The 72089-nt window shown below is 35.4% G+C and overlaps 6 protein-coding genes and 1 pseudogene across 6 annotated transcripts; 4 read left to right on the top strand and 3 right to left on the bottom strand.

Moving 5' to 3' along the window:
- Positions 1 to 6363: 6363 nt before the first annotated feature.
- LOC116598273 (olfactory receptor 52D1-like) lies at positions 6364 to 7308 on the top strand. The gene has a single exon (XM_032356828.1). It carries the CDS (start codon positions 6364 to 6366, stop codon positions 7306 to 7308), a length of 945 nt encoding a protein of 314 aa, XP_032212719.1.
- A 5408-nt stretch (positions 7309 to 12716) lies between these two features.
- On the top strand, positions 12717 to 13661 carry LOC116599771 (olfactory receptor 52K2-like). Its single transcript, XM_032359748.1, has one exon. It carries the CDS (start codon positions 12717 to 12719, stop codon positions 13659 to 13661), a length of 945 nt encoding a protein of 314 aa, XP_032215639.1.
- A 6316-nt stretch (positions 13662 to 19977) lies between these two features.
- On the top strand, positions 19978 to 20874 carry LOC116598686 (annotated as a pseudogene).
- Positions 20875 to 30239: 9365 nt separating this feature from the next.
- LOC116599770 (olfactory receptor 52E2-like) lies at positions 30240 to 31187 on the top strand. The gene has a single exon (XM_032359745.1). It carries the CDS (start codon positions 30240 to 30242, stop codon positions 31185 to 31187), a length of 948 nt encoding a protein of 315 aa, XP_032215636.1.
- Positions 31188 to 48360: 17173 nt separating this feature from the next.
- LOC116599254 (olfactory receptor 52E4-like) lies at positions 48361 to 49305 on the bottom strand. The gene has a single exon (XM_032359027.1). It carries the CDS (start codon positions 49297 to 49299, stop codon positions 48361 to 48363), a length of 939 nt encoding a protein of 312 aa, XP_032214918.1. The 5' UTR covers positions 49300 to 49305.
- A 5176-nt stretch (positions 49306 to 54481) lies between these two features.
- On the bottom strand, positions 54482 to 55420 carry LOC116599486 (olfactory receptor 52E1-like). Its single transcript, XM_032359347.1, has one exon. It carries the CDS (start codon positions 55418 to 55420, stop codon positions 54482 to 54484), a length of 939 nt encoding a protein of 312 aa, XP_032215238.1.
- A 14445-nt stretch (positions 55421 to 69865) lies between these two features.
- Positions 69866 to 70807, bottom strand: LOC116599769 (olfactory receptor 52J3-like). The gene has a single exon (XM_032359744.1). The coding sequence runs from the start codon at positions 70799 to 70801 to the stop codon at positions 69866 to 69868; it is 936 nt and encodes a 311-aa protein (XP_032215635.1). The 5' UTR covers positions 70802 to 70807.
- Positions 70808 to 72089: the final 1282 nt, after the last annotated feature.

The following is a 72089-nucleotide window of genomic DNA, read 5'->3' as shown; positions in this document are numbered from 1 at the left end:
TTTGCTTATACATGTACATGCACATACATTTATCTAACAGGTGAACATTTATTCAGAATAATTATAGCAACTGTGTGTAAATGTATGTTTATATACAATGTTCATATAATTATTTTGAACAATCAACACTTTAGATAAATTACAAATAAGAAAACTAAAAGATTTTATTTTACTTTCACTTATTTCATCCTCAATACTCTTCCTTTCCTTAAGCAGATTTGGATGTTTGACCTATATTATTTTCCTTCTCTCTAAGAATTTACTTAACATTTCTTTCAAGCTGGTGTACTTATACCAAATTATCTCAATTTTTGTTTGTCTGAGAAATTTTTTATTTCTCTTTCATTTTTGAAGAATTATTTTTCAGGGTACAGAATTCTCCTTTTTTTTCCCCTCTCCTAACACTTTAATTTCACTCCACTTTTCTTGCTTGCATGGTTTCTGAGGACAAATTAAATGTAATTTTTATCTTTGTTTCTTGATAACCAACATGTTGTTGTTGTTTTTTAAACTCTGGTTTCTTTTGTTCCCCATCATTGACATTTTGCTGTTTGGAGGTGATCTGCCTAGATCTATTGTTCTGTTGGCATTTATCCTACATGGTAGTCTCTGAAATTCCTTGATACGTACTTTGGTGTCTCGCATTAATCTGAGAAAATTCTCCATCAGTATCACTTCAAATATTTCTTTTGTTCCCATCTCTCCTTTTTCTTCTTCTGATATTCCCGTTACTCATATGTTCCATAGTGTGTTGTTATTAGTTGTCCTACAGTCCTTAGACATTGCTTGCTTGCTTGCTTGATTTGTTTGTTTGTTTTTCTTTTCTTCTTCTTCTTCTTCTTCTTTTTTTCTTTTTTCTTTTTTAGTCTTATTTCTCTTTGCCTCTCATTTTGGGAAGTCTCTATTGAGGTATTCTCATGATCAGAGATTCTTTCTTTAGTATGTCCAATATACTAGTTAATAATCCCCTCAAAGTCTTTCTTCATTTCTGTTACTTTTTTGAACCTTAGCGTTTCTTTTTGGTTCTTTCTTAGGATTTCCATCTGTCTGCTTACATGGCCCATGTGTTCTCGCATGATGTGTGTTTTATCCAATAGAGTCCTTAGTATATTAATAATAGTTTTTAAAAGTCGTGGTCTAGGAATTCCAACATCCTTGCCATATCTAAGTTTGGTTCCAGCTTTGGCTCTTTCTCTTGAAATTGTGTTTTTTGCCTTTTAGTATGTTTTGTAATTTCTTCCTGACACAATGTCCTGGGTTTGAAAACTGCCACAAATAGGCCTTTACTAATGTGGCAGTAAGATGTAGGGAGAGGGGGGATTGCTCATTGTTCCATGATTAGGTCTCAGTCTTTTAGTAAACTTTTACATCTGAGCTATAAATTTCCTGTGTTATACCCAATTTCCCCTTCATTCCTCTTAGGAGGAACCAGATGTCTAGGGTGGACTGAAGTTGGCTTTTTCCCTTTTCCCACCTGGAAGGCTAGAGCCAGCCAGAATTGAGTATTTCCTTTCCTCCAGACCAGTTAGACTCTGATAAAACCTTACCAGATTAGGGTTTGGCTCACTAGATTTTTCTAAATGCAGACCTTGTTAAGAAGAACAGAATGCTCTGATGTATTTCAAAATGGTTCACTTTCCCCTGCCCCTGACAAATGAGAGGATTTTCTTTTATACCACTGTGAGGACCTGATGAGTTCCTGTATGTAAAACTTATGAAAGAGTGGGGACCAATCAATGAATGGGTTCCCCTGGAGTTTATCTCTCAGGTTTGCCCACACTAAGCCTCTAGCAACTTGTCAATTGTGGTTTGTATTTTCTTATCCTGGCACTGCTTCCCATGGAGATTTCTGCTCCAATAAATTGTATTCTTCTGTCTTAACTTACTGGTTTCTTCAGCTTCAGAAGCAGCAGTTTGCCCTATGATCTTGCTTCTCTTATGGGCCCAAGAAGAGTTGCTGACTTTTCAGTTGGTTCCACATTTTACTTGTTGTTAGGGTGCAGTGTAAACTTCCAGTGTCTCACATGCTAGACTGGAAAAATGAAGTCTGAATTCTGGTTTTTGTTGTTGTTGTTGTTGTTGCTGTTGTTTTGAGATTTTATTTATATATTTGACAGAGAGAGAGAGAGAGAGATCACAAGTAGGCAGAGGTAGGCAGAGAGGGAGGGGGAAGCAGGCTCCCTGCTGAGTAGAGAGCCTGATGTGGGGCTCAATTTGGGCCTAATCCCAGGACCCTGAGCCTGTGACCTGAGCCGAAGGCAGAGGCCTAACACACTAAGCCACCTAGGTGCTCCTGGATTCTGTTGTTTTAATCCATCCTGCCACTCTTTGTTTTGACTGGGGATTTTTAAACATTTACATTTAAAATAATTGTTCATTAGGAAAGATTTACCATTATCTTACTGTTTTCTGTATGTCTTATAATTTTTTTGTCCCTCCTTTCCTCTCTTACTGCCTTTGTATTTTTTTAATTTTTGCAATGACACTTCTTGATTCCTTAACATTTTTTTGTGAATATTTGACAAATATTTTCTTTGTGATTGCCAGAGGGAATATATATATCATCCTAAAGTTATAACAATGTATTTGAAACTGATAACAACTAGACTGCAATTGCATACAAAAGTTCTACTCCTCCCTTTAGAGCTTCACCATCCACACTCTATGTTATTAATGTTACAAAGTACATCCTTTGTGGGAGGCCAAGATAAGGCTTGAGAGGAGGACCAAATCAGGCCCTGACTTGTGCCTGCTTTAAAGGCTGAATAGCTGAACAAAAGGCTTAGGTCGATGAAGTCGAGTAGCACTGAGAAAGGGTCTGTGCTATGTGTTGTGCGCTCGCCTATGTGACTTCCCACAGGTTTGCCTGTCCGATAGAGATGATTTGGTCGGTGTCATGAATTCTTGGCTGGTCCTTGCTGTCCTTGCACAGGCCATAAGCTACACCATTGTAAGATTGTGCTGTGCTTACGTAAACTATGTCTTGAGTGGCCTTGAAGTCAGTACATCTGGTGCTAGAGGGTCTGCTATTGGTGCTTGGGAAATAGATAATGGGAAAGCTTGAAGGGTTTTCTGTGCATGTTGCAAACTCTTTCATAATCAGTTAAAAATAGATACTTTTTTGTAGTTGTTTCTGTTAGCTGTATAATGCCTCACAGCCTTGAATAAAATTGGCACTATGGGACATCCTCCTTGGTGCTCCTCCTGCCCCCATCTCTTTCTCTCTTAATTTCTTTTCACCATCCTCTTACCCTCACATTCCTGGTTGATTTGTCGTGCCAGCCGCAACAATTCTTATATGTCCTATACCCATTAACTTAGATTTATAATTCTGTTTGTGCTTCTGTCCTTCCTATTATGTAGCAGAATAAAAAGTAGAGTTATGAACCAAAATGTGATCATACGAGTTTTTATATCTGTGTGTGCTTTATCTTTACTGAAGAACTTTATATTTTTGTATAGGTTTGAGTTACTCTCTAACTTCCTTGAATTTCAACATAAAAGACTCCCTTTAGCATTCGTTGCAGAGAAGGTCTAGAGATAATGAACTCTCTCAGGTTTTGTGTACCTGGAAATGTCCTAATTTGTCCTTTATTTTTGAAAGGCAGTTTTGCTAGATAAGGAGTTCTTGGTTATTTTTTAAAAGAATTTAAACATACCATCCCCCTCTTCTGGCCTGCAAAGTTTATGTCTCAAGTTGACATTGGGATGAAGTTGATGTATACAAGGAATAATGAATGTGTTCTGTATTTTTTCAGTTCCCTTCAGGTCCTATTATGTGATTGATAAATTATACCAAAATACTAAGAGATGGCTTCATCTGTAACTATCCCTGAAATTAGGAAGATAATCAAACCTTTTACCAAAGCACTAATACTGCCCCTCTCCTACTGATTCCATAAGGACCTGGTTGTGTCAGATGTTATCCCTGCTTATCCTCTGAGATTACCATGTTGAAACTGCTATATATAGAAACTGCATGTTTAGGTTGCTTCTTTGTTCTGAATCAGTTTCTTCATGAACTAATTAAGGTTATGAAACCAGAAATGGATGGAGAGAAAGATATAATCTGAATGATCTAAGGAAAACTTTCAAGGACATGGGATTTTCTTAAAATCTTTTTACTTTCTGAATGTCCTGGAGTCAAGAGGGAATATGTAATTCTTTGAAATTGAGAGAATGCACATTTTTCATTCTTTATGGATAAAATGAAGAAAAAAAATTCTAGGAAGCAAAGATCTTTTTAAAGATATCATTAAGTGAGGATTATCTCTTATTTTGACCATATTTCATATTATATGAATCTATTGAAAGAACAAAATAAGGCTACTTCATGATCTCCATATTCAATGACAGGTTGGCATTTTCAGGGAGATGATACCATAGAGGTTGTATTATGTGTGTTTGTACAAGAAAAAAAAATTAGAAACCAGCATGTGTGTATCTGTGAGTGTGTGTACTTTCCAGTTCTGTTTTTGCAATGCTCTGTATTGTATCTGTAACCCCAACATGTACTTAGCACTTAAACAAGTGATAGCCACTCCATTAGTCTAGATTATAACATTTCCTATTGGTTATGTGCTTACACATGAATGTTGGGGACTTTTGTTTACTCACAGAATTTTATTTCACTTTAATCTCTTTGTAATCTTTGAGTCCCAGCTACACTAGATTTATTTTGTTACATCATGATTGTCCTTCAGGTGGAACTTCGCTTATGCTCCTTTTTTTTTTCCTTTGTTTATGTGTGTGTGCATATGGGTGCAGATAGGTAGATATGCATTATTTATATCTATACCTAAATATCTGTATTCAGAACCCAGGGGAAAAACTCATGCAATCTTCACATTCTAGCCTAAGTAGAAGACTTTTCTTAACTCACTAAACTTAATTTGATCCCTTGCTGTCATTTCTGTATAACTCATCCTTCCCTCTCCTTTGGGAAAAAAAAATTTGCCTTATATATTACCTGTTTAATTACTTGTTAATTAATATATAATTTGCCTTATATATTACCTGTAATTACTTGTTAAAAGCTAAATCACGGGCAGGAGGGAAAGCCATAGTTGTGTTCTTCAAGTGTTTTTCACTATAATAAAGCTAGATTCTAGTTAATGTAAAAGCCTAGAAACTATATATATATATATATATATATATATATATATATATATATATATATATATACTATAAGAGTTTTGGCATGATTCAGGAAAGCCTATATAGTGATAACTCTGTGTATCACTGTACATACTATACATACTAAGTATTGCCTTAATAGGCGATAAGAAAAGCAGAAAACCAGTAACCAAGGGTTACTCTACAACTAGAGCATTTGTAGTGACTTAAAAGTTAGTTCTTTTCTTCAACTCTCCCAGCTCCTGCCTCTTGCTCAACCCCTTTATCCCAGGGCTTCTTTGCCACGGAGGTTTGACTATATGTTGGAACTATAGGAAGACATATAGAGAAACCCACTGCAGTGAGTAACTGGTACCTAAAGCATCATTAGGTAAATATACCAGTCCAATAAATAAACTGTTGTGCATGTTTGGAAATTTGGGTTTCTGGATCAATAAATGAAGGAGCACAGTTAGTATACAGCTGTGCAGTGAAATAATCTAAATTAAAAAAAAAAAGGATAAAAAGGTAGTGAAGGGTTAATGTTAAGAAATACCTTATCTTTACAAACAGATATCTGCTGGTTCAACAAAACATAATATGTGCCTACTTAAGTAATACATGATAGAAAGAAATAGGCAAAAAAAAAAGTAACATCATTGATAAATTTGACAGATTAGTAACATATGCAAAGTGGCAAATGAAAGGCTAAAGATAGAAATTGAGTTGATTGATTCTACTTCAAAAATTGTGCCAAAGTCTTCAATATCGTGTCCAGAGAGGGACAAAGGCCATTTATTTCTATTCCTCACATGAATGGCAGAGTGGATTATAAGGGTCCTTTCAATAACTCCTAGATATTTTCACAAGGTCTCTGCTAGATCACTTCCAGTTATGGAAAACTCACTGACCTGAGAGAAATACTGAATGAGAGCTTAAGGAAGAAACTCAGTAACCTCTCAGTAAATATTTATTGAACTAAGTACAGGTGTGACTAAAGATGGAATCTTTCATTGCAAATGAATGGACAAGGTGACATATAGGTCCCTAATATAGTAAGTATTACCTTTCTATACTTCTGTCATTTGGTATGTTATTACCAATTTTAGCATCATTATCCTAGTGAATTTAAATACACATGATTATGACTTGAATTGTTTTTAGCAACAAATCATTAAGGGTCTTCTTGAACTGAACCTCCATGTTTCCTCTTCAGAAGTAGTGACAAAAAGCAAAGGGAAAAGCAACATGCCTCCTCTCAACACTTCTCGTCCCTCTCCTGTCACCTTCCTGTTGATGGGCATCCCGGGACTAGAGCACCTGCATGTCTGGATTGGAATTCCCTTCTGCTCCATGTACGTGGTGGCTGTGGTGGGGAATGTGACCATCCTGGCCGTGGTGAGGGCAGAGCGAAGCCTCCATGAGCCTATGTTCCTCTTTCTCTGCATGCTCTCCATCACCGACCTGGTCCTCTCCACATCCACCCTGCCCCGAATGCTCTGTCTCTTCTGGCTCGGAGCCCATGACATTGCCTTTGATGCCTGCCTGACCCAAATGTTCTTCATTCACAGTTTTACTGCTATGGAATCAGGCTTTTTCCTGGCCATGGCCTTTGACCGTTACGTGGCCATTTGTCATCCACTGCGTCATACCACGATTCTCACTCATGCTCGCATCACCATAATGGGTATGATTGTGGTGATTCGGGGAATAGCTTTCTTTTCTCCACATCCCATCCTGCTCAAACAGCTGCCCTACTGCAGAACACGAATCATTGCCCATACTTACTGTGAGTTCATGGCTGTGGTGAAGCTGGCGTGTATGGACATAAGGGCCACCAAGAGTTATAGCCTCAGTATGGCTTCTATCATTGGCTCATGCGATGCCATTCTCATTGCTGTATCCTATGCCTTCATCCTTCGCTCTGTATTCCGCCTGCCATCCCGAGAAGCTGGCTTTAAAGCTTTGGGCACATGTGGATCACATGTCTGTGTTATTCTTGTGTTCTATTCCACAGCTGGTTTTTCCATTTTCACTCACCGTTTTGGGAAGAATGTGCCTGCACATATCCATATTTTTATTGCAAATATGTACCTTTTGGTGCCCCCTTTCCTCAACCCCATTGTGTATGGAGTAAGGACCAAGAAAATACGGGAGCGCGTTCTTAGGACATTAATGGTCAAAGTTGCTTGATTTTAGTTGGATTGACAAAATGAATGAAATAAAAGAGACGATATGAGTAAGATAACTTGCTGCTCTTACTCCTGCAAGTTGAATCGCATCTACTGCCTGAAAGTTCTCTTGCTTACTACATGTCTGTGAATTCCAAAAATTCTAATCTAACAAGTTATTTCAGCTTTGTCATTTATTAAATATTGAAGGACAAATTGTTAATCTCCTTTTATCTGTATGTCTTTTGGAGGATAATTAAAAATAGAGAGAGTGAACAATAGAAAGAGAAAAAGAAGAGAAAATGACATACATCATAAACAAAATAAGATTTCTCTAGAGAACTAAATGATGGATACTTTCCTACTCTTGCTTATGGAACAGTTTAGGGTACAACTGAAAGAAGCTTCCCCTGCTGTTTCTCTTTGTTAATATATATTTGTATGTTGGTAATAAAGAAAAAGCCATGAAGATCAATCTATCATCTATGTGACTATCTATCTAATATTATCATTCATGCTTTTAAGCATTAAGGTGGAATGTAACTAAAGGGTGTTTACTGGTGCCTTTTTTATTATTGTGGTAAAATACCATAGCTAATAATTATTATTTTAACCACTTTTAATTGTCCAGTCCAGTGATTCATGCATTCACATTGTTGTGCAATCATCACCACCAACCTTCTTCAGAGATTTTTTTTATCTTCCCCATCTGGAATTGTATGCATTAACATTAACTCCCATATTCCCTACATTCCCTGACAACTACTAGTATTCTTGCTTTCTCTGTGAATTTGGTTACTCTAGGTACTTCATCCAAGTGGAATCATAACAGTATTTGCCCTTTTGTGATGGCTTATTTCATTCAGCATAAAATCTTCAAGGCTCATTCATGTTGTAGAATACATCAGAATTTCCTTCCTTTTTAATGTTGAATAATATTCCTGTATATTATAGTGGACTATAGTTACACAGAGAAAACATATATAGATCTAGATGTAGATTCCTATCTATCATCCATCTATCTATCATCTATCATCTACCTATCTTACATTTTATTTATCCATTTATCTGTGGATGGATATTTTGCTTCTACCTTTTGGTTATTATGAATATTGTTGCTATGAATATAGTTGTATAAATATCTGTTCGAGTCCCTATTTTAATTTATTTGGGATATATATCCAGAAGTCAAATTGCTGTATCATATGGTAATTCTTTGTTTTCATTTGTAAGGAATAATCATGCCTTTTTCTACAGCATCTCCATCATTTTACATTCCCACTAGCAATGCACAAGTGTCCCAATGTTTTCATAATCACACCAACTGCTGTTTCTTTTTTTATTTTATTTTTTAAAGTAATAGCTATCCTAATAAATGTGAAGTAATGTTTCATTGTGGTTTTTGATTTTCATTTTCCTAAAAATTATTTATGTTGAACATCTTTTCATGTGTTTATTTGCCATCTGTACACATTCTTTGCAAAAATGTTTATTCAGGTCATTTGCTCATTTTCTGATCCAGTCATTTGTTGTTATTGTCATTGCTGTTGAGTTTTAGAAGTTCTTTATGTATCCTGGCTATTAATTTCTTATCAGATGTATGATTTTCAAGTATCCTCTCCCATTCCATGGGTTGCCTCCTTTTTACTCTGTTGATAGTGTCCTTTGATGCACTAAACTATTTTTTTTTTATGCACTAAACTATTTTTTCTGTCATTTTTAATTAAAGAATAATCAACATACAGTGTAATATCAGTTTCAGGTGTACAATATAGTGATTCAACACTTACCTATATCACCTGGAACTCATCACAGCAGGTATACTCCTTAATCTGCATCACCTATATCACCCATCCCCCCATCCACCTCTCCTTTGGCAACCACCAGTTTGTTCATATTTAAGCACAGAAGTTTTAATTTCAATGAAATCCAGCTTTTTTTTTTTTTTTTTTTTTTTTTTTACTTCTGTTGCCTATGCTTTGGTGTCATATCCAAGATATCGTCAAATACAATGTCATGAAGTTTTTCTTTTATTTTTTTCCTTAAGAATTTGATAGCTTTAGCTCTCCTGTTTAGGTGTTTGATCTATTTTTACTAATCTTTTATATGCTGTGAGTCCAACTTCATTCTATTTTATGTGGATCTGTAGTTTTTTCATCACCATTTGTTGAAAAAAAAATTATTCTTTCCCCATTGAATGATCTTGTAGAAATTACCTGACCATATGTGTGAGAGTTTAATTGGAAACTCTCCTTTTTATTCCATAGATCATATGTCTACCTTTAGGCCAGTAACATACTGGTTTAATGACTGTCACTTTGGAGTAAGTTCTGAAATCAGGAAGTATGAGACCTGAACTTTGTTTTTATTTTTCATAAAAAAAATTTTTTGGCTATTTTGTGTTCCTTGAAATTTTGTATGAATTTTACATTGGATTTTTCTGTTCAAAAAATGCCAGCATGACTTTGATAGGGATTGCATTGAATTTATAGATCATTTTGGGTAGTATTAACATATTAACAATATTATGTCTCCCAATCCACGGGTATGGGATAATTTTCCATTTATTTGTGTCTTCCTTAATATCTTTCAACAATGTTTTATATTTTTTACTGTGCAAGTATTTGTCTCTTTGCTTAAATCATTCCTATTTTATTCTTCTTGATATTATTATAAATGGAATTATTTAGATAATTTCCTTTTTATATTGTACATTATTGGTGTATAAAAATGCAATTTTTGATTTTTGCATGTTTTGTATCTTTGAGATTTGATTGAGCTATGAGATATGATTGTATTTCTTATACAAATTTTTTTTAAAGAACTATGGGAAGCCATACCAACTTTAGGTCTGTGAAACAGAGAGAAGAATCAGGAGTTCAATCATATCTCAAAAATATGAGTCTCTCAGTGGAAGCTTAAACCATGGAAGTCCCCTCTGGCAGGATCTGGAGTCCTGGAGCAAATGGCAGTTAAAAAGAGTAAGAAATAGGGAGAAATAAACCAGATTTTTCCTTATTTTTTCCTAATATTTTCCCACCAGTGCCCCCACTGAACAAACCCAGCATAAATACAGATCATCTGTGAGCCTGGAAAATATAGTCTATAATGTTCATCACTCCTGAAATACAGAAATAGAATAGGAGGATGAGGAAGGACATATCTATAAGGAAAACATACCCATTATTTGCATAATGCACTAACCAAAATGTAAAATTAATGATTCTTTTGTAGAGGGGGATAATGAATATTCTGTACTTGATCAAATAAGTAAAGTTCATGGGTGATTCAAGAATAGGAACATGACTAGAAAATATCCTAGAGCTTCAGTTGTTTTTCAGAACTAATTAAGATTCAGGTTACTTTAGAATATCTGGAGATATATGGGAATGTTAATATTGACACTTTAATTAATTCATAAACATGCACCTTTCTGGTATCCCCCACTCCTTCTAGCTCTCATCACATACAATGTAAGAAGACATTAATTTACAACCTCTGAATGTGCTTAGGCCCAGGGGGTATAATAAATCAAGCATCTCAAGAGACTTGGGAGTCCAGAGGCCATCTTCTTTTTGTTTCTAAGCTAAGAGCTTAGGTGGTGAAGACACTACTACATTGATTCCCTTCAAGAGACCAAATTGTGCCTGGAGAGACTGGGAGAGACTATGAAATTGTTTACAATCAGATAGCATTCTCATGAGTGGCGATAGGCAGGATATTCCTTGCAGGCCTCTAGTCCCCCAAGAAAAGAGGTATAATGGCTCTTGCAGTTATAGCCAGTATTAAGCTGACCCTCAGGGTGAGCAATGAGACCATCTCATTGTAAAGGTAAGATAACCAGGATATAGGGTGAGAAATTGTAGTTGAATTTGGGATGGGAAAATTCAGGGCTTGCATGAGAAGGGAATTATGGAGCCTATGATGGGGGCTCTAGATCCAGTCTTAAGTAATGAAGACAGTACCTATGGTTCTCTGAAAGATGCTTAAACTTCTTAACAAAAAATAAGGTAGAAGATGAACTCAATATTTAAGATGATCTGAAACCTTTGTTCATAACTATTAATTCACTCAGGATTTAGTACTGAGCCACATTTGTCAAAACCTTTAAAAAAAAATCACACTGAGTTTCATTCTGAGTGAAAGGATACCTCAAGTTACATAAGATCACCATATACCAATAGTTGAACCAAAATAATGATTTATCAATTTTGTATTGTTAGGATACCTTTCCAAAATAATTGCTCACAGATTTTAAGGCACTCTATCTGGCAAGCTGATATGTGGGAGCCAAGAGTTGCATTTAAAAGTTAGCTTCAGAAATCAGACCTGTAAACGCAGACAACAAACTGAGGGTTGCTAGAAAGAAGGGGGTGGGAGATAGAAAAAAATGGGTAAAGGGGAGTGAGAGATAGAGGCCTTCCATTATGGAATGAATTAAGTCACAGGAATAAAAGGCACAATATAGGGCATACGGGGCAGGAGGGAGGGGAGTTTGCTTTGGAAACAAAAGTCAGTGTGAAGTATATTGTGTTATTGATGAATGTATTACTCACTCAACTTTCTGGAAAATTTGATTGATCTTTTACAAAAAACATACAAATATCTGGTAATCTGAACACTCGTACTTTTCAGACTTAGTCATTTTCTCTATAGTCCTTTGCTAAATATTTTCTTATCATTCAGTTGAACTCATTTTATGAAGATAAGTGTCCTTCATTTATTAGCTCAATGAATCATCTTTAAAGATAGCTTTGGTGAGTGCTGTGAAGTGTGTAAACCTGGTGATTCACAGACCTGTACCCCTGGGGATAAAAATATATGTTTATAAAAAATAAAAAATTAATAAAAAAAAAATAGGACCAGTTTTGTTCATACCTCTTCATTCTGCTTTTTTAGATCGCTTTCCCAATTGTTCTTTAGTATTTCCCAAGTCACCTTTTCCTTATATCTGTAAGTTCTATCATTGGAAGGGGAATAAGAGAGTTAAAATATCACAGATCACTGATCTCATTCATGATGGTGGTACTTACACTTTTTTGCTTTTCTCAAACGGTAGAAAATTATATCTTCATTCTTAGCAATGTATCAACTACTACTTCTGGAATACCTCTGAAATGCATCTGGCTATCTGAGCAACACTTTCTGAAAAAAAAAAAAAAGTCAAGGAGATAGAATAGATAGATAGGTAGATAATAGCTAGCTAGCTAGCTAGATAGATGATTTTCTAATGATTTTTCTTACCCTCCAAAACGTAGTCCCATGTATTTGACGCCTTTCAAGATTATATTACAGAAGGATTAATTCAATAGCCAGCATCCATTCTGGCCTAGAATAATGAAAAAAAAAAAAAACCTGGTTTCATATATTTATAATTTTTGTGATTTTTTAAAATTTGAACAGGGCCATGGAATATCTACTGTTTGCATAATGTTAAATTATAACAGGACCAATCTTCACCCTTCCACCTTCCTACTACTTGGCATCCCAGGATTGGAGACTGTCCACGTATGGATCTCTATCCCTTTTTGTCTCGTCTACATAGTGTCACTAATGGGAAATGTTGCCCTTCTATTCATTGTCAAGACAGACCACAAACTGCATGAACCTATGTACCTCTTTCTATGTATGCTGTCCGTGGCTGATTTGATGCTTACTTCTTCTACGCTTCCCAAGATTCTCAGCCTCTTCTGGTTCAATTACAGAGAGATCTACTTTGAAGTCTGCCTCACTCAAATGTATCTTATTCATTCTCTGTCTACTATGGAATCTGGGTTTATTTTGGCCATGGCTTTTGACCGCTACATAGCCATCTGCCATCCATTAAGACATTCCACTATCCTAACACCTGCAGTGATTGTAGGCTTGGGTTTGGGTATTGTCTTCAGAGGAACTATACTCCTCAGTCCACACCCCTTTCTACTGAGGTGGCTTTCCTACTGCCGAACTAATGTCATCCCCCATACCTACTGTGAGTTTATGGCCCTGATAAAGCTGGTTTGCACCGAGACCAAGATTCGTAGAGCCTACAGCCTAATTGTGGCATTCCTGACAGGGGGACTGGATTTCATATTGATCATCTGTTCTTATGTCCTTATTCTTCTCACTGTCTTTAATCTCCCATCCAAAGCTGCCCGTCTCAAGACCTTAAGCACATGTGTCTCCCATGTATGGGTCATCTTGGTGTTTTATACACCAGCCTTTTTCTCTTTTCTCACTCATAGGTTTGGCCACCACATTGCTCCACATATCCATATTTTTATAGCCAATATATATCTTCTTATTCCACCCATGATGAACCCTATTATTTATGGTGTGAAAACCAAGAGAATCAGGGAGAGATTCTTTAAATTCTTAACAATCAAATGTATTTAAAATCATATCTTATTGCTTGGAAGATTATCCCTTTGTTTTCTTCTTTCAAAAGTTTGACACTGGTTAAGAATATCTTGATTTCAACCTACGTGAAATTTGCTGAGCTTCCTGTATATGAGGATTAAATGTTTTTTTTTAAGCAATTTTTGAAAAATTTCAGCCAATATTTCTTCAAATGTTATTTCTGTCTCTCGTCATTTTCAGTTTTCTTTTATAAGTATGTTGCTATTTTTTGTTAGTATCCTGAAAGTTTTTGAGACTTTGTTTTTCTGCAATTCTTTTTTTTTCTTGCTTCTTTAGTTGGGTAGTCTCAATTGGCCTTTCTTTATGTTTGCTTATTCATTTTTTTCTACAAGTTCAAATATGCTTTTGAGCACCAGGAGTGAATTTTACATTTCATTTATTATATTTTTCCATTATATTTGGTTCTTTTTTTAAATTCCTATCTCTTTATTTATATTTTTTATTTGGTGACACATAATTCTCAAACTTTTTTTTTTCTGCTTTAGACTTGGTTTCTTTTAGTTCATAGAACTTATTCATAATAGCTGATATAAAGTCCTTGATTAGAAAGCAAATTTTTATTTTGAGTGTATTTTTTTTTAATCTTGTGCATGTACTATGCACACAGGTATATGGTTTTCTAGATTCTTAGGACTATGTTGGAACTTTTCAAACTCTCTGATTGGCATCTTATTCTATGTTTTTTGCTTATTTGTTTGTTTAAGTTTTATGGTCAGTCTTTTGTTAGCCCAATCAGTAAATTTGCCTTAAGATACTCCAATGGTAAACAATTGCCACTACAAATGTCTTTTATTCAGGGTGATTTCTGAGTCATGTCAAATTAAAAAAATTAAAAAAAAAACTTTCGAATGGGGCATTTTAGTGAGCTTCTAGTTGTGTCAAATAGTGACAGTTTATGTTGATGGTGAATTTTGGACTGCCATCCCAATTTTATCCCTCCCTTGGATGCTAGGATGCTGATTTTCAAAGATATGGAATGAATTTGTAAAGATTTTAAATGCTTATATCTGTTAATTCTCGTACCTGTGTCATTTGTCTGGGTCAGTTTCAGTTGATTCATTGTTCTCCTCACTTATGAACCTTTTTTCTACTTTGTTTCATGACTGGTAAATCGGAACAAATGCCAGACATTATGTATTTTACCTTGCTGGATGCTAATTATTTTTTTAATTTCTCTGTTTTCAAGCTTTATTCTGAGACTTGATTAGATTGCAAATTGGTTGATTTTGCCAGATTTTGTTTTTATACTATCCTATGCAAAAGCAGAGCATCTGGTACTCATTTTGCCTCACTGTATGGTCTCCCTCTATCTTTCTATCACTATTGTGATATTGTGACATAAAGATTACTCTATAGATAAAGCTATCAAAATAAATTGTGAGAAATTCTTGTGTGGCTGCTCAAAAAGGGTTAGCTTCAAGTATTGCCCCATTTTTTTGTGTGTGGTTCTTCCTCCAATTTCAGTAGACTGGTTCACACATGTTTTGGGTAGATTAGCTAGAACTAATTAGTTTGTGCATGAACTAATCAGCATTAAAGTAAGTTCTTAATACAGTCCTTCTGAAGATCAAAATAGTTCCCTCTCTTTGCAGATTTCTTCTCTTTGGTATATTGGTTGATTGTTTCTAATTGTTTTATTCTCCCAAGAATCTCAGCTCCAGATCCTGAATTTAGGAATCATGTTGAACTCTGCCTGAGTTCTACCTTTCCCTAATGTGTTTTGATAGCTTTCCCTAGGCAGTAAGCTTGGGGATAACCTCAGTTGGTTCCCACCCCTCAGGTTCCATTGCCCCTCATTATCTGATGTCCAGTATCTTGAGTGCCTTGACTTCATTTATTTTAGGGTATTTTAGTTCTTTCGTGAAGGTCCCTTTACCCCAATTTGTCCAGAAACAAATGTCCCCATATAATCCTTTAAATTCAAATTTAGAAAACCTAAGCTATCTAAACTCTTATATCTGAGTCTTCATTATACAAATTGTGAGACATTTTTCCATACTATTCATTGGTTGAGTAAACATACAGAGACACAATGCATATACATACACACACAATGTATCTACACAGATTGCCATCAGAAACATCAGGTGAGGACAAGCCTATCCTAAAGGATACAGAGTGAACTGTAGGTTTACTTTTTAAAGTGTTACCTTTTCCTTGTATTCTTTAAATGAGTTGCATTTTATCATGTTATTTTCCTCATATTATTAAGTGAAAATATGTCCTAAGGAAATAGAAAAGTCTGTGAGAACTATATTCCAATCTAAGAGACATGGAAAGGCCCACATACCGGAAGCAAATTCTCATTCTCCTTCTCCACTACTAAGCAGAGCTGCATCTCCCTTTTTTTTCCCTAAATTTTTATTATAAATATTTTTAAACAAACAGAAAGGTTGAAAAAATCACACAAATACTTGTCATGTTTACTCAGTCCCTTGATTCTCCACTTAACATGCTATGTTTCATTAATCTCATATCTATCCTTCTGTTCATCCCGCTATCATTTGTCCATTCATCCTATTTGTTTTCTGATTCATCTTTCTCTTACTGACACCAAAACTTATTGAGATAATCTCAGTAGGTAATTAATCATTTCAATTGGCTCTGATTATTCCATTTTAATTTGCTAATGAAATGACTACAAATGTGCCATGATTTTTTAACTGTGTATTTATGAAAGGGTGTATGTTTCTGATGACACAGAGGGTAGAATATTTGGGACCACTACATCAAAAACTAATGATGTACTCTATGTTGGCTAATTGAACATAATAATAAAATAAAATGAAGGGAAATAAATTATTAGTATCTATTCTGTTTATTATTTTGCATATATACTCCAACATCCAAATAATAAGGCAAGTGTAATAAGTAACTGATGTTAATATATCTATATTGGATAGAAATAATTGATATAACATTACACCCTTGTTTTTGAGTGTTTAAGTGATATCTAGAAAAATCTGGGAGATTTTTTAAATAAGATAGGAACAGGTTAATATTGTTATTTATTTAAATAATGAAATAGGGGTTGATTCTAAACTTTATTCCCTATTATATTTTCAGTAACAGATATCATTTAATAAGTAAATGTATAATTCTATTATTAATGCAAATAATTTTTCCCTATGAAAATAGCCTACTATGTGGAAGACTAATTGCCAGATATCAGGCATAAAACAGTGATAAAAGTTAGATGTAGCTCTCAGGAATCCAGCAATTTATTTGGAAGATAAATTTAAATATACATTGTATATGGGGCACCTGGGTGGCTCAGTCGCTTAAATGCCTTCAACTCAGTCATGATCCTGGGGTCCTGGGACGAGACCCCCATCAGGCTCCCTGCTCAGTGGGGAGCTTGCTTCTCCCTCTGCCCCTCCCCCTGCTCATGCTCTCTCTCACTGGTCCTATCTCTCAAATAAATAAATAAATATTAAAAAACATATATATATACATTGTACATATGTGTAAAATAGCATAAAAATTAGAACTACTTGAATGTGTGTTCTGTGAGTGCAAATGAGAAGCAAATAAACTAGGCTTTATCACCAGAGTTATTCAGAGATAGTTTCCTGGGAAGTTAATACTTGCTTCAGTTGAAGTGGGTACGGGGATTTTCTTGATAAAGAGAAGAGTATGTTCTGGGAGGGTTATGAGAGAGAATAACTCCTACAGAGAATCACAATAATTCTAGATAAGTTGCATATCTGACCAAAAAAAGGGATCTCTAATTTTTCTTCATAAACAGATCTGTCAATTAAACTTCACAAAAAATATGGCAGAGTGTTTTGCTTTTCAAAGATTATCTTCACATTTGGATATATTTGGACATATATATCTATACACACACATATATACACATATATGTGTGTGTGTGTGTATTTCCTACATCACCCTGAGGGGAAAAAAAAAACAGGGACTTTAGTCTTTGAGAAAGGAAACTCAGGTCCTGGGATAAAATTCATTACACAGCATTATAATTTTTTCCCCTTCCATTCAAGTTGACATATGAAATCCCCCAATTCTAAATGTGTTCTCTGAGAAATCCTCAGTTGCTCTTTGTTTGATTTGGACAAATCATATATCCTATGAGTTTTATGAAGATATCATAAACAACATACACATCATATGCAAATATCAGTGGCATAGTTGATGGTCCAGGGAAGTCTGTAACCATAGACTGGTCAGAAAAGACTAATGATAAGAGAAGTGATAGAAAAGGGGACAAAGTGACTCATTATATGGTCTGTTTTGACTCATGTCTGGTATAATAGTTCCTTCATTAGTCATCAATGATTGCCAGTACTAATTTCACAGATTCTTTCCAAGGCCATCAATTAAAGAGTAACAGGGAATTTAATTACACTGCTTGACATTTTTACTTAGCTCTTCATGTTCATTTGGAAATGGAAATTCCAGGCCTAGTTTGAAAATCAACATTACAATAATAATAATAATAAATTAAATACAATAATAAATACATAATAAATACAATAATAATAATAATAATAAATATAAATGACTTTTTATTCGTTAAATAGTAAATAGCTTGGCTGGCTCAGTTAGTTGATAGCCTTTGGCTCAGCTCATGATCCCAGCATCCTGGAATCCAGTCCCTCATCGGGCTCCTTGCTTGGCAGGGAGTCTGTTTCTCCCTCTGCCTGCTGCTCCCCCTGCTTGTGTTCTCTCTGTTTGACAAATAAGTAAAATTTAAAAAAAAAAAAAAAGAACTTTACTGTTCAAAAATGTGGGGCTATATAAAGTTTAATCAACTTCATGCTGCGAAGACTGATGCTTTCCCTATGTAATCTATAATGTTTAGTCCCACAAAAGTACAATTAAATAATCACCATTATGACCCTAATAACCACGACTCTTTCATTATTGGTTCCCAAGGCTAGTCCTCTAGTGACTGCAAAATTCTCAAAGGCTGTCATCTCTCTGGTCAGTGAGACTCCTTTAGAAGAACAAAAAGAGATATTCTCATTCATCATCATTGACAGCCAACTCCATGGGGCATTAATTTTGTATAACCCTCCTGAAAAACCCAAAGGCACCAGAGCAAGAAGTAGGAGGCAGCTGATTTGTCTTGCCACCATCTGAAAGATGAGTACAACCCAGGTAAAAACCAGTCAAATAAAGAAACAGGACTACATGATACAGGCATTTCTACTTCAGAGAAAACCAGAGGAAGAATTAAAAATATTTAACAGCATGTATAGCAAATTTAGTGACCAATGAATGGACTCCAACTATAGGAGAAAAGCAGGGTCAGGAAGGTCTCCTGCCGTGCCAGTCTTTACCTCAGGAGCTAAACTGTAATTGTATCTAGAGGGTCTTCAATATAGTAAGGTGAGTAAAAGAAAGGTGGCACTTAGGGAATTTAAAATGGAAACCATTGACAAGAACATTTTATGGACTTACTGGTGCATACAGCTGAACAAAATATTTTGGAAATTTAAGATACTTAAGAGTAAAAATGATGATAAATGAAGTAGGCTAAATTCTGAAATAGAATTTAGAATTTATTTTGTTGCTGCTATAGAAATGTGTCTGAGAGATGTAGCTGGATGCTTTGTTTGAACTTCATAAAGTGAGAGTAACAAAGATCAGTAAAGCTAAAAATCAAGGTTTAGTTTTTAAAATGAAAATCAAGGTTTAAATGGTCCAAATTTTCATATTTGTCTTTGCATATCAATCTGATCACATTCACAGAAATTGATTTGTACTAGGTTCAGTAAGTTTTTAATCTAAAATAGCAATATGCTTTTATAACGAGTTTTATGAAAAAACAAAATTCAAATGAAGAGAAAATACAAGCTTAATAGAGCAAAAGATGTTTTGGAGACATAATCAGAGCAATAACTTTCTACTTTTCACTTGAAAATAAGCTTCTTTCGTACTTTTTTATTTGTTTAGTGAAAATATAATCAAAATAAGTACTTGGCATGTTTCCAGCAATTACTAGGTGGTGTTTATGCAGTGGAGAATAAATGAGATATGGAGTAAAATGTCACAACTGTAAGTTCTATTCTTTCTTTCCCTAGGTTTCTGTTCTTTCTTCTGAAATCCTACTCTTTCAAGCACCTTTTGAATTTTGAGATAAAAACAAATATTATTGGCTAATATGTCCTCACCCTGATACCTGAATCTGGAACAAAGTTTCCTGCTATAGATTGTCATAAGATATGTATCACATATTTCAGGTATAAACAAAGAGTATTTTTTTATGCTCAACCTATTGAAAATAACATTGACAACACTTAAATTACAGCAAGTTCAGTGACTGAAAATGTTAGTTCAGAATAGAACCAGTTTCCATCCAGCTACTTTCCTTCTCCTTGGAATTCCAGGACTAGAGGCGGCTCATGTCTGGATCTCCATCCCCTTTTGCCTGGTCTACCTACTGGCTCTGATGGGGAATTGTGTTCATCATCGAGATGGACCCCAGTCTTCATGAGCCCATGTGTCTCTTCCTCTGCACGCTCTCTCTGAATGACTTGATGCTTAGCACCACTGCCATTCCCAAGATTCTCAGCCTTTTCTGGTTCAATGACAGAGAAATCAGCTTTAAAGCTTACCTCTCCCAGATATTCATCCACTCTCTGTCTGCCATGGAGTCAGGTTTTTTATTGGCCATGGCCTTTGAACGTTATGTGGCCATCTGCAACCCTCTAAGGCACTCCACCATCCTTACACATGGAGTAATCCTGGCTTTGAGTTTGGCCATTGTCCTACGTGGAATTATCCTGCTGAGTCCTCATCCTTTCTTACTGATGAGGCTTCCCTACTGCAGAACCAATGTCATCACCAATACCTACTGTGAATTTATGGCCCTGATCGAACTGGCCTGTGCCAATACCAGGATCCACAGACTCTAAGGCTTAACTCTCCTCCCTTTCAGGTGGGCTGGACTTCATATTGATAATGTGCTCTTATATTCTCATTCTTCATGCTGTGTTTTAACTTGCATCAAAGGAGGCTCGACTCGACCTTAAGCACATGCAGCTCTCATGCTTGGGTCATCCTAGTGTTTTACATTCCCGCCTTTTTCTCCTTCATCACTTATAGATTTGGTGAGAACATAGCTCCTCACATCCACATCTTTATAGCCTACATTTACCTTCTTATCCCTCTGATGATGAACCCTGTCATCTATGGTGTCAAAACAAAAAATATCGGGGAGAGATTTCTTTTATTTTTTTATTTTTTTAATTTTTTATTTGTTATAAACATATATTTTTATCCCCAGGGGTACAGGTCTGTGAATCACCAGGTTTAAACACTTCACAGCACTCACCAAAGCACATACCCTCCCCAATGTCCATAATCCCACCCCCTTCTCCCAAACCCCCTCGCCCCAGCAACCCTCAGTTTGTTTTGTGAGATTAAGAGTCACTTATGGTTTGTCTCCCTCCCAATCCCATCTTGTTTCATTTATTCTTCTCCTACCCACTTAAGCCCCCATGTTGCATCACCACTTCCTCATATCAGGGAGATCATATGATAGTTGTCTTTCTCTGCTTGACTTATTTCGCTAAGCATGATACGCTCTGACTCTTGGTTTTGACTCAGGTCATGATCTCAGGGTTGTGAGATCAGTCCCATGTCAGGCTCCATGCTCAGCATGGAGTTAAGACTCTCTCTTCTTCTACCTCTCCCCCTTAAAAAACATAAATCTTTAAAAACATCATAGATCTTTAAAAAAATAAAGTCTAAATTTAGCATACTGACAACAAACACAATGGACATTTTGTTAGTCTTCCTTTCATGAAACTCTGTGGTTTGGAGTGTACATAAATTTTGTAATTTTCTATGATGTGGACAGTATACTTACTTTTCTTACTCTAGAAATTACCTTTTATTTTTTTTCTGTCATTCCTTATATATTCTTAAAAGTCTATCTCAAGTTAACTAGTGTGACCAAATTGTCAATCCTTTTATAACTTTCACCATTTCTGTTTGTAGTTGAAAAAAATATTAGGGAAAAAAAGAAATATTAGAATCAAGAGAATATAGGTAGTTTTAAAAACTACTGAAAATGGAATATTTATTTTAAGTGATATTCTGTACTTACTCAGATTTTACTTTATGACTATGAATGATTGTTAGGAATAATGTCAATGTTAATATCTAATTTCTTTTTGATTTCCATGAAATATTCATTAGTATAGGTATATTGGACCTTATTACATTCACTCTCTGTTGCTAGGCAGTCAATTTCTTAAAAAAAAAAAAGTTATTTATTATCTATCTAGTTATGTAAAATTTACTTTTTCGGTCCAAAGCGAAACTGAGAGGAAGGTACAGAATTCCCATTATCTCTCTGCCCTCACAAACACACAGCATACTCTACTATCAACATTCCTCATGAAGGTGATGCATTTGTGAGAGTCAGTTACCTTACAGAGGCACATCACTAGTACTCAAAGTCCACAGCTTTCATTAAGATTAACCCTTGGTGTTGTACATTCTGTGTGTGTTGACAAATGTATCATGACATGTAACATGTATCCATTGTTTTAATATCATACAGAATAATTTCATTGTAGTAAAAATCTTCTGTCCTCTACCTATTCATCCTTCTGTCCCCCAGGCCCTGAAACTGAAACCACTTGGTCTTTTTACTGTCTCCCTAGTTTTACATTTTCCAATATGTCATGCAATTGCAATCACACAGTATGTAGCCTCAGTTTCTTTCATTTAATAATATGCATTTAAGTTTCCTCTACATTATTTCATGGCTTGCCATGCTATTTTTTTTTTTTTTTGAAGATTTTATTTGTTTACTTGACAGAGAGATCACAACGAGGCAGAGAGGCAGGCAGAGAAAGAGGAAGGGAAGAGAATGGTTAAGTTAATGGTTCTCTGCTGAACAGAGAACCTGACGCAGGACTCTATCCCAGGACCCTGAAATCATGACCTGAGCTGAAGGAAGAGGCCCAACCCGCTGAGTCACCCAGGCGCCCCGACATGCTATTTATTTTTAGTGCTGAATAATGTTCTACTATCTGAATGTACCACGGATTATTATAATTATTATTTTGTACCACAGATTATTTATTCATTCACCTGCTAAAGAACTTGGCTGCTCCCAAGTTTTGGCAAGTAAGAATAAACATTCTTATTGTTTATATTGTTATAAATATTCATGTGCAGATTTTGTGTGGGCATAAGTTTTCAACTCTTTAAGTAAATACTAAAGATAGCAATTGCTGACTCATATGGTAAGAATATGTTTAGTTTTGTAAGAAACTGCCAAACTGTCTTCCAAGTAAGTATACAATTTTGCATTTCCACAAACATTGAATAAGAGTTCCTATTCTTCCACATCGTCCTCAGCATTTGGTATTACCAGTGGCTTGAATCTTCCTCATTATAATAGATGTGTTACACTATTTCATTGTTGCTTTAATTTACAATTCTCTATTAACAGATAATGTTGAGCATCTTTACATATGCTCCTTACCATCTGTATATCTTCTGTGGTGAGATGTCTATTGAAGTTGGGTCAATCATTTTCTTCTTGTTGAGTTTCAAGAATTCCTTATATATTTCATGTAACAATCTTTTACCAGATATGTCTTTGCAAATATTTTCTCCCACTTTGCAACTGGTCATCTTACTCTCTTGACAGTGTCCTTCATAGAACAAAATTTTTAAATTTTAATTGGAGTATAATTAATCAATTATTGTTTCATGTGTGGTGTCTTTTGGTGTTGTAAAAACTGATTGCCTAACCTATGGTCATCTACATGTTCTATGATATCTTTTAGAAGGTTTTAGTTTTGCATTTTACTTTTAAGTCTGTGATCCATTTAGAGCTAATTTTTGTGAATAGTTAGAATGTGTGCATCTAGAATTTTTTTTGGCAGGAATTCAATTTATATTTAAGTTTAGGTTTAAGTTTATTTATAGTCGTATATATACATTTATATTTAAGTTTATGCAACTTATATTTATGTTTATGTCATTAAGAATTGCTATATCAACTACTATTGTAAATACTTTCTTTTTTTTGTTTGTTTGTTTGTTTTTAAAGATGTTATTCTTAAATAATATTTACACCCAACCTGGGATGCAAACCCACAACCCCAAGATCTAGAGTCACTTGCTCTACTGATTGAGCCAGCCTGGCTCTCCTATTCCTTCTTTTAAAGTCAGGTTTATTAGGATACAATTTATGCAGTGTAAATTTAATTCTTTTTAGTGGGCAGTTCTATGAGTTTGTTTGTTGTTTTTTTATTTATTATTTGTTTATTTATTTATTTATTTATTTATTTATTTTAAGTAGGTTCCATGTCCAACATGGGGCTTGAACTCATGACTATCTCTGAGCTGAGATCCAGAGTCACATGCATTACCACCTGAGCCAGCCAGGTGCCCTTCTTCTATTTATAAGCAAATTCTGAATCACCATTATTACTTTTATTACTTATATTACTTGTACTATATTACACTTCAGCTCAAAGTTATATGCTTACTGAACAATCTTTAATGAGATGAGCCATTTTTAAAAAATGTAGAGTCCATACACAATTGCTCTCTTTTGGATTACTTGTAGATATCATTTCATTAACTTTTCTGTTTGCTTGAATTGACTTCTCTTCCATGGTTCACATTTCTTTGTACATTGAGGAGTTTATCATTTCCTATGCAAGATATATGTTCTACAGATCTCATTTTTAAGAAATCATGATTGTGTTTTCTTTTACTATAATTGTTAAAAAATAATTTCTTAATTGTTAGGTGCTTCTGTATTTTCATTTGATAATTTCTGCCTTAATTTTTTTATAACTAGCCAGCAAGATAAGAAGATAGGTATCTATCTATTTATATAGATGCATATATAGTAGAGAACATAGATTATGATATATGAAATTAAATTCTATAATACAGTCTAGGATATTGTATGTACCAAACCATTTGTTTTTTGTTTTGTTTTGTTTTGTTTTAAAGATTTTATTTATTTATTTGACAGGCAGAGATTACAAGTAGGCTGAGAGGCAGGCAGAGAGAGAGGAGGAAGCAGGCTCCCCACTGAGCAGAGAGCCTGATGCAGGGCTCTATCCCAGGACCCTGGGATCATGACCTGAGCCGAAGGCAGAGGCTTTAACCCACTGAGCCACCCAGGCGCCCCCATTTGTTGTTTTTTAATACATTTAAGTTTTCAGAATAATTTAGCAGAACCTTCTTTTTCATATGGACTTTGGGGTATTTTTGCATATATATAACGTGTTGTGCTGGCACCATTAGTTACATGAAATAAATTTGCCCTACGGATTTGGAAAAACCACATTTGTCATATACAAAATTGTTATATATATTGAAATTTTCACAGGGCTCTTTATATTTTATTGTTCTTGTTGGAAGCAGTGCTCTTATTTAAGAAATCATAGTTTATTTCAAGATAATGAGATAGTTCTATGTTTTCTTCTAAAAGCAGTATTTTCTAATTCACTAATTGTACAAACATTATGAAGCTGATTGTTTGGGGAGGAGGGTATAATATAGGATGGGCATACATATTTTCCTAATTTAGCTACCTTTTCTTTGTTGGAAACCCCATTCTATCCACACATTGTTATAGATCATATGCGGATTTCTTGTCCCCCCCCTTTTTTTTGTTTGTTTAAGGTACAACACAGATAACATAAAATTCACCATAACCATTTTTAAGTGTACAGTTCATTTAAGTGTACATTTCTCTTAAAAGTTTTATAGTTTTAGGTCTTTTATGTATTTGAGTTAATTTTCATTTGCGGTCTTAGGTACGAATTAAACTTCATTCTTTTCCATGTAGATATCCAATGTTCCCAGAACCGTTTGTTGAAAAGACTGTCCTTTCTTCATTGAATCATGTTAGCACAATTCTATGGTTGTGAACAAATAAGAAACATATACTTTAGGGTTTCACCTAATAATGATATGTATACCTGCCTCCAGTTTCTGACAGAGGGGTCCTAAAACTCTTGTAAATTTCGAAGTGATTTGAACATTAGGAATATCTTTTGCTCCTAGATAGGCACTGGTCACCAGAAAGACCAAACCATAATTAGAAGCTTGGAAGTTTCATCCCTAAACCCCAGCCATTTTTCCAGATAGAGGAGAGGGGCTGGAAATGGAGTTAGTCATTGATCATGCCTAAGTGAGGAAGTCTACATAAAAAATCCCAACTGTATTGGGTCTGGAGAGTTTCCAGGTTGGTAAACACATCATCCACCTATCAGGAGGTTGATGCACTCCACCTACACAGGGACAAAAGCTCCTTCCCTGACCTTGTCCTATGCATCTCTTCATCTAGCTGTTCATCTGTATCCTTTATCATATCCTTTAATAAACTAGTAAACATAAGTAAGTATTTCTCTGTGACCCACTGTGAGTTCTGTGACCCACTCTAGCAAATTAATCAAAATTGAGGAGGACAATATAGCAAGCTCTGACTTAGAACCCATCCGTCAGAAGCACAGATGACAGTCTGGATTTGTGATTGGCCTCTGAAGTGGAATGGGAGCAATCTTGTGAGACTGAGCCCTTAGCTTGTGGGACCTGATGCCATCTCTAGGTTAATAGTGTCAGCATTGAGTTAAATATAGGACACCCAGACGATGTTGCAGAATTGTCAGGTGGGAGAAACCACCCCAGCATTTGGTGTCAGAAGTGTTATAAGTGAGGTGGTAGTATAAGAGTAAAGGAGAAATACAGGAGGGAGGACTGAGTTTTTCCTAACACCAAGGTTGAATCCCATTTGGTTATACTGTGTACTCCTTTTAATATGCTGCTGAAGTTGGTTTGCTGGAATGTTATTGAGGATTTGTGCCTCAATGTTCATAACAGATATTGTCTATTCTGTTCTTTTCTTCTATCTTCTAGGACACCATATGTGACTTTATCTTTATTCTGTTTCACTGATCTATTTTTCTGTCCTTGAACTGATACCGCACTATCTAAATTATCCTAACTTTCAATTGTTCTATTATCTTGTGTTGAATGCCCTCCAGGCACCTCAAGGGAGCAATCGAATCTTTTGCCTTTAGTGTAATGCTTACTGTAGGTTAATTAGTTATATTTTGAATATATATACATCTCATTGTAAACTTAATTTCTGTTGATTTTTAGTTATGAATGGCTATTTAATATTAACAAATGTTTTTTCTGTACATATTGATATAATTATGTTTTTCCCCTTTTCTGTTATATTCCTTGATTATCAGATATTAAACCAAACTTGCATTTCTGGGATAAATTTAATTGACAATATTTTTTTATCATTAACATTGAGAAGTCTTCTGTCAAGAATAATTTATATGCTTATTTGGGTAATCTATCTTTTTACTCTTTTTTTTAAAGATGATGTACTGTTCAGGAAATGACAGATGCTGGCGAGGATGCGGAGAAAGGGGAACCCTCCTACACTGTTGGTGGGAATGCAAGCTGGTGCAGCCACTCTGGAAAACAGCATGGAGGTTCCTCAAAATGTTGAAAATAGAACTGCCCTATGACCCAGCAATTGCACTATTGGGTATTTACCCTAAGAATACAAACGTAGTGATCCAAAGGGGCACATGCACCCGAATGTTTATAGCAGCAATGTCCACAATAGCCAAACTATGGAAAGAACCTAGATGTCCATCAACAGATGAATGGATCAAGAAGATGTGGTATATATACACAATGGAATACTATGCAGCCATCAAAAGAAATGAAATCTTGCCATTTGCGACAACATGGATGGAACTAGAGCGTATCATGCTTAGCGAAATAAGTCAAGCAGAGAAAGACAACTATCATATGATCTCCCTGATATGAGGAAGTGGTGATGCAACATGGGGGCTTAAGTGGGTAGGAGAAGAATCAATGAAACAAGATGGGATTGGGAGGGAGACAAACCATAAGTGACTTTTAATCTCACAAAACAAACTGAGGGTTGCTGGGGGGAGGGGGTTTGGGAGAAGGGGGTGGGATTATGGACATTGGGGAGGGTATGTGCTTTGGTGAGTGCTGTGAAGTGTTTAAACCTGGTGATTCACAGACCTGTACCCCTGGGGATAGAGTATTATGCCTCCATCAGAAAGGATGAATACCCAACTTTTGTAGCAACATGGACGGGACTGGAAGAGATTATGCTGAGTGAAATAAGTCAAGCAGAGAGAGTCAATTATCATATGGTTTCACTTATTTGTGGAGCATAACAAATAGCATGGAGGACATGGGGACTTAGAGTGGAGAAGGGAGTTGGGGGAAATTGGAAGGGGAGGTGAACCATGAGAGACTATGGACTCTGAAAAACAATCTGAGGGTTTTGAAGGGACGGGGGGTGGGAGGTTGGGGTACCAGGTGGTGGGTATTATAGAGGGCACGGATTGCATGGAGCACGGGGTGTGGTGCAAAAATAATGAATACTGTTATGCTGGAAATAAAAAAAAAATAAATAAATAAAGATGATGTACTGTATGGTGACTAGCATAACACAATAAAAAATAACTAACATAAAAACGATTTTACTTATTTATTTGAGAGTGAGAGAGACAGAGAATGAGAAGGAGTGGGCTGCGGGGGAGAGGCAGAGGGAGAGGGAGAAGTAGGCTCCCCACAGAGCAGGGACTGCCCCCCATGTGGGGCTCTGTCCCAGCACCCAGCTCAGGTCATGATCATGGGATCATGGGATCATGACCTGAGCTGGAGGCAGATGCTTAACTGACTGAGCCACCCCAGATGCTCCTACTCTATCTGTTTAAGATCTCTATGAGTTCTGAAACCTGACTTTTTAAATGTATTTATATTGAGATACAGTTAACATATAACACTGTATAAGTTTAAGGTGTACAGTTGTTTATTTGGCACATTTACATATTGCAGTATGATTACCACTGTAGCATTAGGTAACACCTTTAATCATATCTTTTTATTTCTTATTTTTTATATTTTTATCTTCTTTTCCATTTCTATATTCTTATCTTTTATTTTTTATCTCATTACCATTTCTTTTTTGGTGGTAGGAACGCTTAAAATGTAATCTCTTAGGTACTTTGAAGTTTATAATGCAACATTTTTGTCTATAATCATTATGCAGTACATTAGATCTCCAGGATATAGTACTAGTTGTAACTTTCTATTGACATTTTGCTAATTTTTAGAACTTATTGCTAAATTCTAAATTTTTTTTCATTCATTTTATCCATTTCAAAGCCTCACTCAAATCAAATTTCATTATAAATGGATATTATGTGACAGTAATTATGAGTGTAATTTTGTACTCTCTCTGGTAATATTTATACTCCTCAGAAGGGAGAGAAACATCTGTTGCAGGGTTCGAGACCCTGGGATTAATCTGAAATTAGCCATTCATGTGGGAATACTTCAAATCTCTGAGTTCCTGGTTTTGATTCAACAACACAATCAATCTGGAGGAATAGACAACTCATCTATGTTTGCTCAAGCTTAAGAAAAGAGAGAGGCAGTGATGGGGGACTATAGTATATTAGTTTGAGGAAGAGCTTTCTAGACCTCAGGAAAAAATATTCAAAATTACTTTGGACTCTTGAGACTCAGCTGTGCTGAAAATAAACTGAGAGCATGAAGACAAGGTGATCCCTCTGAAGATAAGTTAAATAATTATTTGGATCACCTCATTGTTGAGAGATAAATCAGTGTAACCCTGCCATGAAGAATTAGCCATTTATAAAGTTAGATGAGGATGCTCTTGAAGTTCTCCTCAACCATCCTTTCGAGATTTTGGCCCACAGGTCAGCTGGTAACATCTTTGGAAAAGGAAGTGTGTGCAGGTATATTCTCTGGGCTTAGGAATAATTTAATAAGAAATAGCATACTAACCATTAGTTTCATGGTGAATTAGTTTCACATTTCCAGGAATCCTAAAAAATCCAGGGAGCATAATTTTTTGGGTGTGTCAATGAGTTGTTTCTGTTTTAAAGCTATTATACATTTAAGTAATCAGATGCTGGTTCTTTTATGGCCAAAAATTCACTAGGGCAGCAAATTTCAAAAAGCATTGTAAAAATGAAAAGCTTATTGTCATTCAAAGCATTGTAAGTATGGAAAGTTTATTATTCCTTCATGTCCTGCTTTCAAAAATCTTTATTTAGAATTAACTTCATGCAAAAAGTCTTCAGGATTATTTTGGAAGGGTATTTTTCAGTGAAGGTAATGTTATAAGTCCCCCTACCCACTCCCCCCGCTGTTGCCTTGTTAGAGAGAGGAACCTGAGTTACTTACTGAAACTTTTTCTCAACCTGGCTATAACAGACAGAAAGAGAATAGTGTCAGGCAGAATACTGTGGAGCTTCTGTGCCTAAGGAGACATCCTGTACTCCAGCTAGTTCTTAATGAGATTAATAGCTGGCAGTGAATAATACAATACTTGTAATTTCAGAGAAGCTCATCAAGGACTTAAAATGTTAATAAATTTGCTTAATTGTATTTTTACAGTAAGTAATTCTGCTGTATATTTATCAGAGTATATGTGTTTCTGACTGCTCCTGGGACAAAAAGGGAAAGAAAGCAAGAATATATCTTCATATAACCAGAATCACCATGCATGACTTTAACTCCACTGCATTCACCAATCCTAGTACCTTCTTCCTGATGGGAATCCCTGGTCTAGAAGACTTGCATATTTGGATATCCATCCCTTTCTGCTCAATGTATATTGTTGCCCTCATGGGAAACATACTCCTCCTTTTCATCATCAAAACTGAGACTGTTCTCCATGAGCCCATGTTCTATTTTCTTTCTATGTTGGCCATCACAGACCTCATCTTGTCAACCTCCACTCTTCCCAAGATGTTGGGTATCTTCTGGTTCAATTATCATGAAATCAGCTTCCATGCCTGTCTCACTCAGATGTTTTTCATCCATGCTTTCTCTGGGGTGGAGTCAGGGCTTCTTGTGGCCATGGCACTTGATCGGTATGTGGCAATCTGCAATCCACTGAGACACTCATCCATTCTTACAAATTCTGTGGTGGCTCAGGTTGGCCTGGTGGCACTTCTGCGTGGGTTAGTACTAATGACACCACATCCCTTCCTGGTGAGGAGATGGCCATATTGCCAGTCCAATGTAGTCCCCCACACATACTGTGAGCACATGGCTGTGGTGAAATTGGCTTGTGCTGACATTTCCATCAATAGTCTTTATAGTTTGGCAGTCATTATCTTAATTGTTGGGACTGATGTGACATGTATCTTTCTGTCCTATGTACAGATTCTTCAAACTGTATTTAATCTCCCTTCTAATGATGCCAGGTTGAAGACCCTCAGCACTTGTGGGTCCCATGTGTGTGTCATCCTCACCTTTTACATCCCTGCTCTTTTCTCCTTCCTCACCCACCGTTTTAGCAAGCATATGCCACGCCACACCCACATCTTGCTGGCCAACATGTACTTGTTGGTACCGCCTATGCTGAACCCTATCATCTATGGAGTAAGGACCAGGCAGATCCGAGAATGTGTTCTACAATTATTTATGACTAAAATCAGCTGAGAATTCTGGGTCTTATTTTCTACCTATTCCCATCCTCCTATTATTCTTTGGTATAAATTTCTTGGAGTCTAGCTTTAGTGAGACCAAGCATTAGAATCTTAATTTTTCCTCTTACTATTTCTGGAAGTGGAAATTATATTTAATTTATCTAATAAACATCTGTAAAACAGATATAATAATACCTGTGTCATATATCAACAGTTACAAAGTGTTTAGCACTGTTTCTAGGATAGTTTAAGTAAGATTATTTCAGTGTGTGAAGTAATTCTTCTGTGTGTTATAGGTTTGCTCACTGTGTTTATGAAACATGCTTACTAGTTTATCTTATAAAATTAATCAAATAAGAACATCTATCTGACCATTTTTTTTCCATAAAGGAATTTTAGACCAGATAATCCAAATGGCAATTTGAATTGGGTTGATTTGTACTCTCACTGTAACCATAAGGGAATGTTGGTGAGAAGTGGGCAGAAGAGAAAAATGTTGGGTAAGCCATAGGACTTTTGCCTTGCAACTTACAAGAAGGGTACATTTTAGGAACTCCCTTGAGAATGAATACAGATTGTAAAGTGAGTCATTCCCACTGCTAGAGCAGACATTGTGTATCTTTCATATTTGTAAAAATTTCAAAAAATCAGAACTCTTCTTCATGAAATGAGCAAGTAAAATAAAATGATGACTGATTTTGCATTCATCTATCTACTCAGTATCTAGTAAGCATCTGTAATGTGCTTAGTACTTATATGGCCATAGAAGACATGACAGTAAACAAAAGAAGGAGAATTACTTCCCTTAGTGGAGTTTATAACCAATAAAGAAAGATGGTAAATGATAGTAATTAATGTATTCCTACTATCAAAGAGAATTTTCTAGTAATATTTAATACTATAAGTTTTAGTCTAATCTATTTTTAATAGTATCCCACACCTTTTGTTCGCTGATTTTCTATTTGTATTTATATATCTTAAATTCTCTAAATATAATAGTGCATTTGACTAATGTGTTCTTTCATTCCACTAGTTTTTCTTCATGTAATCGGAAGCTCTGCACTTAAGTGCATATACATTTATTATGGTTACATCTTTTTGGTGAATTCATTCTTTTATCTTTATATAAAATCCATTTTTATCCTTGATGCTATTTTTATTCTGAGTTCTAGTTTGTCTTATATTGATACAGTCACTTCAGCCTCTTTTAAAAATACTATCTTTATGGCATATATTTTCCATCTTTTTAGCTTATATATGTATTTATATTTAAAGTAAGTTTTGGGGGCACCTGGGTGATTCAGTCAGCTAAGTGTCTGCCTTCAGCTCAGGTCATGATCCCAGGGCCCTGGGATCGAGTTCCACATCAGACTCCTTGCTTGGTGGAGAATCCACTTCTCCCCCTCTCTCCCATATAAATAAAATCTTTAAAAAAAAAAGTAATTTTTTTACACAAATTTAGTTGGATCTTGTCCTTTTGTTTGATTTCACTATCTCTATCTTAAATAGGTGTGTTTAGACCATTTTTATTTAATGTAATTAGTGATATGGTTGAATTTATGTTTACGGTTTTGATTTGAATTTCTTGTTTGTTGCTCTTCTTCATGCTCTCCCCCACTGCCCACTTTGGGACTTGAATAGTTTTGGTAATGAGTTTTAACTTATCTATTGGCTTTTGGCTATATCTGTTACAGGGATTTTTAGGGATTTTTTTTTTTTTTTTTTTTTTTTTTTTTTTTTTAGGATTGCTCCAAAGCATGGCTTTCCAGTTTGGGGACTATTAACTATCTGTAGGCAAGTAATACTTTGATGTGAAGGCTGTTCTGTGTACTGCAGGATGTTTACCAGCTTCTCTGGTCTATAGCTGCTAGATACCAGGAACAAAAAGTGATATCTCTAGAAACTGTCAAATGTCTTATTGGGAGCAAATGGGACTGCAAACCGTGGATGTACAGATTGCAATATACATACCTAAACACTCACACTTGACTTACAGTTAATATTTTACAACTTTAAGTGAAATGTAAATGAACCTTCCCATTATAGGATCCTGTATGTCCCTACATACTGCAGTCTGTGATCATATGTATATCTGCATGCATGAAAACCCCACAAAAGCTAATTAAAAGTTCTTTTAAACAACGAGAGCAAGTGAGTCTCACATTTAACCAAATAATTATAAATTCTGTTGCTCTTCCTTTACTACTGATCTCCTAACTTTCTCATTTGTGTAATTTCTCTTTAACCAGAACTTATTTTAGGATTTCATTTTGAGAAAGTTTGCTGGTGATGGATTCTTTCAGAGTTTTCTCCTCTAGCAAAGCCTTTATTTCATCTGCATTCCTGAAATATATTTTCTCTGTATATAGCATTCTGGGTTAACTGGTATTTTAAAAATAAATTTCAGCACTTAAAAATATTACACCACTGTCTTCTGGACTTTAAGCTTCCTTATGAGGAACTAGTCATTCAAATTGTTGTTCATCTATGTATAATATCATATATTTTTCTGACTTTTTGCAGTAGATTTTTTTATCTTTGGTTTTTATCAATTCAACATGTTTCTTTCAATATATATGCTTTTCTTTGAGTTTAGTTGTAAGGATCATGGAGTCTTAAAAATCTAAATTTGTGTCTTTTACCAAGTTGGAAAATGATTTCCCATTGTTTCATTAAATATATTTCTCTTCCCAATATTTTTTTCTTCTCCTTCTGGGATCCCAGTGACATGAATATTAGAGATTTTTATATGTGTTCCACATGCCTGAGGCTCTGTTCATGAGTTCAATGTTTTTCTCTATTCTTCAAATTGAATCATTTTTTCTTGTTTTCAAGTTTACACTTTCCTTTCTCATATTCATTCTGGTATTGTGTTCATCTAATGAATTTCAGATGTTAAGACTTTTACTTGTAAAATTATGATGTTCTTTTTTTTTTTAATATTTTATCCATTTATTTGACAGAGATCACAAGTAGGCAGAGAGGCAGACAGAGAGAGAGAGAGCGAGAGAGAGAGAGAAGCAGGCCCCCTGCCGAGCAGTAAGCCCGATGTGGGACTCGATCCCAGGACTCCAGGATCATGACCCGAGCGGAAGGCAGAGGCTTAACCCACTGAGCCACCCAGGCGCCCCTGATGTTGTTCTTTTTTAATACTTTCTGTTCTCTCTGCTGAAGACCTCTAACATACTTCAACAATGCTTACTTTTAAGTCATGAAGAATACTTAAAATAACTGCTTTAGATTCTTTGTATAACAATTTCAGCATCTGAAATTGAGTTGGATTGAAATTGAGTGGATCATCCTTTCTCATGACAGTTACATGTTTTGTTTTTTCATATGTTTAATATTTTTAAAATTTTATCCTGGACATTTTGCAAATGGATCATCTAAAAATTCTTTGTAAAGCATTGATATTGTTTTCCTTTGTTTTGTTTTACCAGGAAATCAATTTGGTTATATTCAGATTGCAAGTCCAACCTTGCCTCCTGTGGTGGTTCTAATGGATGTTTTTTGTCTATCCAGTGGATGCTTTTTGTCTATCCATCCTGAGATTTGGAGATGTTTTATATTGTAGTTCAGTTCTCAGAGCCTTTGTTGTGTTTTGTTGGGTCTGTTCTATGCATGTGCAACTCAGGAGTAAGCTCATGGTTTGTGTTAGTTCATATACAGAATTAAAGAAGCCACTTATCCAATTCTCTTCTCTCCATGCTTCTTTTCATATTCTGCAATTATCAGAGGTCAACTCTCATATCTCCATGATCAAAAAGACAGCATTTCTGATAGAATTCTAGCTACATGTATCACCATGTCATCAAAATGGATACTACCCTTGGGGAAAGAAGAAGGAAGGAAGGAAGGAAGGAGGGAAAGAGGGAGGGTTGGAGAGGGAGGAAGGAAGGAACGAACGAAGGGACAGAAGGAGATAGAGACGATTATGATAGGAATTTCAGATACATTCTCCAATATCTATTTTTTTCATCTCTTTCCTCTCCTTTCTTTCTTTCCTGCCTTCCCTCTCTCCCTCCCTTCTCTTTTTTCTTTCTTTCTTGACTTCTCTTCCTTTCCTTTCCTTTTCTTTATTTCTTTCTTTCTTTCCTGGCCAGAAAAGTAAACCTTCTCTTGGAGTTTTAGCTGCTTTTATTATTCTATGACAGGGATATAACTTTCAGTTGGGTCTAGAAGAAAAACAAAGAAGAAATAAGAGGATCCTCCTCTTTATCTCCAGCTCACAGACAACTTTCTTGCGATCCTCTGACTAGCAAACAATGAGGTATAGCTTACATTTTTGTTCCCTGTACTACCTGCTGTAGCTCTGTGGGATGCTTGCTCCCTAATCAGTAGATGGAAACAAATGGTAAAGTTTTCTTGAGAAGCTACATGATTTAAGTCACTTCTTCAAAATTTGACTCCCTATTTTAACTTGATTTATTTGCTGACTTCATAGAATTCTGTGGTAACTGTTTTGTATTTTGTTCAGATTTTAGTTGTAATCTGTTAGGGAAGCTGGCTATAGTAGACTTATTTTGGCAAGACTGAAATATCTTCTTAATATAAACTTTTAAACATATAGTAAAACAGAAGTAAATGCTGTGGAAAAAATAAAGAAATGGAAATGAGGGAATATTGTATATGTGATGGGAGATATATTTCTATTTAGGATTGTCAGGAAAATATCATTTAGTAGATGATATGTCAGAAAGTATTTGGAGACAGCAGATTTAATAAGGCAGACTGATAAGAGAATTTTAAGCAGAAGAAGTAGGAAGAAAAAAGCACTGAATTTTGCACTGTCCTTGAAATCTGAAAGAAAGGAGGAAACCAATATACTTTGAGAGTGATAAGGAAAATACAAAGATGAGAATACTAGTGGAAAAAGTTCAAGGATATTTCACTCCACATGTAGAACAGCCAGCTAATGCTAATATCTTTGGCTTATATTATGAGTAATAATGGCAGTCACTGGGAATATTTTTTTAAATGTTTTTACAACTTTATTGATGTCTGGCATACAGTAAAGTGAATTCATTTAAAATACACAATTTAAGATATTTTGTCATATGTATTCAACTGTGAAAGAACTGCAAGATAATAAATGTATCTTTTATTCCCTAAAAATTTCTTCATGTGCTATGAAATACATACTTATTGTCTTTTGCTGAAATCCATCCTATTTTCAAAAAAACTGACAGTTCATGTCTATACATTAGGTTAGGGTTTTGTTTTTTGTTTTTGTTTTATTTTGAATCTATACAGATCTAATTATACACTATGACTCTTTTCTTCTGGTATATTCTTTCTTCATTAGGCATGTTATTTTAAGATTTACCCACATGTGGTATGTATCATACCTTTATAATGCTGAATAGTATTATATTATGTGGAAAAGCCTGAGTTTGCCCATTAAGTCATTATTAATAAATATTTGAATTGGTTCCAGATTTTGGATATTGTGAGTAAAGTAGCTTTGAATATTTGTGTATAAAACTTTCTGTGAACATATGCCTATCATTATCAAAAAGTAAAATTACTTAGCAGTAATAGGAAATTATAGGAAGGTTGCAGGATACAAGGTTAATACACAAACATCAATTACTTTCCAGACTTCTGGAGAAGATTGTAGAGTAGGGTGACCCTAGGCTCACCTCATCCCATAGATACAACTTAACTTGATAACACTCACATCAGTATAAATAAGTCAGAAAATGACCTGAAGACTGGCAGAAGAAACTCCACAACTAAATGTAGGGAAGATACCACATTTAAGAGAGTGGATATGTTAGAAATGTAGTCACAAACTAACAAGACTTGTGGTGCCATCCACAAGAGGGAGAGATGCTGCAGGTCTAGAGAGGAGAAAGCAGCAGACCTTCATACCAGGGAGCCCACATGGGAAGATGAATCACCATAACAGCACTATAACACCAAGTTTTTACAACCAGGAGGACTTAAAACCCAGAATTCCTAAAAATTCAGTGTACTAGGTTCTGGGAAAGCCTTGAGGGTGAGAGCACACTGAGTCCTTGTCCATAAAGAGACACCACAACAAACAACCCAAGGAAATACAGCATAGAAGCAATAGTTTGAAAGGTGTTTGGAACATGCAGGAGGGAGTTTTTTCTCAGTCTCAGAATGTATCCTGGAGGAACAGAATCACTGGGGAACTCCTCCAGGAACAGAAGAACTGATGGATGCCATTTCTGTCCCTGAGGGTAAACACATAACCACCTGTGGACTCCTTACCTAACTTCTAGAAGTTAGGTAACTTGCCATGTCCTCCCACCCCATGCTGTGCTTGCACCCTCTCTCGACATCCTGCCTCAATCTGGGTGAAGCTGGTGCCCCACTGTATATACTTGAACAGATCTGCCTTTACCAATATGTGCTTGGTTAGAGCCCATACAGTGGGTTGCCACAGGTCAGGCAGTGTGCAAGCAGGCACTACAGTGGTCCACATCAGTCAAAAGTGAGTCCTGCCCTGGAAAGAGGGTAAGACAACTGTACACATTAGTTAGAAAGAGATCCAGCTCTGGGTTGGAAGCAGACAACTGATCTGATTGCAGGCTGCACCAACCAAACCAAACCAAACCAAACAAACAAACAAACAAAAAAGCAAAATACAAAAACAAAACAAAACTTCTTTGGGGGTAGCACAGAGAAAGCACCCTACATTTACTGCTACTGTATCTCTGCAAAATGCTTAGTCTGAGTCAACCCAAGACCAAGGCATACCCATACTGGCCCACTAATACCACAGAGACCAAAGACTGTCCACAACAGGCAGAGGAAAAAGTGGTTCAGTCACAACAGTAGGATACACACATCACACATAAAAGACACCTACAAAGTGCCAGGTTCCAGTGAACAGAGACACTGCATGGTGGGGCACTACAGGACCTCTTTTTCATAAGGCCATTACTTTCAAGTGCAGGAGATGCAGCTGTCTTTCCTAACACACAGAAACACAGAGTTAAACAAAATGAAGAGACATGGAAATACATATCAAATGAAAGAATAGAACAAAATCACAGAGAGACACTTAAGTGGAATGGAGATAACTAGTATGCCTGGTAAAGAATTTAAAGTCATGATTATAAAGATATTGGACTTGAGAAAAGAATAGAAGACATCATTAATATCCTTAACAGTGAGATGAAAAAGAACCAATTGAAGATGAACAATGCAATAAATGAAATTAAAAATACACAGATGGAATAAATAATAGACTAGATAAAGCAGAACAAATCAGTGACCTGGAGGACAGAGAAACTGAATGTAATCAAGCTGACCAGGGAAAAAATTATGCAAAATGAGAACAGACAGGGAACTCAGTGACAGTATAAGGCATAATAACATTTGTATTATAAGAATCCTAGGAAAAGAGAAAGAAAAGAGACTGGATTTTATTTGAAGAAGTAATAGCTAAAAACAACCTGAATCTGCAAAAGGAAACAGAAATCCAGATCCAGGATGCACAGAAATCACCAAATGAAATCAATCCAAGGAGGTCCACACCAAGACACACAAAATTATGATGGCAAAAAGTAGTGACAAAGAGACAATTTTAAAAACAGAAGATAAAAGAAAGCAATTATATAGAAGGGAAACCCCTTAAGGCTCTCAGCTGATTTTTCAGCAGAAACTTTGCAGGCCAGAGAAAGTGGTCTAATATATTCAAAGTCCTAAAAAGAAAAAAATCTATAGCCAAGAATATTCTATCCAGCAAAGTTATCATTAAAAATAGAAGGCGGGACACCTGGGTGGCTCAGTCCTTAAATGTCTACCTTTGGTTCAGGTCATGATTCCAGGGTCCTGAGATCAAGCCCCACATCAGGCTCTCTGCTCAGTGGGAAGCCTGCTTCTCCCTCTCCAACTCCCCCTGCTTGTGTCTCTCTCCCTGTCAAATAAATAAATTAAAAAAAAATTTTTTTTTAAATAGGAGAGAGAAAGAGTTTCCCAGACAAACAAATTTAAAGGAATTCATGACTCCTATATCAACCTTACAAGATATGTTAAAGGGGACTCTGAGTCGAAAGACTATAAGCAAAAGTAAGGAAAATAGGAAGCACAAAGCAGAAAAATAAGTATATCTGTTAAAATCAGTCAAAGGACCCATAAAATAAAAGGATGTAAAGTCTGACAGTATATTACTAAAACATGGGGAAGAGAGGAGTAAGAATGCATTCAAACTAAAGCTACCATCAACTTAATATAGATTGCTATATACAGAAGACCATATATAAAACAGAATTATAACAAATCAAAAACCAACATAGATATGCAAAAAAAAAAAAGATAAGGGAATCCAAGTATATCACTACAGAAAGCCAACTTAGCATGAGAGAAGGCAGCAAGGGAAGAGAGAAGAACTACAAAAACAACCATAAAACAAAATGCCAATATATACACTCCTATCAATAATTACTTTGAATGTAAATGGACTAAGCACTCCAATTAAAAGACACAGGGTGATAGAATGGATAAAAAAAATCCAGGACCCATTTTTATATACTACCTACAAGGGACTCATTTCAGACCTGAAGACACATGCACATTGAAAGTGAAAGGATGTAAAGGATTTATCATCCAAATACATATGCAAAAAAATTAAAATAAAAAAAATAAAAGCCAGGACAGCAGAATCTTATCTCAGACAAAATAGAGACTTAAAGACTATAACAAGAGACAAAGAAGGATATATGCAACCACTCAGGGGACAGCCCAACAAGAAGGTCTAACAATTATAAATATTTAGGCACCCAACATGGGAGCACCCAAATACTTAAAGCTTAATACTTAATTCTTAATACTTAATTTTAAAAACAAACATAAAGGAAATAATTGATAGTAATATAATAATAGTAGGGCATTTTAACATGCTATATACATCGATGAACAGATCATCTAAACAAAAAACCAGCAAGGAAACAGTGGCTTTGAATGTCTCAAAGGACCAGACTATTTACCAGATATGTTCAAAATATTCTACCCTAAACCAACAAAATACACATTCTTCTCAAGTGAACATGGAACATTCTTGAGAATAGATCATATATTAGGCCACAACACAAGCCTCAACAAATTCAAAAATATTGATGTCATACCATGCGTCTTTAAAGATTTTATTTAGTTATTTATCAGACAGAGAAAGAGAGAGAAGAGCACAAGCAAGGGGAGCAGCAGGGAGAAGGAAAGAGAGAAGCAGGTCCGCTGCTGAACAGGGAGTCCACACGGGGCTCAATCCCAGGACCCTGCAATCATGACCTGAGCTGCAGGCAGATGCTTAACCAATTGAGCCACCCACGAGCCCTGCCATGCATCTTTTCTGAGCACAGTGCTATGAAACTAGAAATCAACCTCCAGAAAAAAATCTGGAAAAACCACAAATACATCAGAAGTTAAACAACATGCTACTAAACAATGAATGGGTGAGTGAAGAAATCCAAGATGAAATTGAAAAGTACATAGAAACAAATAAAAATGAAAACACAACAGTCCAAAATCTTTGGGATACAGCAAAAGCAATTTTAAGAAGGAAGTTTAGAGCAAGTTTATAGGCAAGGAAAATCTCAAATAAACAACCTATCCTTACACCTGAAGGAGTAAGAAAAAGAAGGAAAAAAAAAAAAAAAAAAACACAAAGCCAGCAAAAGGAAGGAAATAAATAAAGATTAAAGCAAAAATAAATTACATAGAAAGAAAAAAGGAGATTTCTTTGAAAAGATCAACAAAATTGATAAAAATTTAGCCAGACTCATTGGAAAAGGAAATAAATAAACAAAACCACAAATTAAAGAGAATAAAAACCAATGTTATAGAAATACAAATGATTGTAAGAGAATATTTTGAGAATCTATATGCCAACAAATTAGACAACTAAGAAGAAAAGGATAAATTCCTAGAAACATAGAACCTACAAAAACTGAAGCAGGAGGAAATAGAAAATTTGAACAGATTACCAGCAAAGAGATTGAAACTAGTAAAAAACACGCTCAACAAACAAAAGTCCAGACCAGATGGCTTCACAGGCAAATTCTATCAAACACTTAAAGAAAAGTTGATACCTATTCTTCTCAACTATTCAAAAACAAACAAACAAACAAACAAACAAACAAAAACGAAGAAGAACTTCCAAATGCAATCTATGAGGCTGGTAGCACCATGATACTAAAATCAGATAAAGCACCATGAAAAAGAGAACTTAGACCAATATCTCTGATGAACATAGACACAAAAATCCTCAAAAAATATTAGCAAACTAAAAGTAACAACATTAAAAGAAGGCATTCACCATGATCCAGTGGGATTTATCTCCAGGATCAATGGTTCAATAATCACAAATCAATCAATGTGATATGTTACATCAATAAGAGAAAGGACAAAAACCATAATATCATTTCAGTAGATGCCAGAAAAACATTTAAAGGAGTTAAACATCCATTCGTGATAAAAAACCCTCAACAACATAAGTTTAGAGGGAACTTACCTCAACATAATAAAGGCCTTATATTGAAGAGACTGTCTTTTTTCCACTGTATATTTTTTCCTGTTTTGTCGAATAAATGGTGCTGGGAAAACTGGACAGCTATATGTAGAAGAATGAAACTCGACCATTCTCTTACACCGTACACAAAGATAAACTCAAAATGGATAAAAGACCTCAACGTGAGACAGGAATCCATCAGAATCCTAGAGGAGAACATAGGCAGTAATCTCTTAGATATCAGCCTCAGCAACTTCTTTCAAGATATGTCTTCAAAGGCAAAGGAAACAAAAGCAAAAATAAACTTTTGGGACTTCATCAAAATCAAAAGCTTCTGCACAGCAAAGGAAACAGTCAAAAAAACAAAGAGGCAACCCACGGAATGGGAGAAGATATTTGCAAATGACAGTACAGAAAAAAGGTTTATATCCAGGATCTATAATGAACTCCTCAAACTCAACACACACGAAACAGGCAAACATATCAAAAAATGGGAAGAAGATATGAACAGACACTTCTCCAATCAAGACATACAAATGGCTATCAGACACATGAAAAAATGTTCATCATCATTAGCCCTCAGGGAGATTCAAATTAAAACCACAATGAGATATCAGCTTACACCAGTTAGAATGGCCAAAATTAACAAAACAGGAAACAGCATGTGTTGGAGAAGATGTGGAGAAAGGGGAACCCTCTTACACTGTTGGTGGGAATGCAAGTTGGTGCAGCCTCTTTGGAGAACAGTGTGGAGATTCCTCAAGAAATTAAAAATAGAACTTCCCTATGACCCTGCCATTGCACTCCTGAGTATTTACCCCAAAGATACAGATGTAGTGAAAAGAAGGGCCATCTGTACCCCAATGTTTATAGCAGCAATGGCCACGGTCGCCAAACTATGGAAAGAACCAAGATGCCCTTCATCGGGTGAATGGATAAGGAAGATGTGGTCCATATACACTATGGAGTATTATGCCTCCATCAGAAAGGATGAATACCCAACTTTTGTAGCAACATGGATGGGACTGGAAGAGATTATGCTGAGTGAAATAAGTCAAGCAGAGAGAGTCAATTATCATATGGTTTCACTTATTTGTGGAGCATAACAAATATCATGGAGGACAAGGGGTGTTAGAGAGGAGAAGGGAGTTGGGGTAAATTTGAAGGGGAGGTGAATCATGAGAGACTATGGACTCTGAAAAACAATCTGAGGGGTTTGAAGTGGCAGGGGTGGGAGGTTGGGGTACCAGGTGGTGGGTATTATAGAGGGAACGGATTGCATGGAGCACTGGGTGTGGTGAAAAAATAATGAATACTGTTTTTCTGAAAATAAATAAATTGAAAAAATTTTTAAAAATTAAGTTAAAAAAATAACGTCCTTATATTAAAAACCTACAGCCCATATCATACTCAGTGATGAAATACTGAGAGATTTCCACCTAGATGTCCATTATCATCACTTTCATTCAACATAGTACTGGAAGTTCTAGTCATAACACTCAAATAACATAAAGTAACATAAAGGAGTAAAAGGCATCCAAACAGGTAAGGAGAAACTAAAACTTCCACTATTTGCAGATGACATGATACTCTTATAGAAAACCCTAAAGACTCTACAAAAAAACCTGCTAGAACTGATTAATGAATTTAGTAAAGTTGCAGGATACAGAAATGTGTTGCATTTCTACACACTAAGAATGAACCAATAGAAAGAGAAATTAAGAAAGCAATCCCATTTACAATTACACCAAAAATAATAAAATACCTAGGAATAAACTTAATCAAGGAGGTGAAAGTCCTATATTCTGAAAACTATAAAACACTGATGAAAGAGATTGAAGATGACACAAATAGAACATTATACACCAATGGATTAAAGAACAAATATTGTTAAAATGTCCATACTACCCAAAGAAATCTACAGATTTAATGCAATCCTTAACAAAACACCAGCATTTTTCACAGAACTAGAATGAATAAGTCTAAAATTTGTATGGAACCACAAGACTCTGAATAGCCAAGAAAATCTTGAAAAAGAAAAACACCACTGGAGGTAGCACAATTCTAGATTGCAAATTATACTACAAAGCTGTCATAATCAAAACAATATGGCACTAGCACAAAAATTGACACAAAGATCAATGGATAGAAAACCCAGGAACAAACCTATGATTATATGGTCAATTAATTTCAACATGAGAGGAAAGAACATATCATGGGAGAAAGACAGTCTCTTCAATAAATGGTGTTGGGAAAACTGGAAAGTTACATACAAAGGAATGAAATTGGGCCACTTTCTAAGCCATACGCAAAAATTAACTCAAAATGGGTTAAAGACATAAATGTGAGACCTGAAACTCTAAAAATCCTAGAAAAGAACACAGGTGGTATTTCTCAGACATCAGTGGTAGCAACTCTTTTCTAGATATGTCTCCTGAGCCAAGGAAGTAAAAGCAAAAATAAACCATTGGGACTAAATCAATATCAGAAGCTTCTGCATAGTGAAGGAAACAATCAACAAAACTGAAAGACAACCTACTGAATGGGAAAAATATTTGCAAATGACATATCTTACAAAGGATTCATATCAAAAGTATATAAAGAACTTATACAACTCAATACTCAAAAAACAAATAATACAATTTAAAAATGGGCAGAAGATATGAATAGACATTTTTCCAAAGAAGACATCCAGATGGTCAAGAGACATGTGAAAAGATGCTCATCATGACTTATCAGGGAAATGCAAATCAAAACCACAATGAAATATCACCTCACACATCTCAGAACAGCTACAATCAACAACGTGAGAAACAACAGTTGTTGGCAAGAATGTGTGGTACACCACTGGTGAAAATGCAAACTGTTGCAGCCACTGTGGAAAACAGTATGGAACTTCCTCAAAAAGTTAAAAATAGTACTAAAAATACCCAGTAATTAAATTACTGGGTATTTACACAAAGAATACAAAAACAATAATTCGAAAGAATATATCCTTCCTTATTATCTTTGCAGTATTATTTACAATAGCCAAACTATGGAAGCAGCCAAACCATCTATCTATAGATGAATGGATAAAGAAGATGTGGTATATACATAATCACATATTATTCGGCCATAAAAAAGAATGAAATCTTGCCATTTGCTACACATGGATGGAGATAGAGGATATAATGTTAAGCAAAATAAGTCAGTCAGAGAAAGACAAATACCAGTCATGTATAGATTTAAGAAAAGAAACAAGCAAAAAAAGTCAGATAAAGACAAAGTTCACCCATATGTGGAATTAAAGAAATGAAACAAGCAAACAAAGGTGGGAGCTGGGATAAGGGAGAAAGAGACAAACCAAGAAACAGACTCATAACAGTAGAGAACAAACAGATGGTTACCAGAGGGGAAGTTGGATGGTGGGAGATGGGTGAAATAGGTGAAGGGAATTAAGGAGTGCATTTACCGTGAGAAGTGAGCACTGAGTAATGTATAGAATTGTTGAATTACTAAATTTTACACCTAATATAATATTATATGTTAACTATACTGGAATTAAAATTAAAACTCTAAAAAATGCCAATTACTTTTCTATTTAACAATGAAAAAGTGGAATTTGAAATTTAAAACACCATACAACTTAATTAGCAATTAAAATATGCTTAGGTACAACTCTTAAAACACATGTATAATCTATGTGAGAAAAACTATAAAATTCTGCAAATAAAAAGATCAAATAAATAAACAGAGGAGTAACACATGTTCATGGGTAGGATGACAATATTGTCAAGAGGTTAGATCTTTCCAACTTGATGCATAGATTTATTACAATCCAAACCAAAATTCCAGAAAGTTACTTATGAATATTGAAAAACTGATTTTACAGTTTATATAATGACAGAAAAGATGCCCAGAATAGCCAATGCAATATTGAAGGAAAAGAACAAAGTTGGAGAAGATATACGACTTGACCTCAAAACTTAATATAAATATACAGTAATTATGACAGTGTGGTATTGACACAAGAATAAACAAATAGATCGATGAGACAAAATAGAGAGCCCAGAAATAGGTCCCCCAAAAATATACTCAATAAGTATTATAGTCAGGTTTTTAAGATTTTTGGATATCATAATAGTGTGTTGTATGTCACTGAGATTTCAATTACATTTCCTAATTATTAATGGCACCGAGAATGTTTTTCAATCTGTATATACCTTTTGGTGAAAAGTTCATTTTAATATTTTGTCCACATCTATTGAATGGCTAGTTTGCTCTTTATCTAAATTTAAAACTGCCTTATGGGGGCGCCTGGGTGGCTCAGTGGGTTAAGCCGCTGCCTTCGGCTCAGGTCATGATCTCAGGGTCCTGGGATCGAGCCCCACATCGGGCTCTCTGCTCAGCGGGGAGCCTGCTTCCTCCTCTCTCTCTCTCTGCCTGCCTCTCTGCCTACTTGTGATCTCTCTCTATCAAATAAATAAAAAAATAAATAAAAATCTTTAAAACTGCCTTATGTATACTAAATGCAAGTACACTATCACATATTTAATTTGCTAGATTTTCTTGAACTCTGCAACTTATGTTTTATTCTGTTAATTGTACTTTGGAAGAGCATAGTTTCTTAAATTTTATGAAATTCAGTTCAATAATTTGAAAATATATGTGATTATTGATTTTCAATGTAATGTTTCCCTAGAGTTTTTTTATTTTTAATTTTAGGTTTTACATTTACATTTATGATCCACTTTTACTTTATTTTTGTAAAGGATGTATAGATTGAGGTGCATATTTTTGCATATGACTAACCAGTTGTTCCAAATCTTTCCATTCTATGTTGAATTACCTTGGCATTTTGTTGAAAATCAATTAAGATTATATGTATGGGTCTATATTTGGGCTCCCTAGACTAGTTTTTTAATTATCTTATATATCTTTATGTCACTACTTTATGCATACTGTCTTACTAATTAAGTACCCCAACTTTGTTAACATATTTTTTCAAAGTTGCTTGGTTATTTTAGTTACTTTCCATTTCCAAAGAGATTTTAAAGATTTTTTTTTTTTTTATTTGTCAGAGAGAGAGAGAGCGTGAACACAGGCAGACAGAATGGCAGGCAGAGGCAGAGGGAGAAGCAGACTCTCCGCCGAGCAAGGAGCCCGATGTGGGACTCGATCCCAGGACGTTGGGATCATGACCTGAGCCGAAGGCAGCTGCTTAACCAACTGAGCCACCCAGGTGTCCCATTTCCAAAGAGATTTTAGAATATGCTTTTCAATTTCTACAAGAAAAAACCTGTTGAAAATTAGATTGGAACATGAGGAAATCTATATATCAATGTGGAGAGAATAGAAATATTCATGATATTGAGACTTGGATACATGACAATTGTCTATATCTCCTTTTATATATGTTCTCAGCAATGATTTTTAGTTTTTCTCTCTACAAGTCTTACTTTTTTTTTAATCAAATGTGTCCCTAAATAATCTATTTTTAGGCTTTTGCAAATGATATTTTTATCTAATTTTCTAACAGAATGTTATTAGACTAAGAAATTTAAATGTTTGTATAGTAACCATGCATCTTCTAAACTTGCTAAACTCACATATTAGTTCTAGTAGCTTTTAGTAGGTTTTGTAAGATTTTTCTACATAGAAAAACCATATCAAAAGTAAATTTCTTTTTAATATCAATGATTTTTATTTCCTCTTACTTACCTTAATGCATTGGCTACAAGCCCCAGTACAAAAGCAAGCAGACATTGTAAGAATAACCTTTTTTTTTTTTTTTTTTTGATGATAGAGAAGAAATAGTCTTTCTTCATTGTGATGTAACCTACCACTTTTCATAGGTTTTCTTTACCCTACTGGTGAGTTCCCTTCTTTTCCTAGTTTTCTGACATTTTTATCAGAAATTCATGATAGATTTTGTTAAATGTTTTTTCTGCATCTATTAACATTATATGCAATTATTTTTGTTTGAAATTATGGTGAAAGACAATAATAGATTTTTCTAAATGAAAATTTCCCCCCCGCATTTGTTAGGTAAGTGCTACTTGATTGTGATATAGAATCATGTCATATATCATTAAACTCAATTTTGCATAATTCTTGTTAATACTTATTGTAACTGAGTTTATGAAGGAATTTGATAACAAATTTTATTTCATGAATGCTTTTCTCTGGTTTTAGTATCATTGTAGGACTGGCAACAGAGAATGAGTTTGACTCTTTCAGAGACTGAACTGAGTGATAAATAGCATGCAGATTGCAGTAACTCTCTGAGTGAAATTAAGAAATATCACCTAGATGAAAGTAATATTGGCAGACAAATAGGTAGTTGAAGAACACATTCCAAAATATTAGTCCATGAATATTTCCAAACCCTGAAGAATTTTATGCCACTGGAAACTTTTTTTTTTTAAATCAAAACTGTATATAAATTTTACTGCTGGCATGTCTGTACATACTCAAGAATTTCATTATGTCTTTGACTAGGTCCCACAATCTTCTCTCACCTTCAATGAGAAAAAGCAATATATGATCTATTGAAAAAGTGGAGATTACATAAAGGCATGATGGAGACTGAGTTTAGGAGACTCTAAAAAAGTCTGAAGTAACACCTAACTGGCTTTTTACTAATCTCAGTTTGGGGCACACTGAGAGATGTACAGGTTGGAGGTGAGCTTAAAAGAATTTATTAATTTTAAATACATTTAGGTTACTCTTTCTTTACAAATATTTTCACAACTCGGTCCCGAATTTGCTTTGTCCTAACCCCATAAATGACTGGATTTAAACAAGGAGGAACAACCACATACAGATTGGCCAGGAGGATGTGAATGTAGCGAGGAATATTTCTACCAAATCGGTGAGTCATAAAAGAGAAAAATGCTGGTGTGTAAAAGGCTAAGATGACACAGACATGTGAACCACATGTGCTAAGTGCTTTGAGTCTGGCATCTCTTGAAGGAAGGCGGAAAACAGCTCGTAGGATCTGAACATAGGAGAGGGCAATAAGAATCAAGTCAAAAATCAGAGCAGCAATGGTAAATAAGCCATAGATGATATTGACCCTTATGTTAGCACAGGCAAGACGGGCTATTCCCATGTGTTCACAGTAGGTGTGAGGAATAATGTAGTGTCCACAAAAGGGCAATCGTTTGAGAAGTGGGCAGAAGGGGATGACAAGGAGAACTGGCCTCCCCACTACAATGGACGCCATGATGGCTACCACTCTATTGGTGAGAATAGTGGTATATCTCAGTGGATAACAGATGGCGACAAAGCGGTCAATTGCCATGGCCAGCAGTACAACAGATTCCATGCCAGTGTAGGTGTGGATAAAGAACATTTGGATGAGACAGCCTTCAAATCTTATCTCCCTAGAGTTGAACCAGAAGATAGCTAGCATCTTGGGAATGGTAGAAGTGGAAAGGCCTAGATCAATAAAGGAGAGGAGAGCCAGAAAATAGAACATGGGTTGATGAAGACTCTGCTCAGTCTTGATCACAAACAGGATTGTGACATTCCCTAAGAGTGCTATCAGATAAACAACAAAGAAAGGGAAAGCAATCCAGATATGGAAAGCTTCTAAACCAGGGATACCCAACAGAAGGAATGCAGAGGGATAAGAGTCACTGTCATTGACAGAAGACATCCTGAAGAGAACTCTTGGAAAATACTCTATGGTCTTCTTCAGTATTTCTGGGGAGACATAAAGTGATATATGGTGGTTGGATGTGTATAATAGCATATACGAACTAGACACTTAAGAACATAATAGGAATTTGAGGACAACTGACTATTAAATTCAAATTATTGACTATTCTATTTAATATTCCAAGGAGATTGCAGAAGTTAGAAATAGTCTTTTCTGCTGTGGTGGTGATCCATGATCATTTTTAGCTCATTCTTTTGTGAAATTCTCATCCATATTTACTAGTATCAACTGAAAACCCTTCCAGTAACCAAAATTTGTATTATATCTTTAAATTACGTTGGTTACTTAGTTAGTGGATATGTAAGAGAAAACTTTACCAAAATGTAAAAAAAAAAAAAAAAAAAAAGAATATGGAATTGGAATGGTGAGAAACTTTGGATATGGTGATCAAGAAGATATCTACTTATAAGGCTTATTTGACTGTCATAGTCCCCTCTTTGTTAATTATTATTTTTCCCCTTATTTGCTTTAATAAGAGTGTGTTTATAGCTATCTTTTAATAAAATGTGCTTTTATGCTGTGATTGATAAATTTATTATTAGTATTTTTCTACTTTATTGTCAAAAAATTCACCACATAAATAATGCAAAAAATAGTTTTAATACAGGTTTAAAAAGTTATTGAATTCAGCATCCATATGTGTTATTAAAAAAAAGAAACTTTAAAAAAAAAGAAACTTTTAGCAACTAGGAAAAACATAAAACTTGTTCAATTTAATGAAAGGAATCTATAGAAAAATGTACAGCTAATATCATACTGAATGGTAAAACACAGAATGGTTTGTTTCTAGGGTTGGGAATAAGGCAAGCATATCAACCAGTATCAATTACAGTTAATATTTTACTAGAGGTCCGAAAAATGTCAGTGTATCAAAAATAAATAAATAAGAAGACATTAAGATTGGAATGAAAGAAATAAAGTTTCCTATTCAAAAGTGACAAGACAACTTACATAAAAATTAAAGAATATAGAACAAATTATTTAGCTTATCAATTAATCAGGTAAAAGAATCAATACTTTTCCATATGCTGTTAACAACAATTAGAGACTAAAATTTTCAGTTAAAATTTTGTGAAAATTCCCACTACCACTTAAAATGACATCAAAAGCATGGCATACTTAGCAATAAGCACTTAAAATTATAAAACATGACAGAAATTAAAAGGACATAAAAAAGTTTTAAAGTATGACATTTTCATGGTTTGGAAGACTGAAATATGTTATGATGTCAGTTCTTCCTAAAAAGATCAATAGCTTTAAAATGGTTTCAATCAATACCAAGAAATTAAAGCTTAGTCTAAAATAATTATAGGAATATCCTAAATTGTTTGGAAGAAGAGTAACAAAACAGAGGAACCTATAATAAAGGACTTCAGACTTTAAAATGTATAGTAATCAAGGCCATGTGATAGATGAAAAATGATGGACAAATAGATAAGCAGAGAAAGAACAGAATAGACTTATTTTATGTCCTCAGTTAAATTTTATAAAGTGACAAATAAAGTAATTCAGTGAAGATAGGAGAGTTGTTTCTACCAATGATACTGGTGCAACTAAATATACATATATTAAAAAAAAAGAACCTTGCTTCGAACTTCACAACAAAATCAAATATTAATTACATTTCTAAAATATACCTAGATATTTTTTAAAAAGCAACTCAATTTCTAACATGTATGAAGTCAAAGAAAGGAAAGTATCTTTGCAACCCAGTGGAAAGTAATAGGTTTTTAGAACACAAAAAGCAATAACAATTAAAAAAAATAGCCTCTTATGTGCTATTAAATTTTATAATTTATTTTTAAGAACGTGAATTTAGAGGGCAAAGACTGAGAGAAAATATTCACAATCCCTTATAATTTCTTTTACAATTTCTGTTAAAGAATTTGCGTTAAAAGCGTATGACAGTGCTTAAAATAGCAAATAAGAAAACAAGCAATGGAAAAAGAAAAAAAGAAGAGCCTACACTGTTGCTTAGCAGAGGAAAATATACAAATGACATTAAACTTCTCAAAATCTTTAGACATCAGGAAATGTACATTAAAATTAAAAATGACATATTAATACACATCTATTAGAATGGCAAAAAAAAAAAAAGGCATGATGATACCAAATTTCAACAAGGATGTGGAACAAATTCTCCTAATTACCTCCAACAACTGAATTCCTAGCAGTTTACTCAAAACAAGTGAAAGTATATCTAAACAAGTGAAAGAATATCTGTCCACACAAAGACTTGTACAAGAATGTTGGTAGCAGCTTTATTCACAACTGCTCCAAATGGAAACAACATAAATACTGTGATCAAGAGTAAACAGACAAATCAGTTTCAAAATATTTACCCAGCGAAATTCTACTCAGCAATAAAAATGGATTGACTACTTCTATGTGTGACAATGTAGATGAATCTATGTCATTATACTGAACTGTCAACTGCCACTAGTTACTGGAAAGTACTAAGTATATGATTTCAGTTATATAAAGATCTAGAGAAAATGGTTACCAGGGACACCTGGCTGGCTCAGTCAGCAGAGTACGTGACTCTGGATCTCAGAGTTGTGAGAGATTACTTAATATTAAAAGCTTTAACAGCAACAAAAAAAAAAGGGTACTGAAAATATCTATTCAGTGGTTGCCCAGGAATTGAAAGGGGTCACAGACAGACTGGGAAGGGACACAAAAGAATTTTTTGAGGTAACAGAAAAATTTTATATTTGTATTGGGGTATAGGATATATATGTTTTATAGGGGTGTAGGAAAAGTATATACATTTTCCAAGACTGTACAGATAAGATTTTACATTTAAACAGAATTCAAATTTTACTTAAAAAAATCAAATCCAGGTCTGGAGAGAACAGAATATTTACAGTTGTTGACATTGGATCCTGAGAGCATTACACATCTCTGCTTAGTTTGTAGATGTTTGAAATGCTCCATAATGAAATGGTGTAATATATAAATCTAGTCAAAATAAGTGTCATCTTTAATATTTTTTTATAAAATACAGTATCACATTAATAAAATATTCACTTTGGGAGCTTATTTTAAACACAAGATTATTTATCTCAATCAATATAGAGATAAAAATCTTAAAATCTAAAATGTTTTACAATCCTACTCAAGAAGCATAAAATAAAATTAAGAACCTATGTTAAGTTTTAGTATTCTCTAATAATTTTTGTTACGAATAGCACCTAGCTTTTATTCCTGATATTTTCCTTTTTATTCACACTCATCAGCTTTTAAGTCAAATGCTCACCATGGTATATTCTTTATGATTATTTGCAACAAGCTCACTGATGATCATCGTCCCCAAGGCTTTATAGCTACCAAAATAGAGCAACCATTTCAAAGAGGTCACTCTACTGACACCACTTTGATTTCCGTAGTTCCGGATTCTGGTCACTCACTCAGGCTAACATCTGCTATGAAAGCATACCTTACTGTGCCTGGGTGCTCCTTCTCTGAGGGGTAGCTGAGAAAAAGGGCACTTACATCCTTGATATTTCTTTAAGTGTATTACCTGATGTAATTTTCCAAAATGCTCTTCAGTGTCCACTATGCTGAGCTGCCCTGCCTGTCTCAGCCTTTTCACGGAAGACCTCCCACCATATAAAAATGCAACCTGGACTACCTTCCCAAGGCAATGTTCTGCTTCCTCCTACAATGTCAGGCTGGTCTTTCTGCCCAGGATCCCTCAAAAGGATGAATTTATGCTGAAGATGTAGCTCCCCTGAGAAGGCCATCTTTGGTCAGTCCCTGCAGGGACCAGATGTCTGGGAGATTGAGTCAAGTTTTCTGAAGCATCTTGGTTCAAACCTGCTTCCAGGGAACTGGGATTTCTTTTCATATTTGTCTCTTGGGCATGCTAATTTTTTTTAATGTAGCTTATTTCCCCGTCCATCTTTTCTATCTATTAATTTTCTCTAATACTTTAATCATAGTCTCTTCATATTTGAAGCATATATATACATATTATAAGATATATATATACTATCATCTTTTATCCACATTTCTGAATTAATAGTAATGCTCAAAGCATTATATAATTCCATTTTAAGCTGTAATATAACATGTTGCCACCTAAAAATCATTTGTTTTCTTAAACTTTGATTACCTGTTTCACAGTCTGTTTCTATATTAAATTATGCCAGAGAGGTTAAGGAAACTTCCCTGGAACTAAACTCATTTAAAATCCTGTTTCATAATAGTTACATGACTATGTGTAAATTACCTAACTTCTGAATCTCCACCTACTCATTATAAAATGTGGATTATCTAAAGAGCCAAATGTAGTTTCTAGAACATTATAAGGGGTCAAGAAATATTAGATGTCACCATTGGTAGCCATAATGCCTCTTGTTTCATAGCATTTATACGATTCTTACATCACAGGGAATTGTGGAATGCCTCTTCCCATCAGTGTCCTATATAAGGAGTCAGTTTTTCCTACTAATAGCACCTTGTACCCATTTACATGTAAAATTTATGTACTTTTGTTCATAGTTTTTCTTTAATATACTCACGTTGTGTGTTTAGGTTACTCATCTGAGAAATGAGAGTGTTTCTGTTCAACTTTGAAAATGCTACTTTCTCTACTATAATGTTAATGTTAATATGCAATATTATTATTGCTTCAGTTCCCTCAGCTTTAGAAAGGGAAAAAACTAGAAACTACTTATTGTAGTTGTAAGAATTTAAAGAATAATACTTACTTGTATTGTCAAGTATTATATAAAGTATTATATAAAGAATAATACTTACTTGTCATGAAATTACATACTTGTCATGAAAACAGTGCCTGGCTCATAATATATGTCTATTTTTTGGTATTATTATTATTATGCTAATCAATTTTGTCAACTTCATGGAATTTTTTCATGTAAATGCTATTTTATTTATCACATAGTTGCTGTCATTTGTCATATGTGGTTGGAACTATGCTTATATTAAATATTTATTATTGTTACTTTTGGCTGACATTTTCTAAGATGAATGAAAGACTTCATAAATCTGCACATAGGATACCACCTAGACATTGTAATGTGACAATTTTTAGAGTAGAGAATAAGCTTCATTTTCTCATACTCAAACTTCCTTAATATCTGAAGACCAAATTTCATAATTTATACCTGAAAGTTCTAGTTACCCTTTCTCTTATCTGCTTAGTTCTGACCCCATAAATTACAGGGTTGAGAGCAGGTGGGATGACAACATAAAAGTTGGAAAGAAGAATGTGGATGTATTGAAGAACATTTTGGCCAAACCAGTGGGTCATGAAGGAAAAAAATGCTGGAGTGTAAAATGCCAACATTACACACACATGGGAGCCACAAGTGCTGATTGCCTTCATTCGGGCATCCCTGGAAGGGAGGCAGAAGACAGCATGGAGGATATAGACATAAGAGATGATAATGGCTATGATGTCAAACACCAAAATAGAGATGGCACATGAGCCATATATGATGTTCACCTTTATGCTGGCGCAAGACAGGCAGGCAATGCCCATGTGCTCACAGTATGTGTGGGAGATGATTTGATGCCCGCAGAAAGGTAACCTTAAGATGAACAGAACGAAGGGGACTGCAATGGCTAAGGGTCTCAGGAGGATGATCAATGCTATAACAGATACCACTTTGTTTGTCAGCATCAGTGTGTACCAAAGAGGGATACAGATGGCTACATAGCGATCATAGGCCATGGCCACGAGCACAGCTGACTCCATGCCAGTACATAAGTGGATGAAGAACATCCGAATGAGACAGCCCTCAAAAGTGATTTCTCTCAGGTTGAACCAGAAAATTCCAAGCATCTTGGGGATGGTGGATGTGGACAGGAGCATGTCAATATATGACAGAATGGCCAGGAAGTAGAACATAGGATGATGGAGACTACGATCAGTCTGAATCACAAAAAGAATTGTAATGTTTCCCAATAATGCTGTCAAATATACAACACAAAATGCAAAAGCAATCCACATATGCATTTCTTCTAGCCCTGAAATTCCCAGCAGGAGAAAGAATTTGGGATGGAATTGTGTGTCATTAGATGGGACCATGTTTCCGTTGCACTTGTACTGCTGCATGTAACATAGACCAGATGTCTCATTCACTGAGAGATGCCAGCTCTTCTTGTCCAATGTTACTTATTTCCTACAGAATGATACAAAAATATGTTTGAACTTTTCTAAACACCCCACCCTTCATTACATAACTGTGGATTTTTTTTTTTGAAAACTGAAGTACATATTGTTATAGTTTGATCTCAACTGATCTGATTCATTACATTTGTTTTCATCCATTTTAATAACATAATTAAACTTTCATCAAGGACCAATAGAATATCATACAAATGGCTAGGTATTTGGTGTTCAGATCATACATAGTTAACCATCTTTAAGGATGTTCTAGCTTAGGAATTAAAATAATAATACAATGTATGGTTTCTCTGGGATTATGACAAGTATGTTTTTCTTTCTATCTCATAGTCAATTGCTATAGCCTCTGGAGGTAAAATTTGCACAAAACCCTTTTAAATGTATGAAACCTAATGGAAAAAACCAGTAGGTGAACTCCCGGACCTCAAATCAGAAACATCATTGCAGTTAGGGAAGACTGTATGAAATGCAGGAAATCAAGACTCATGGTGGTTATAATTGATGCAGTTGAGATGGCTTCACCATTAGATTTTACAGTTGATTGTTTAAAACAGCAGAAGAGATAAGAATGACACTGCAAGAGCAATTTCGTTCAAAGCAGCACTAGTAATCAAAGGCTGACTTGAGTTATATGTAAAGAACTTAAATTTGAATATTTTATGTAATGTGAACTTTTCCTTATAAAGCTGTGGTGGGAGATATTTTTAATACTTGTGTAGAAAGATCCAAAACAGTAGTAACAAAATAGTGCCAGGTTGCATTAAAATAAGGAAATCTAATATCTATGGATCATTAGCATTGTTTCTATTTCACATGATATGATAAAAAGGTCTGACTTTGAATTTTTGATTGACCTAAGTGGCTGTTCATGGCCACTCATCTTCTGCTATTTTCCCCACAGTTATATCCTCAATCTGTTTGCATATATAAATGCCCTACCTTTCAGTTATTGAACTCCAAGTCACAGTTTGACCACACCTCACATTTTTCCTACCCTCTTAAGGATTTTTCTTGTCACCTCTGTTCCAATGTCACATCAAGTTCTGTAGCCCCTAGTTCAGTCTTTTTCTTCACAGTTATTTATTTCCTGACAGCTTCACTTCTTCAACTCTCCAAACCAGATCCTTCCCATCTCTCTGCATGTTTCTTTCCTTGACTCTGCTATCTCTTCGTTCAGCTGTCAATCCATCTTCCCCAGATTCAGCCCTGACCTCTGCAACCACTTCCCATCCAAGAGCTCTGGTTACTGAGAGTTAATGGAGAAAAGCTACAGAATTATGCCAGTTGCAGTATCTGCAGACAGGCCATCCAGGACATGAAAATTTTTCCCGTGTCCTTTAGATGGTTCCTTTTTTAGTTGCCTCAGAGAATATACCATACATGCACTATTCTCACACCGCAAGGTACTGATACATTTATTCTTTAACTTGCAGCACTTTCTCTTGTCTCTCTAGAAAATTAAGATGACCATGCAAGTGGTATTTGCATCCCCTTACTCTTCCCTTCCCCAGTTGTACAAGTGTTTTACTCCAGCCTACTGCTAATAGAAACATCTCTGCTTTGATCTCATCTTTCAAGTCTGCATATACCACTCTTAACCCTCTTTGTTTTTTCCCATCTCTATCTCTCTTGTGTTTTTACATTCTCCACCTGTTCAGTGTCCCCCCCCCAATTTTTGACCCATGTTTAATCTAATTTTAAAAAAATAGCAAGAATTTTGAAATAGTATATGTTATTTCTATTTACTCCTATTTCATTCACTTCTCAATGGGCTATAAAGAATGTAAACTGACTTCTACTTATAAATGGAGTTTCTTTCATAAATAGTACCAAATTGTGTCCCTATTTCCAAAAATTCTTGAATAATTTGAACTTATGCTATTTATATCCTACAGGAAATACACTATTATTGGTCATTTTTCTTCCCAATATCCCACCAGTCTTAGTGATTTAACAGACTTGTATCATTCCAGCAATTTTTGAGTGTATGAAATTACTTTTTTAATAAACATCAAATCAATCTCAGTTTTTTGTTTACTTTCCTAACATTTATTTGGATCACCATTCTTTCTTTCTGGTTTACATTTTCAGGTATTGCTGTTGCTATCTCCTCTCTTTGCTCTATGTTAAAGGAGCCCTAAAGAATGTTGCAAAATAAATCCCATAGAACACCATGTATTTATGTGAAGTCAATGTGTCTCATGTTCCTGCTTTGCTACAAAATATTTTTTCTAATAGCCACATCAAATTGGAAATTTCTGTAGGTTTTTATTTTTCCTCTTAGGTATTTACAATGTACATCAGAACTATGAGATTCTCTCCTAAAGCAACTTTATTTAACTGGTGATTTCACAAATGTGTTTGACCAGCAAAATCTCTAAATAGAATACCTATAAAACCAATGAATGATAATATTTCAGGCTCTTAAGTTACAGAAGTGAACCTATGGTATGTCAAATTTTAAAAAAATTTTCTGTGCTGTCTTGAACTGAGTATCAATTGTTTTGCCTCTGTTCTAGATGAATATATATCAAATAGATAATTTTCTAGGAAAGAGAAGGAGAAAAAGGACACTCTAGACCTTGTTTTCAACACAGTATCTAATGAATTTTTATAATATATTCATTTTCTAGATCTTCACCAGCATGTATTAAAACACAGCTATGTGCCAGTTTGTATCCATTATTTAAGAATCCAGAAAGATTGGGACACCTGGGTGGCTCAGTGGATTAAAGCCTCTGCCTTCAGCTCAGGTCATGATCCCAGGGTCCTGGGATTAAGTTCCACATCGGGCTCTCTGCTCAGCAGGGATCCTGCTTCCTTTCCTCTCTCTCTGCCTGCCTCTCTGCCTACTTGTGATCTCTGTCTGTCAAATAAATAAATAAAATCATTAAAAACCAAAAAAAAAAAAATCTAGAAAGATTGTAATTACTGACAGAGTTAAAATGAAGAAAGGCTCAGATGAATCACTTACCCCCTTAGTAACCCACCAAAAAAATATTAGAATGATACGTCATGCTGCTTCCTAAGTATTCACAAATTTAGTCAAAGAGATATTTAAAAAATAATAATGAAAATGCCATCAGAATAATGTATATAAATTTAAGTTGGAGAGAGTCAGTCTGATAGAATTTTTCACACAGGAGAGCCTATGGCTGAGATGGGCACAGTAACTGGATTTTCTGGACCATGTGACAATATGGTGACGCATTCACTATTTTTTTTCATCCTTGTTTCTTCCTTTTTTATGCTCACACTCTACCTCCTTTCTCTGTGTACAGTCTAACCACCTTTCAAAAATATCTGTTACATTCCATTAATAGATAACATTATCATTTTTCTCATATTTTCTAGTGAGTATTTACTTTTCAGTGTCCTGAGAATTTGAAAGACGTGACTTCCCGGATTAAAGAACACTTTATATTTGGCTTCATCTTGCCAGGCAGCTTTTTTTAGACAATTGACCTGCTCTCCAAAGCTATCACAAGTTACTGCAGGCAAGAAGTAACCAAAACCCAAATACACACTGAAAGAGGGTTTACACAGCAGTGATTTCTAATCCTGGCTTTTCATAATAGACTGTGGAGTACTGGATACAAATACAAATTCTAAGTTCTGATCCTGAAAATTCTGAATCATTAGGTATGGATGGGATAGCTCTTTATGGCTTTGATAAAGCTCCTCAAGTTAATCTAATTTAATTTATTTGATTTTTGGGAACTGCTGAAAAATAAGTAAGATAGATAATCAATTATAATATGAATTAGAATGTTTTTATATATAATGTTGGGGGCATCTGTGTGGCTCTATCAGTTAAGCTTCTGCCTTTGGCTCAGTCATGATCCTGGGGTCCTGGGATCCAGTCCCCTCTGGGGCTCCATGCTCAGCAGGGAGTCTTCTTGTTCTCCCTCTCCCCTTCCCTCTGCTTCTGTTTTCTCTCTTGTTTATTATCTTTCTAATAAATATATTTTTTAAAAAAATACATAACAGTGAATTTTTAAAACAGTGTATAACTTAATATCTGATAACCCTGACTTTGTATAGACTTTTCTTTAAATCCTCAAAACCAAACATAGGCACTGATTCCATTCTGTACTACGATACTCTCAGGTTTTGTAGTGCTCTGTCCCTTCCTTGACTGGAGATACTTGTGGGAGAACTTCTGCTTTACTGAGGTGGTAATTTCCAAACACTTTTTTAAAAGCACATATTAGGAGCTCCCAAAGAAATATACTTAGATAGAATGACTAGTTGTAGCAATAATAATAATAACTATTATTATTATTATTATTATTATAGTAATAATAGTCAGCTACCAAAGCTTTCCTCAGGACTTTCCTGTGTTAACGTTCCCCTATTAGAGGGGAAAGGAGAGGAAAAACGTAAATAGAATTGACATGGAAAGACATTTTCTGTCTTTTTGAGGCTCTGAAAGTTCACAATTTCTTAGAATCCTACCTATTCATCAACTCTTATTCAGAAGACTTCCATGAATTTCACAATTATTGTGCAAAACTACCAGCTGCAATAGAAAAGAATATTTTATTTTGCTGACCCTATTTATAGGAAGAATAGTAAGTTACGTGGTCAGATGTTTTTCAGTTGGCTAGATTATGACTGTCTTGGTGACAAGGAGAAAATATAACAAATTTGTATAGAAGAGAGAGTGATTGGTAGTGGGGTTACATACTCAGGATGATAATTGGAGGCAGAAATACAGAGAGAGCTGTATGTAACTGCGAGTGGGCCCAAATAGGCAAAACTGATTTCATGATATGTGATAATGGAAAGAGTTCAGGATTTGAAGCTAAAAAAATTTTGTTTAGATAATAGTTCTGTTTCTTTCAAGCTGCTTAGCAATATTCCATAAACTTATTTCTTTACAAAACATGTTCACATAAAATGAAATCATACATATCTTACAAGCTTAATTCATGAATTATAAATAAATATGATAACATATTAGGAGACCAGCATAAATTAAGAAATTTTAATCATATAATTGCAAAATTATTTGAGTTTTTGTTCTTGGCATCTATTGTCATATTTGTGTTACCTTTCAATTAGAGAAACATTTAAAGCTATTTATAGAAATGAAATTTAGACAGACTATTGCTTAATCATCCTCGTATGGATCTAGAAATGTTTGGAAAATTTTGGAATTTGTTTTGTAAATGATGAGTCAATGCTAAAAAAAAAAAAAAACCACTATTTTGGTAATAGCTTTGGAAATATAAGGATTCTAGATCTGGTATTTTTATCTGTCAGTTATATGAAGGCGTGAATTGTGAAATATTTATCTTGAGAGCTGAATGGGGGACAGAGGGGTACACAAAGTTAGTTGAAGTTCTGCATAATCGATATAGAATGGTGACTGCTATGAGAGGGCAAGACAGACAAGACTGAAGGTTAAGGTACAACCACAGGAAGTGAAGAAAAAAGTGAGTTGAATGACAAAGACTTCAAGAAAGACACAGAAAGCAAGTTAAAAAGGTGTTTGCATAAGCACACACACACACATGCACACTCCACTTATCCAGATAAGAATAAGATTAAGAATGAGATTTATAAACCCTTTGTCATAGTATACACCCGAGTCTGTGTAAATTATCTTGTTACACTCTGGGCTCCTTCCATATTCAATCAGCTTTCCTTTTTTTCTCCATTCCTCTTGTCTATTTTATCTCTTCAACCTACATCTCAGTAAAATGACCACAGTGAAATGGTTTCTGTATCTTTGTTTCTTAGTTTGAAAATAAAAAAGAGTTACTGTCTTAGTGGATCCTTCTTGAACCCAAGGCCAGATTTATCAGCATAGCTTCTGGCTTTCTTGATAAGGTAGTTCACCCATCTGCCCCAGAATGTTTTCATTTTCATCTGCTCTGACTGAAATGGAAGACTTACACTGTAACCACTGACCTTAAAATGGAGTGTCTCCAAACACTGGTGCTCTCTGGAGAAAACAGAATTGTCTGGAGGCACTGAGCTACATGCTCCATAAATATGAAGCATAACATCATTGGTGATAAAAAAAAAAAAAGGAGAAAAGAAGAAGAAGAAGAAGAAGGAAGAGGAGGAGGAGGGGGAGGAGGAGAAGGAGAGGAGAAGGAGAAGAAGAAAGAAGAAAGAAGAAAAGAAAAAGTCCGGATTCTGAATGCGGTTTCCCAAGTTTAAAATGACTTGTGATAAACTGACTTATCTCTAGGCAGGAACAGCTATGAGGAGGGCTTACCACCCATTCTTTCTCTTCAAGATCCCTCTAGTCCTACATTCCCTCTCATGAGCCCCACATAAAAGGCCAGGTCACGGAAAATCTGGGGTGATTTTATGTAAGGGATTGGCAAGTCATTCTGTTGTTTTGTTTTGTTTTGTTTTTCCATTACCATATTATTTATCTTGCTAGGTATCTGGTCAATTTCTTCAAAATTTACCTACCTCTCCCTCCCATCCCCATGATAAACACAATTCAATCTTCAGTACTATCAGGAAAAAAATTGAAGACCACCTAGTATCTATCATTTCATAGAGTATTCATTAGAACTAGGATGTGAGAGATATTGGGTCTGCAGCTCCAGGAATGTAGGAGGACAATAAAAATGGCCAACGGGCCGTTAACTCCCAGGCCACCCTCTTCCTTTATCCATGACTCTCCCGCCGGGAGGACATGTCACCATAAGTAACCCGATATCTTCGCAGGAAACAGGAACATCAGGACACCCCCTACCCTCCAGTCACCAAATACTTTATCTTATATGGCTATGAACCTATGCGCTGTCTTAACCCAAATAAAAGACCCACTCGACCCCCTCCTGGGCGTGACTTCCCCGACCCTCCTCTCCTGAGTCATGGAACCTTGCCCAAGGGTGCCTTTAATAAACTTTGCCTTGCACCTATCTCGCCTGTAAAACCTTACAAGAGGTAATATAACTTAAAAAACAAAACAAAACAACAACAACAAAAAAAACTAGTTATTTTGAACACAAATCCTCACTGCTTCCTGGTTCTTCTTCTTCTTTCCTCCTCCTCCTCCTCCTCCTCCTCCTCCTCCTCCTCCTCCTCCTCCTCCTCCTCTTCCTCTTCTTCTTCTTCTTCTTCTTCTTCTTCTTCTTCTTCTTCTTCTTCTTCTTCTTCTTCTTCTTCTTCTTCTTTTTAAAAGATATTATTTATTTACTTGACAGAGAGAGAGAGAGAGAGAGGACAAGTAGGCAGAGTGGCCAGCAGAGGGAGAGGGAGAAGCTGGCTCTCCACTGAGCAGGGCGCCCCATGTGGGGCTCAATCACAGGACCCAGGGATCATGACCTGAGCCAAAGGGAGCTGCCTAACTGACTGAGCCACCCAGGTACTCCCACTTCCTGGTTCATGTTGATAGTAAAATGAGACAGGGTTTAATTTACTGGTGAGAAGAGGTCTAGGGAAAGAAGAGTGAGATACCGAAAATTAGTTAAATAGATGGACTTTGAGACAGACTATGTGAGTTTGAATCCCACCTTTCCTACTTAATGCACATATGAGTTTGGGAAAGAAATTTAAACTCTTTGTCTCCATTTTCTCCTCTTATAAATGAGTAGGATAATACCTAGTGCAAAGCATTGCTGAGGAGATTAAAAAAGGTAATATTTGTATAACACTTAAAACATTTCCTGATATATAGTAAGAAATCTGTAATGGTTTATTGATAGTAAACTAAACCACTTAACTAACACTTAGTATTTCCAGGCGAGGATATTTTCTGAAAATTGGTACTGATAGGAGTTGCCATGAAGAAGTCTCCTAGATTCACTTTTGGAGTCATACGGGAGTTGATAAATGTGACATCATTTTCCTTCCTAGATTTATTGTCAATAAAGAACAAAACATACAGGTAAAAGAAGAACTCAGCATTATTAGTGAGTAAGAGCTGTGTATTTCTTAAGCTGTGCATCTAAACTGGTAAATTGGGCTTTTTAACAATCTTTGCCCTCTTAAACCCCCACCCCAGTTTAACTTACCTCAAAAGTCAGGTTTTTGTTTGGAGGGGCAGAGCCTTGTCAAGAAACTTATGGAACTCCTGGATTTTGGAGAGTGATACTGGGATCTGCAATGTCAACTGTCACGTGACAACTAAGTCTGTGTGTTTCTAGATTCTCTATACAGTACATTTACCATTTTTGTTTATTCCTTTGTCAGTTATATTCTTTCATAATTTCAACAGTGTATTAAAATTTTGATATTTTGTAGAACATATCCTGTTTCTCTCTCCTAGGACTATAAGGTAAATTTCTGCCTAATTGATTTTCTATATGCATTTTTTAAAAGATTATTTATAACACTGTAGATTATAGAAAAATGCAAATGTAGTACTGAGAGCTTTGATATAAATGTATACATATCTCCCCCATCAGTAACATTTTACACTATCATGGTCATTTGTTATAATTAATAAAACAGTATCAACTAAAGTTTATGTTATATTAAAATTCATGTTATTCAGATTCCCTTATTTGTACCTAATGTTCTTCTCTAGTGGGATCCCACCCAGAATACCAAATTACACATACAAGTTATATCTACTTAGGGCTCTTAGGTTCTCTTGACTATTACAGTTACTCGGGTTTTCCTTAGTTTTGATGACTTCACAGTGTTTAAAAGTGTTAGTCAGATTTTAGGGGCACCTGGGTGGCTCAGTGGATTGAGCATTCAACTTTTGATTTTGGTTCAGATCGTGATATCATGGATCCTGGAATCCAGCCCCGCTTTGGGCTCCCTGCCTTGCCTGGAACTTGCTTAAATATGCTAATCCTCTGACCTTCCTTCTCCTCCCCCAACCTTTGCCCCATGCACACCCTCTATTTCTCTCAAATAATTTTTTTTTTTTTAAAGAAGTACTGGTCGAGTTTTTGTAAAATATCCCTTAATTCAGGTTAGTCTGATTATTTCCTCCATGACTAGACCAGAATTATGACTGGGGAAGAAGACCAAGGAGGTAAAATACTAATTATGTCAAAACAGATCAAGGATACATACTATCAACACGGTTTATCACTGTTGTTATTGAGCTTCATCACCTGCTGAGGTCATGTTTGTTAGGGTTCTCTTTCTCCTCCATTTCCAAGTTTTCTCTTTGCAAGTAATTTACAATGTGTAGCCCACAAATTAAACAGTGAGTAGTTACGTTCCTCATCCTTGGACATGAAACATCCTCATATATTGTTTGGAGGGTTTTTTCATTTGTTTGTTTGCTTTTGCCTGGAGAGAATCTATTCCCCCATTTGTTTATGTATTCAATCATTTATTTTTATCCATACGGACTCAAATATTTATTTTATACTTTAGGCTGTAATCCAATATTACTTTTGTTTCATATTGCTCAGCTTTGACTATTGGGAGCTCTTACAATTGGCTCCTGTGTCCCTTTGTCTCACCCTCATAACTGTGTGTTCTTTTGGGGGGGCGGCAGGGTCACTTCTTTACTTTCTGGGACCATGAGATTCTACAGGCATATCTCATATATCACCTGCCCAAATCTTAGAATGTGATATTTCTCCAAGGATTACTGATACCTTTTATTGGATAATGGTATTAGAAACAAAGGTTTGGGTGTTGGACGTACTTTGCTACTGGGGTGTCATTGGTTTAAACCATCTCACCTGGTATATCAAAGAAATATAGGAGTATATGCTAACCTGTGTATATACCCATATTTATAAATATTTGTCATCTATTTATCTATCATCTTTCTATCATCTTCCATCTACTAAAACTAAACATGGTAATGTCTCTAACTCTAATCTGTTACCCCATGAATTGTTCTAATATCCCCTCATGGTTCTCTGTGAACTCACACTCCAAAAAAATAAGAAACCTAGTCCTCACTATATGTCGTATATTTACATAATTGTTCAATAACACTATGCATATGTAGGTGCATTGGAATTGTTAACCTATAACTCTATGAGGGAAAAATTGCCCAAGAGAGAACAGTGCTTTATTATAGCTCTTTTTGCCTTTGGTGTCACAGACTCCACTCTTTTCCAGAACTACTTGGGTTAAAAATTTTTTTTTCATCCACCCTAGTGAGGTTTTTTTCTTCCCTACATTTTGAATATACAATATTTCTCATACTATGCATTTCATCATGGAATCCCCTGAACTCCTCCATGATTTTTTTTTAACTTGCAGACATTAAGATCATCTTTTGTGTTTCAAAATTCTAAGGGTTTTTCCAAATGTATATCATACATCCGCCTTTACAGTATCATATAGAATAGTTTCACCAACTTAAAAACTTCCATGTGCATCACATATTCAATATCACCCCAGTCCTCCTCCTCCTGGCAACTATGGATACTTTTTGTGATTTCTTGTTTTGCTTTTTCCAGAATATATTTTCACTAGAGTCACCCAAGGTGAAACCCTTTCAGATTGGCTTCCATTACTTCAGAAAATGCATTTAAGATTCATCTGTGTCACTTAAGATTCATCTGTGTCACTTAATGATTTAGCATCTTATTTCTTATTAATGCTGAATATATCCATGTGTTATGTACACTGGATATACCATAGTTTGGATATTCATTCTCCTATTGAAGGGCATTTTTGCTGCCTCCAGTTCTTTATGAATAAAGTTGTTCTGAGTATCCACATGTAGATTTATATGTGGACATAGTTTTCAAAACCATTGGACAAATTCTTTAGAATGTAATTGTTGGATCATATGGTAAGACTATATTTACCTTTGTAAAAAAACCTCTAAACTTTTTTCTAAATGATTGTGCCATTTTGCATCTCCACTAAAAATGAATGAAAAGTTCTATTACTTCCTTTGCATGCTCACCTACCTATGAAATTTCCTTACTGATTTATTTTTAGTTTTAGCCATTTTTAGAGGTGCAAGGTGGAAACTTTTTGCATCTTTTAATTTGGAAAAATATACTGAACATCTTTTCATGTGCTTTTTTCAATCTGTATATTTTCTATGTGGTATGCCTGGACAAATCTTTTGCACAAGTTTTAATTGGTTTATTATTACTTTTTAAAGTTACATATGTTTTACCTGAAGGTTTTGATTTTTTAGTCAAACTGAGGGAGATCTCCTCTATTCCTTGTTTGCTGTGTGTTATTTTAAGTATGTGTTGTTGTTGTTGTTTTAAGAAAATATATATTTTTTTCTTTAAGATTTTATTTATTTATTTGACAGAGAGAGAGAGATCACAAGCAGGCAGAGCAGCAGGCAGAGAGAGAGAGGGGGAAGCAAGCTCCCCGCCAAGCAGAGAGCCCAATGCGGGGCTCGATCCCAGGACCCTGAGATCATGACCCGAGCTGAAGGCAGAGGCTTAACCCACTGAGCCACCCAGGTGCCCCAGAAAATATATATTTTTAACCATTGATATGGTCAATGTAATTTTTCTTCTTTAGGTTACATTGTTTGTTTTTGAACATTGAATCAATCTTGTATATAAAGAATAAACACCATTTGTCAGTGCATACTTACTTATTCTGATAAATTGTTAGTTTTAATTTAATAATATTTCATTGGGGATTTTTACATCTATTCATGAGAGATAATTTTGAGACATGGTCTATATATTTAGCTAGATAGCTAGATATAATCTCTATGTATGTTTTTGGACATATTTAAATGATTTGTTATTAGGGTATGTCCAGCTTCATAATATAAGTATTTTTTAGCTTCTATAGTCTGGAAGTGGTTTTAAAGAATTGATGTAATTTCTTTCTTTTGTGATTGGTAGACTTCATCAATCAGGTTTCATTCTGAAACCTTCAGAACCTGATTGTTTTGGAAGGTTATTAATTAGTTATGCAACTTATTTAATAAATATGGAGATATTTAGGTATTTGGAACTGCAAATTTTCTCCCGTTGGCCTTATATCATTTGCATATATCTAGCTGGCCATTGAGCAATATGAGTTTGAACTATGTGGATCCACTTAAATACGGTACAACACTATACATGTGTTCTCTCTCCCTTTACATTTTCTTAACAACATTCTATTTCCTCTACCTTATTTATTGTAAGTATATGTATATAAAATATATAACTTACAATAATAGGTGTTAATTTACTGTTTATATTATCAGTAAAGCTTCAAGTCAACAGCAGGCTATTAGTAGTTAAGTTTTGGGGGTGTCAAAAGTTATAAGTGAAATTTTGGCTGCATGAGGGTGGGGGAACAGTGCTCCATTTTCTGTGTTGTTTGGGATCAAGACCCACCAACATAGTATTTGGGAGTGCTGACCCTATATATAGATCTAAAAGATAATTTCATTGCTGTTGTTGCTAAACTCTGCTTGGCTTTTTAATCATATGGAATGTATGGAAAGGAACCTTGGGAGATGGTTGGAGGCAATGAACATTAAGACTATAAAAAACATGGTTAGGACATGAATATATAGTAGCTATTAAAATTTTAGTAGAAAACACCATTACTTACAGATTGGCATATCTGAATTTTATCATTGAGATAACTGGAAATATGTACGAACTTTCCCTCAAAAGGTAGGACACTGAATTTAGTTTCTTTGAGGAATCCTGTTGGTAATCTTGTGTGGCTTTCAAGATAAGGAGCCTCATAATGGATGGAGATTTAAAGCCAACTTATAATAATAATTTATAAATGGAAAGATATCAATCTTTATTTTATGTATTTTATTCTTAAATATTACTAAATTTGAGTTGTGCTTAAAATGAAACACAGCATCCAATTAAGGAAAACACTGGGAAGAACACTGTTGCTATTCTTTTGAAAAAAAGAGGCCATCAAGAGCTTAGAATGTACATCTTTCTGTCTCTAAGAGAAAAGAGCACTTAATTTACTCAAGATGCTCCAGGAAGTAAATTCTTCAGATAATTATATTTAGATATCCTTGAATTCCTTTCAGAAAGTGTTTACCGATGTCTCTAGTCCATGCTCCTTGCTGACAGATAACCTTCCATACTTCTAAACCCTGAAGGTACATGTTCTGGATCAGTCATGTTGCAGAGTTGTACAGTCGTTTTTATACCATCAGATGGCAAACATGACATAGGAAAACTTGTTCCTAGCCTCCTGAGCAGGTGCTTTTATGTTCTGTCTCATGATTTTTTATGTATACATCTGTTTCTGCTCACAACAAATTCAGGAAGATTAATAAAGAGATCCTTGATCCCCAGAAGTCATGGAAGAGATACGTTCCTAAAAGATTACACAATTCTTGTAAAAGTAGGGGAACTTTGAAAATTTATTTTCTACCTGAACTTGTCTGAGATTCATCTACTTCTGCAAAGCATGGAATTAAAAAGGATGCATGTATGTTGTAGTTCACAAGGAAAGAGGGCTTTGGAGAGGGAGAAATAGTACTATAGATAGAAGTTTGTCTAAATACACTTAACACACACACACACACACACAACACCACACACCCTTGTAAGGAAAAAAAAATATGACTAAATATAACTCATATTCACTATTAGAATTCCATACATTCAAGCTTCTCTTGAAAACAAGATTTTCATTCTTTAACACAAGTTTTCATGTACTTGTTTTCAGGTACGTTCGCCTCCTGCTTCTCCAGAAAGGGTGGTGGTGGCACAGTGAGGGCACATAGTGCCTACAGGGTTTTATGAAGAATAAGTAAAAAGATGCTAAAATGAAAGGCAAAAACTGGAGACATTTAAAAAAACAAAAACTGCACTAAATACCCCAGGATAGTCCCCAGTGAAATCAGATATATCTAAGTTTTTCACAGAAATCTATGAACATCTTTTTTATTTTACATTCAAAATTAGTTCTTTGTTTCAGAGAAAACAAGGCAATTGACATAAACTAAGTGTGCCAGCTGGAATACTATCCTATTTTCAAACATAGAGAAATGGAGGTTCACTAAATCTCTATACTTAAAAGAAAAAGGCTCTCGTGGGATTTTCCCCCTACTATAAAGGAACCCAATATTCAGAAAAACAAGCACTCCACACTAACAGGGAGAAGAAACATTGAGATTTAAGAACAGAAAGCATTCTCGGGGCACCTGGGTGGCTCAGTGGGTTAAAGCCGCTGCCTTCAGCTCAGGTCATGATCTCAGGGTCCTGGGATCAAGCTCCGCATCGGGCTCACTGCTCACAGGAGCCTGCTTCCCCCCCGCCCCCACCTGCCTCTCTGCCCACTTCTGGTCTCTATCTGTCAAATAAATAAATAAAATCTTAAAAAAAAAAAAGGGAACAGAAAGCTTTCTCTAAAGTTTGTTCCTTTAGGAGTTACAGGATCTCTTGATCTGAGGAGCATTTAAAAAGATAATTAACCTAGAGTTGGGTCAAAATCAACTTCTTTCAGTTCTGTGCATGTCCTCAAGAGCTAAGGAAACAAGGGATTTTATATTGAGGTGAAAACACGGATCACACACTCACGAATCTGCTTTGTCCTCACACCATAGATGGTAGGATTGAGGGCAGGTGGAACAACCACATAGAGATTGGCAACCAGGATGTGGACATAACGGGGAATTTTTTTGCCAAATCGGTGGGTGAGGAAGGAGAAGAGAGAAGGAGTATAGAAAACACACATGACCCCAACATGTGACCCACACGTACTCAGAGCTTTGTGACGAGCATCTCGAGATGCGAGGCGGAAAACTGCATGAAGGATGTAGGCATAAGAGACTCCAACCAATGCCACATCTAAAATAAGAAAAGAAGCCACAAAAAGCCCATAAATGGCATTAACTCGAATGTTGGCACAGGCCAACTTGGCGATGCCCATGTGTTCACAGTAGGAGTGAGCAATAATTCGAGTCTCACAGAAAGGCAGACGATGGGTTAGGTAGAGAATGGGCAACATAAGCAAGACAGGGCGCATTATAATACCCACACCAATGCCTGCTAGCACTCGGGGTGTCAGGGTGGTTGTGTAATGGAGTGGCACGCAGATAGCCACATAGCGGTCAAAAGCCATAGCCAGCAGAACAGCGGACTCCATTCCTGTAAAGGTGTGTATCAGAAACATCTGAGCCACACAGGCTCCAAAACCAATTTCATGTGCAGCAAACCAGAAGATACCCAGCATTCTGGGCACTGAGGTTGTGGAGAGGGCCAGATCTATGGCTGATAAGATGGCTAGGAAGAAGAACATAGGATCCCGCAGAGTATGCTCAGACCAGATGATCAGCAAAATCGTAGCATTGCCCAACAGAGCCATTAAGTAAATGGAGCAAAAAGGCAGGGAGATCCAGCCATGGGAACTCTCAAGTCCTGGGATGCCTGTAAGAAAGAAGGTGTCTGGGTGGAAAGTGGAAGTGTTTGTGTGGAACATCTTGCCACGGATGAGATGAGAAGTAGTTGACTACTCTAGAAGGAAAAACAAAAGCATATCTCAAAACTTTCCAGTAGGCTTAATTTTTATCTGTAGTTTTCTTATTATAAAAGCTAATGCTGGGAGGCCTGGGTGGCTCAAACATTTAACTGTCCAACTCTTGATTTTAGTTTAGGTCATGATCTCACAGTTGTGAGACTGAGCCCACATTGCGCTCTGATTGGGCATGGAGCCTGCTTAAGCATCTCTCTCCTTCTCTCTCTGCCTTTCTCTTCTTTCTCTCTCTATTATGAAAGAAAAAGAAAGAAAGAAAGAAAGAAAGAGAAAGAAAGAAAGAAAGAAAGGTGGATTAATAAAAGGAAAAAAAAGAAAAGAAAAACTAATGCTAAAACGAGTATAAAGTAATATGCGGGAACACACTTAGCACTCTTCAAATGGAAGGAACATTAACTTTATAAAAAGTCTCCCTCCCTTTCAAGTTTTGGACAATAATATCATATATTCCTTACTGAAGCCCCAATAAAAACTGGAGGGAATTTTAAAAAACATAAATGGCTTATATTTATACTGAAATATCAATCTTCTTTGGAGACAAAGTTCACTTTACCTAAACACATCAACACGACATCACCAAGCAACAGTACAGACAACTGCACACAAAATATGACAATATAAAGGGAATATAAGTGTACCTAGAACTATAGAATGATAGTAAATACAACAAGATTTCATTAACTGTTTTGTTTAGTATTCAGTATACATTGATACATATTTAGAAAACCAGATCCAAAATTATCTGGTCATTTTGATGACTGCATCTCTCCATATTTACTCAGATTCCCCCACAGATGTGCTGTGCTGAATCTCAGATATAATAAGAGTTGCACAAAGATGGATAAACACACCATACACTGTACTGTGCATCAGATCTGAAAAAAAGACACACAAAGATAGTAAAATTCTGCAGCTAGAAATTACCTCCAGGAGAGAAACACATCGCTTTGTTATAACATTCTGATTGGAATTAATAAAGAATCTGAAGATTTCTGTTGGTTGCCAAATTCTTTCCATATATCCAGCAATTCTACCCATCTTTGTAGTGTGTGGGTGGAGGAGGGAGATTTGGGGGAAGAATAGTGAAAATCTATATTGAAAGAAGAAGCTTTGAGAGAAGTAAAGATTTGTTTCCAATTATAATCATGGTGGTCAACATCAGGCTTAAGAAATACACACTCCTGATTTACCACACTGTAGTTGTGATCCCTCTCTGTTTCTCCTTTTCTCCATC

The sequence above is a fragment of the Mustela erminea genome, chromosome 9 (genome assembly GCF_009829155.1).
Source record: "Mustela erminea isolate mMusErm1 chromosome 9, mMusErm1.Pri, whole genome shotgun sequence".
Taxonomy (NCBI): Eukaryota; Metazoa; Chordata; class Mammalia; order Carnivora; family Mustelidae; genus Mustela; species Mustela erminea.
The sequence above is the reverse complement of the archived record's forward strand: the minus strand, read 5'-3'. Positions and strand labels throughout refer to the sequence as shown.

What these genes read in the sequence shown, in the direction of transcription:
- LOC116598273 (XM_032356828.1), top strand. Translation starts at nt 6,364, where the DNA reads ATGCCTCCTCTCAACACTTCTCGTCCCTCTCCTGTCACCTTCCTGTTG.
- LOC116599771 (XM_032359748.1), top strand. Translation starts at nt 12,717, where the DNA reads ATGTTAAATTATAACAGGACCAATCTTCACCCTTCCACCTTCCTACTA.
- LOC116599770 (XM_032359745.1), top strand. Translation starts at nt 30,240, where the DNA reads ATGCATGACTTTAACTCCACTGCATTCACCAATCCTAGTACCTTCTTC.
- LOC116599254 (XM_032359027.1), bottom strand. Translation starts at nt 49,299, where the DNA reads ATGTCTTCTGTCAATGACAGTGACTCTTATCCCTCTGCATTCCTTCTG.
- LOC116599486 (XM_032359347.1), bottom strand. Translation starts at nt 55,420, where the DNA reads ATGGTCCCATCTAATGACACACAATTCCATCCCAAATTCTTTCTCCTG.
- LOC116599769 (XM_032359744.1), bottom strand. Translation starts at nt 70,801, where the DNA reads ATGTTCCACACAAACACTTCCACTTTCCACCCAGACACCTTCTTTCTT.